Source organism: Triturus cristatus, chromosome 2_2 (genome assembly GCF_964204655.1).
Source record: "Triturus cristatus chromosome 2_2, aTriCri1.1, whole genome shotgun sequence".
Classification (NCBI taxonomy): Eukaryota; Metazoa; Chordata; class Amphibia; order Caudata; family Salamandridae; genus Triturus; species Triturus cristatus.
In genome coordinates this window covers 231,073,478-231,145,566 of record NC_140582.1, presented here as the reverse complement: position 1 = coordinate 231,145,566, position 72,089 = coordinate 231,073,478, and the positions used below count along the sequence as shown (strand labels likewise).

Sequence of the window (72,089 nt, the reverse complement as noted above, 5' to 3'; positions counted from 1 at the left end):
GAACATTCACACACATCAATGTCCAGGGGGCGTACACATCATTTGGACACTCTCACCACAGCTCCACTCAACTCACACACATCTGTGGGTACAGTCACCTGTCACACCGGGGGGACCACAGAATCACATCAGGACTATAGAACAAAAATGCACAAAAGGATTAGCCAGGCTGAATGTGCCATGCACCATGCAGTGATTGTCACAGTAAGCACAATGCAAGTGAGGAGTGCAGACATGAACTACATCATGCTCTGCATGGGAGACATAAGGCATTCCCCCCCTGGGACCCACTCTCAACGACATTGCATGTCTGTCACACCTGGACACAATGCCAGAAGTTACAGTCACAAAAAAGGGGCACTGTCAAAGCGAGTGGAGTCAGCACTCACCTGCTCCCCTGGTCTCCCATACAGGCTGGGGTACAATGGGAGGATGACGTCCAGCAACGCCTCATTCTCCTCCTGGGTGAATGGCTGGGCCCTCTCCACAGACCTGGACATGTTGACAGAGGAAGCAATGACAGCAGCAGTGGTCTCCAATGACGTGTTGTGCAGGCAAGTGCCCTCTCATGGGTTCTGGCTGACTTATATCTGCCTTGCTGGCCTATTTCATTTACAGGAGTACAGAGTGATTGGTCAGACTCATTTGCATCCTACGTTTCCTCCAATCCCTTTAAACATACACCAGTGACAGCATTAGCATCTTTCAAATTTGCAGCAGCATGTCAAGTCAACAACCACTTTGCAACAATGTATAATGTGGCCAACTGCTTTTTCCAGCCCACATGATGGAAAATGTTGATCTTGAAACTCGGTATCCATGACAACCAGCATGCATTGAGGCCCTAATACTTGTCCCTTATGTGTCCCCATTGTAATTTTAAAATCCCCACACAGGTACGGTACGTTTCACACGTACCCCTAGGGCACCACTACTATAGTGATACGGCCCGTACATGCGTGTGTACGGGTCGTATCCCTATAGTAGTGTTGGCGTAGGTGTACGTCATAGTGATACGGCCCGTACACGCGCGTGTACGGGTCATATCCCTATAGTAGTGTTGGCGTAGGTGTACGCCATAGTGATACGACCCGTACACGCACGTGTACGGATCGTATCCCTATAGTAGTGTTGGTGTAGGTGTACGCCATAGTGATACGGCCCGTACACGCGCGTGTACGGGTCGTATCACTATGGCGTACACCTACGGCAACACTACTATTGGGATAGGACCAGTGTGTACATGTACGTGTACGACCAGTGTGTACCTAGGTGAACACACTGGTCGTTCACGTACGTTTACTACCGTAGTACACGTACGTGTACACACTGGTCGTACACGTACGTGTGTACGGTCCATACACACACCGTACTCCTACCCAAACCCAATATAGTGATACGCCCTCGGAGCGTGTGTACGGTGCGTTTCACAGCTTACACTGGTGATAGGAGGAGCACACGAAAGGAATGGAGGTGTCAGACTCGCACAAGGCTGTACATCAAGTCATTGTCAGTGCAGTCCTTCATGTGCAGGGCCTAGGTGTGTCAGGCAGTGATGTGGCACATGTCTCCTCATGTTTTTGCACAATAGATGTGTGGTGACCTGTGTACACATGTCATGTGTGATGGGGCACTATGTTGCACACTTCCCCTTCACACTTTGCACATGTCTGCATGTAGTACAGACGTGTCAAGCACTGCATCACTGGTATGGCACAGTGCCCAACACCCGCAAATGTCCCCTGATGCCAGGTACACGGATAAATACACCTGACATCTAACTACCATCGTGCCACTATGTGACTATGTCATTGTGTGTCATGTGTTCCCATGAGCTTGCTGTTGGTGTTCCGTCAACTGCATCTGCTGTTGCTGTATCCAACATGTGTCTGTGTGTAGATGGGCATGGTACACAATTACGCACACCATGCCACATGTGGAATCCCACGTAACATGTGTCTGTATGCATCGAACATGGTATTTCGACCTGAGAACATATCTGCGTTGTCTCAATGTCTGTGTTATCAGTTTTGACATGTACCCCTTCATGGCAATGTGTGTGATCTGTACTTTTTTAATGACATGTGACCTGTGCGTCTAGCTTGCCGCAAGCTGTCTGAATGAGATAACATCCTTCTAATGCAGATATGTGGATGTATGTCACTCCTGTAATGTGTCCGGCTGTTCACTTGCACTGTGCCACAGCTAGCTTCTTGGCATGTCATGTCGACCTTGACAATCAACGTTTGTAGCTGGCTCTTAGTAGAAGTATCCCCTGGCTGGCATACGTGTCCTGGATGTATTGCACAGACCAGACTCTGTATTTAGCAGATGTGTATTAGCTGTTGAACATGTGCTCAGTTCATTGACATTGGTGTTGTAATGTACTCAATCTTCTTTATTCCTTCCAAATTTCTGCAGGGCACAGCCTCCCCCCCGACCAATGCCAGACTTGGGTGCCATGAGGGAACGTGACTGCATACGCCGTTACAGATTCACCAAACAGTTAATTGAGGACCTGACAAACAGGCTGGCACCACACCTCCAACCGCGACACAGTTATCCAACTGCGCTGACCCCAAGATGAAGGTGATGGCAGCCCTACATTTTTTTGCCACCGGTACGTTTCAATTCACCATAGCTGATGTGGGTGGCATGTCCCAGACCATGTTCAGCCCTGTCCTGCATGATGTTTTAGAAGCCATGTGGGAGCACCTGGATGAATTCATCCATTTTCCAACTCGTGAGCAGTTGACAGGTATCCAGGGTGAGTTCTATGCCCTGGGAGGGATGCCCCATGTAATTGGGTCCATTGATGGGACACATATGGCTTTGGTACCACCTCAGGCACAGGAGGAAGCCTATCAAAACCGAAAACATTATCACTCCATTAATGCCCTTGTGGCGTGTCTTGCTAACATGCTGATTTCCCATGTCTGTGCACGTTTTCCAGGGTCAGCACACGATGCCTACATCATGAGGCGTAGCAGGGTGCCAGAAATGATGCTGCGGCTGCACAACGAACGAGCATGTCTTGTTGGTGGGCATCTCCTGACCCACTTCTTTACATGATGTTTCCATGTAGGGGACTCTGGCTATCCCAACATGTCATGGTCGGTGACGCCTCTCCGCAACCCCAGAACAGCTGCAGATCACCGTTACAACAACGCCCATGGGCAGACCAGGCGAGTGATTGAGAGGATGTTTGGCCTCCTGAAGAGCCGATTCCGGTGCCTCCACAAGACAGGCGGGTCCCTCCCATATGCACCGGTGAAGGTCTGCAAAATCTTCCTTGTGTGCTGCATGCTGCACAACATGGCAGTGGAGAAAGCTGTGCCACTCGTCCTGGATCCCGATGAGCAGGAACATCCACCCGTGGAGGATGAAGGCCTTGGTCACAAGGCAAGTGAGGAGGAGGAGGAGGAGGAGGAGGAGGAGGAGGACATCCGGAGTCAGCTCATACGCAACTTCTTCTCATAATGGTGAGTCCCTGGGTCTGAGTGTGCACGCTTGGAGCCTTGTGTGGCATGTGTTGCAATGTGTGTGTCCAGCTGACTGTATGCTAAGTGACTTAGAGGTGTGTTCTGATGTGTCACTCGAGTGATGATGTCATTCTACACATTTTAGCTGACACACTCAATTTTCAACTAGCATGGTGTCAACCTTAGTCATGTAGAGTACATGACCATGCATGCGGATGACTATCTTTTTCCTGACTTCTTGTGTGTCTGTGTATTGCAACGTGTGCTGAGTCAGCGTTACATGCACGGACATGGTGAGATGTCTCCTTTGGGTAAGGATTGTAGCAAGGCATTTTGGGTGTGGTAGTTGTTCGGAATGTGTGGGCACTGCTCCTGTGCAGGTTTACTATGCATACATGCATACATGTCGACTTACCATGGGGCAGATGACATGTAGCATGACTCACATGAATTCATAGTCACACTTCGTGACAGTCATCTGTAATGGGATTGTGGAGTGTGATGAAGGCATCAATGTGTGTAAAACTTCCCTCTGAAACATACGGGATGCTACGGGTGGACATAGTGTGGGACATCCCCATAAGAGGCTCAATGGGGAATTGCAGCCTCTCCGTGTGCAGCAGGGGATGTTTGGCTCACCCCCTTCACTTGTGTGCCAGTCCAATGGATTTACAGCATCTGTGGTGCGAAGGGGGTGTCCAGTGTAGGTCCCACATGTTCATCCAAAAGACCTGTGAGTCTGTTCATATTGATGCATTTCCAGGTTTGAGCCTGAGTAATAAAGGTGTTCCTCACCCTCCAAGGTGCCTCATCTCTGTCAATGCAGGTCTCTTGCCACTGTGCATGCGGCATCTCTGGCATGGTTGTCAAAGATTGTGCATATGAGTCTATGTGTAGATGAGCAACCTGCATGCTGTTATTCATGTATTTGATTCTCTATTGTGCATGAAGTCCATGGCTGTGTATGTGTTTTGGCATGTTGGTCCCCACAACGGGCCGTCAACACCTGCTGAGGGTGTGTTTTCTGTGCGCAGCTCGGCCTTCAGTTTCATGATCCGGTGTCAGTCATCTTTGGTGATTGTGCATCCTTTGTCTCTGGGTGTGCCATGGAAAACCGGACACTCCTTCCTTTACATACACCTGTTGCAGTAGTCCTTTCTGACATCCTAGTCTTTGTGTGGAACTTGTGGCATAGTTTCCAGGACATGCCGCCTGCTGTTGCAGCCACTGCAGCAAGGGCACACGAAGTTTCCGGATTTGGCAACACACACACATCAAAGATGCTCCTCCCTTCCGCCCTCAACCCATTCATTTGGCTGTCATCAGCTTTTCTGTGCCACAGTTGCGGCCACGCGGTGGCAAAGGCTGGACCGTCTGCACATGCAACGTGCACATTGCACGACCCTCAGGTCCTTGCTTGACCCACATCACACTACAGTCTGATGTTGCAGACACCCTCCAAGCAATGTCCATCCACACATCTCCCGCCTGCTCTCAGGCATACACTAAGTGCACACACAACACCTTTGCATGATGAGTGTGCAACTCCGACTGCCTACACAGCGCTGCCACGCCTTCCAGGCCCTGTCACACCAACCAGGTCATGTCCCTCCTACTCCTCTGTACCCCAGCAAGGCCATGGGAGTGGGACTCAAGGCTTCTGCATGTAGTATGGTGTCGTCGTCAGGCACATGGCACAGGTATCATCTCTCAGCGTGTCAATCTACAATGTGTCCAGGACCCCCCTCTACACCATCACATGCGCACAGCACCTCATCATCAGCTCGTATGCCATTGACAGCCAGGTGCTCCTCACCCTCACCAAGGACGCAGACATTGCCAGTTCCAATATTAAAGATTGCATGACATCCATTGATGAATGGCTGAACATCAGCCACCTGAGGCTGGACTTGTACAGGACTGAGGTCAACATCTGAGGATTGTCCCCTTACAGCTGTGTCAACCGCTTGTGTCCCACCCGCAAGAGCCCTGCACAAGCACCCAGTGTCCACGCACACAAGATGGTGTGCATCATGGATTGCTTGCTTACATTTGCCATGGTAATCACCAGCATCTGTGCCTCAGACTGCAACACCCTCTGCATTATGCACATGATCCCCAGATAGATCCACTCCAAGGAAAGACGGACCAACCCCCAGGTCCATGACAACATCCGTGTCAAATACTGCCCTGCCCTCTACGGAGCAGCCACATCCAAACTCCCGGGAAACTTGTCCACATCCAGGGTGCATCTGCACACCTCAGCTTCAACATCCCGCGCACCAGCCACATCACCGTCCAGCAGAGATAGCTGCAATGGATCACTGTGTGCTGCAGGATGACCTTCAGACTCCCCACCCACACTTAGGAGGCAGGCCACAACCCCGACCCAAAACCAACCTTGTACCACTGTCATCCGAGACCCCGTAGTGTCATCTCCGAGCATCCAACCTTGACCTGGCCACCATTCTTCACATCCACCGTACTCCAGCATTCAGGATATAGTTCTCCCACCTGGGAACACATACCTGGGACTCACTCCCCGGGAACCTCCGAATGAGGCATGACCTCTACGCCTTAATGATACTCTTCTAAATAGGTCTGTCCGCACAGTATTGCAAGCCCCCCCTCAGCAGCTTGAGACAATCACAGGTGAGTATTGTGCTCCATGTGTGCATTAAATGATACATTGTGACCCATGTGTGTCCTGTACCAGACTCAGATCCCAGGGTATGGATGGGTGGAGTTAGTTCAACACTCAGGCATAGTTTGACATTTACACACACATATGTTGTGGACTAATGCAAAATGACAGCAACATCTCATGAAAAAATAAATGTTTTATTTACGGTGGGGTACGTGTTTTGGTAGAAAAACTAAGGTGCTCTACCGGGTGCATAGAATCCAAAGTTCACAGGGGGAGATGGTATCCTTTGCTTTGGAAGTCATCAGAGTCCAGACCACAGTGTAGGTCATCATTGGTCAGACTGTGACCAGCAAGTCCATGTGGCAGAGAATGTCATTGGATTAGGTGCTGCTGTTGCGCCAGAGGGCCAGGTGCCAGGCCAGGTGACCTGGGAGATGTGGATGGTCCACTGATTCTCACGGTCTTTTCCGTGGACGACCCACCTTCCTGGGGGGACCCTCAGATGCAGGCCTTGACGATGTCTGTGATGCTCCGTCGGACGAATCCTCCTCCTCCTCCTCCTCCTCCTCCCTCCCTGTGGGTTGCCCATGTTGTCGGCGATCCAACGAAGTGAATGGCTCATGTCCGTTTGCACCGCCAGGAGCTCAGCCAGTCTTGCCTCCATCCGTCCTTGGTGTTGTTGTTGACTGGCATGTTGCTCGGCCTGCAGGTTCTTCATCTTGTCGAGGGTCCCCTTCATCTCTGTGAGGCTCGCCACTACCTGGCTGATGCACCTGGTGTCACGCTGGTATGTGTCCAGGATGTGGCGTATGTGTGACATACCGGTTCCCTCAGCTGGCTGGTCAGGTTCGCGCCTCCACCTGCCTCCACTCCCAACACCCCTGCCCACACAAGCCTGGCCTGCCGTTATGGGCACATCGGGTCTACGGGACCCCTGAGGGATGGTATTTGCGGGGTTGTCTGCCTCCTCCTGGGTGCCCGGAGAACCTTGTCCCTCCTGGTCAGACTGGCTGTGTTGTTTAGTGCGAGCAGGGCTCCTGGGTGTCTCCTGGGATGTGGCAGGAATGGGGGTGGGGGTTGGCACAGATGTACCTGACGCAGGTGCTGCAGGGGCTTGGGCACCAGAGGGGCCAGGTTGGTCGGGGTCATCCACAGAGTGGTGAGAGTCATCGCTGCTGGTGGGATCATCTTCACGCTGAGCCTGGGACTGTAATTGTTCCCCCCATTGTTGGGGGGAGGTCCATGACGTTGCCCTGTGCGTGAGAGAGAGAGACAATGTTAATGCTGTTTCATGCCACATCCATGTTTCATACATATTCAAGTTGTCACAGTTCCTCCAGGTAGTTGGATGTGCCTAGCATTCCTCTCAATGTCCACTTGGGGATGGGTATGTTGCGGGGGACAGATTGATATGTTCTCCTGAGTGTTTGACCAGTTGAATTTTGGCTAGGATGCTTATTTGGCTATGGATTGGTCTTGTTGTGTCACATGTCCATTGTGAGTGTGGGTAAATCCGTTGCCTGCCCCGGAGGTGTGTGCTTGTGTAAGGGGGGGGGGTATGACCGGGCCTGCTGTTGGGTGTAGTCATTGGGTCTCCCAGGTGATGTGTCTGTTCCCTCATGGTGCATGCTGGCATGTCAGTGAGTGTGAGTTCCTGTGCTAGATATCTGAGCTTGTGGAGTTGGTGTTTGAGTGTACAGTGGTCACAGGAGGGCCTTGTGCTGCATAGAGCAGGGCCAAGTGTCAGCTACCTTGTCAGTACTTTGCCAGTCCCTGTGCATTGGGTATGGTGCATGGGTATGTACCTAGGCCATATGGGCTGAGGGCATTGGTGTCTGCTTCTGAGTTGCATAATGTGTTGTGTGAGCCCCACCCTCCCAGCATCCCGGACATCCAGTCTTGGGTTTGTGGTTGGTGTGGCCTGGGACATGGCATTGCCTTTATTTGTGAATGGGGCATGGAGACGTTAGTGGCATGAGCGTGGTTTTTGAGTGTGGTTGTGTGCGGTGAGGGCTTGGGGGAAGTTGCGTGCATTTGGTGTGTTTGTGGTGTGGATGCCATTACCCCCATGTTTCGTGAGTTGTTTGTCTACGCACCAGGCTCTGCGACTCCTTCGACTCCGTGTACGCCCACCGGCGGAAGCATGGCCATCACCTTCTCCTCCCAGGGATGGTAGTGTACGGGTCTGCGGGGCAGCCCACCTCCAGTGATGTTACTCTGGGCGTATTCCTCGTTCATTTACCTCTTGACTGCCCTGCGCAGATCGTACCACCTGGCTTGGCATTCATGCCTGGTCCTTCGGATGGGCGCAACAGCATTCACCTTATCAACGATCCTCTGCCACAGTCTGTCTGACCAATGTTCCAAACAGCTGTGGCTCGACTCTGATGACTTCGTTGACAAGGAGGTCCAGCTCCGCCCTTGTGAACTTTGGATTCTTGTCTGTGGGCATGGTGTGTGGTGTGGGTGTGGATGGTTGTGGGTGTGTGGGTGTGAATGTGACGGTGTGTGTGTGAATGTGAAGAGGGGGTGTTTGTGAAGGAGGTTGTGTGAAGGTGTGTAAGTTAAGGTGTAGTTAAGGTGTAAGTAAGGTGCAGTTGTTTGTCTGTGGGGTCTGTCAGCAGTGGGTCTGTTGCAAAGGCTCATGGGTTGTGTGTGTGGGCCCTTTTTATTGGTCCACTTGTGGGTGTGGCTGGGTTTGAAATTTTGGTGGGTGTGTTATAAGAGTTGGTTGTGAGTTTGGGCCTCTGTTTGGATGTCCCAGGTCAGTCATTGAGATGTATTTTGTCGTGTAGACGTGTTTTGTGGTGTTGTGCGAGTCGAATTGACCGTCCTTGTGCTTTTTTACAGTGTCCTGGTTCTGTATGAGTCTTTTTCGCGTAGGTGAGGTCCGTACATACGCGATGCTGGGTGAGGGTGCTGGGGTACGGTGTTGTGGTGCGGCGCGTATAGGTGCGGGGCTGTGGTACAGGCCTGGGGTGCGGTGCGTACAGGTACGGAGCTGGGGTACGGGCCTGGGGTACGGTGCGTACAGGTACGGGGCTTGGGTACGGCCAAGGGGTACGGTGCGTACAGGTACGGGGCTGGGGTATGGCCATGGGGTGCGGTGCGTACAGGTACAGGGCTGTGGTACGGGCCTGGGATACGGTGCGTACAGGTACGGGGCTGGGGTACGGGTCTGGGGTACGGTGCGTACAGGAATCGGGGCTGGGGTACGGGCATGGGGTACGGTGCGTACAGGTATGGGACTGGGGTACGGGCCTGGGGTGCGACACGTACAGGCACTACGGGCCTGGGGTACGGTGCGTACAGGTACGGGGATGGGGTATGGGCATGGGGTGCGGCGTGTACAGGCACTACGGGCCTGGGGTACGGTGCGTACAGGTACGGGGCTGGGGTACAGTGCGGACAGGGTGGGTACGGTGCTGACATACGGGGGTACGGTGCTGACATATGCGGGGGGAGGGGGGGCTGTACGACTCGTATCCGGCCACAAGTTTACCCGTGTACATGTGTGCTACTGCGTTCGCTCCGTACGGGGCCTTTTACATGCGGTTGTGTATTCGGACGGGCGGTACGGATCGTACTTGCGCGCTCGGACTTCTGTTTTACGTTTTGCACGTAAAAATGTCCGGCTCCCTATTGTACACTTTTCCCCGACGCTATTTGGGCGTAAAAATTTACGGCTCCCTCTCGTACCCTTTTCCCAACGCAATTCGTATGTATTTTTCACGTACGAATTGTGCTTCGCAGTTTGTACGGTACTTGTACGATTCGTACGTGAAAATATACGGATACGAGTCGTACGCAAATTTATTTTGCCGGATCGGAATCGGCACCTGAATAATTCATTGTTAATTAATTAATACCTAATTAACTGCCCACCCAATTCACCTACAAACCTAACAGACCGCAAATAATATACCAAAATTAAATCAGTATTACATAAATTGCATAATAAATATAAATCTTATAATGTAATAAAATGTATTAAATAAATCTTAGTTAACTATTACCTAATTTACTTCTCACCCTAACCCCCTACAAAACCAACAACCACATGACACTATAAATGACTATTAAAAATGATTTAAAAATTCTAAATCACTTAAAAATGCAAGCTATATTTTAAAAACAACAAATAACATTTCTATAAACAATAGCAACATATTAAATTAATATATTAACTAAAACACTTTAAAATAATGTAACAAATATGGTCCTGATTGCTAGTTTGGTAGTCCATAGGACCGCTGAACCTGTGGTGGTGGTCTGACCACCGCCACACCGTGGGACCGCCCGCAGTATTCCGGCTGCAGTGGTCGGACCACGAGGAGGCCACCAGCACCGCTGCGATCAAGGATTCCCACTGGGCTGGTGATCTTTCACTGGCTGTAATGTGCTAGTGGTACCACAGCCGGCATCACCAAGCATATTTCAAATTGCATTTTTGTGGCCCTTTTCATGGCAAAAGGCGGTGGAAAGGCATTAAGGGGGCGGATTTGGGCCAGTGGTGCATGCGGTGGGGCACATGTAGGGCCCCCTGCATTTGCACCCCCACTTCCTGCATTGTGTGGTATGTATGGCACACCGTATAGGAAGGTGCAGTCAGTGATGTGACTGCGGCGATCTATGAGCCTTGTAGACCACCTCAACACCACCCGCCAGACCTGGATTTAACTCCAGATCTGGCGGGCGGTGACACCACGGGTTTGGTGGTCCTACAGCGGACGGTGGAGGACCACCACTGCTGTAGGGCTGCCAAACTCGTAATCAGGCTCTTAATTTTTAGCCACTGTATTAGGGAGAACCATATTATAAACATCAATGTAATTTGCAACTATATTACTTACCTCAAAAACAATTTTCTTGTGAACAATATTTGTGTATTATGATATTAGTGTGTTACAATATTTAATTTCCAATACTTGTGTCTCCGAATAATTTTTAAATTGATATTTAGTCCAAACACCATAGCAGGGCACATGGGGTGCAACTGGAACATCTGCCCCATCGTCCCTCCCACTTTAGCGATGCCACTGAAACCTCAACCCCAAAATAAAACTCAAGTTGCTTGACAATTGTCTTGCCTGGCTGATTGCTTTGCACATTTTATATCCAGGACTCCGCAGGCCATTGAATTGTCAAAGGTGATACAGAATTAATAGTATGTGAAAGGGGTGAATAAAAACATTAGCTCTAGAGGTTTTGTACATATGTGTTGGTCATTTGTGTACCACAAACTTTCAGCCTAACTCTCTTGACAATGTGCCAGTCAGCAGTGGCATGGCCTGGGTGTCATAAGCTCTACAGCAAACAAGGAAAATGTGCCCCAGAGTTGGTATTAAAACATAGATGTAAATATAAATGAGGTATAGTGGGCCTAACACACCTCTGGATCCCGGTGTCACTGCATCTGCTGCACTAATGATAGCTGCATCCCCTCTTTATGGTTTTCTCAGTTCCTCATCGGTGGCCTAACGAAACTTGAGGGCCCCCCTGCAAAGTCCACGGAGAGGACCCCCCTCCCTGGCCCACCACCTTGCACCTTTGCTGAGGAGGCCCCTGGAGTTCAGGCCCCGCCCTCCGCACCACGGGGGCTTATGTTACGCCACTGGTCCTCATACTATCTATCTTTTGTTCTCTCCCCCTTATCTCCATCCCGTTCTCCTCTTATCGCCTCCCTCCATTTCACGCTCAATTTCCTATCCTCTTCCTCTGTCTTGCTCTTTCCCTCTTCTGGCTCTCACTCGTTCTTATCGCCTTCTCCTTGCTTTTCATAACACATAAATGATCACTATGTGGAGCAACTAAGTCAGTAAGACTGGACTAATATAACCATACTGACCAGATTGAGTAGTGCTCCTGCACATCATTTAGGTAAGAGTTTAGAAGACAACAGATAGCAACTAGATGTCGCCTTGAAAGCCAGAATATAACGTACACACCTGCATTACACTCATGTTACCCTACAGAGTTGGATACCGGTTGTATCACAAATCAAACTCCACCTTAGACTAATAAGGAGCTATTTGACCCGTAACGTACGACACTCAGAAAAAATGTCACCACATCTGCCTGTGACCTGCGAGCCATAGCCATGTATCCATAAGAGTGAGGACCTAAGAGTCCCATCTCCGAAAAATAAGGTGCCACATGGTAGATATCTCCTCTTTCTTTCACCTTTTCTTTTTTTTTCCTTTTCCAACTTTTCTTTCTATTTCCTCTAAAAAAAATCTTCTTTTTCTTCTTTTTTCCACACTTATTCCTCTCTGCCCACCTTAATTTTTCTTTTCTTTTCCACCTCTTTTCCACCTCTCATGCTGGTGGAATGGAATGGCATTCTTTCATGGTGAATACAGATATAAATTCACCCTCTGGACTATAGTCGAGAGCACACGCAAGGTTTTTGCACTAAAGGATGTAATCACATCTCTAAGTAATAACCTTTTTGAACTTAGTTTATCTCAGGCAGTTCCCATTATCTGTTTGTGAACAATCAAAATGTTCTCATTTATTCAGAGAGAACCCCCGTATACTCACCTGCAAGTTAACTATTAAGAGTGCTCCTGATGAAGGTGGTAGTAATGTACATCCACTGAAACGTACGTTGACCATATAGTGGAAACTTTTGAGATGGAGTCAGCCAACTGGATTACCATCAGTGTATGTCACACAAATGGACAGAAGGTTCCCCAGGATTGTTGTCTGAGTGTGAGTGTGTTGCCTGTGAGAGAGCGTTTTGGTTGGTGAGACTGATTGGTTGATGGTTTGTTTTGGGGTTACATGCATGAACCTATAAAATGATTTTCTATGTCTTTCCGTGTATGTTACCTGTAAATAATGTGTTTTGGTTATGTGAATCATGAAATGTTTTGAATATATTTCCACACATTGATACTTGAAAATAATTGTACATGTTTGCACTGATTGATATCTCCAACAGAAATTATAAAAATTGTACAAAAATATGAGAAAATGTTGAATATACACAAAATGAAAAAACATTTTAATAAAAATCAATTATTTTTTGATAACTTTGAATGGAAAGACTTATTGTTGTGGAACATCCCGTGTGTTGAACCCATTGCTGGCCACTAGCAAAAGGATATAGGTCTGACAAGAGTATCTGTAAGAGTATTACTGTTCTTTTCTCCCCCCTTACTCTTGGCCCTTGAAACACTTTTAGGGGGTACCTTTTTGATATTTATTTTCTCCTTGCTCTTCTGACATACGTATTTCTGGCCTCTTTCTCTTCCCCTGCCCCTTTTTATTATTATTTCATATATCTTCAGTCTTTATCTTCTTCTCCCGCTTGTCTCTTTTTCTTTCCTCTTCCTTATCTCAACTTCTCTCAAACGATTATCCCTTTTCACCTTCTTCTCCATTTCTCCATCATCATCTACTCCCTCCCTCTTTCCCCAAAACATAACAGAGAGTCAGGTCTCAGGCACGCTCTGCGCTTAAACATATCTGACCAGGAAGCATGTAAACAACTGCAGCAGGTGCAGGGCAGACTGAGCACTCTCCCGACTAAGGGCCCTAGTGCTTTTCACCAGCCACACTACTGCTAGCTACGCCCCCTCAACCCAAACTCCAGTGCATAAAGTCAAGCTTTCCTGGATTCGATCTGCGACAGGGCACCAAAAGGATAAGTAGAAAAAATGTTGATCTGAAAGTTTATGCATTAAATAAGAATTACTTTGCTGTCAATTTTTTTTAATAAAAATGCCCATGACCTTCTGTAATGTTGCGGATTTCCTGGGCAGCGCCTGTTCGTCTGGCCGTGTTTAGTGAAGGCAGTGCTTTATTTGCCCAAGCATCGTTGTTCTCCACGCGCAACAGAAATTGACTTTTGTTCTTTGATGGATGGGAGTGAAAGCATGGCGGTAGAGAAAGGACAGCTTAACTGCTGACCTTCAGGTCAAGAGGTCAGACAGGAGTCAAACCCTTAAATCCAAAGTCCGAAGCCAAACAAAAATGGGAGATAAAAGGAAGTTAAACCCTGCCATTCACAAATGACTGGCCTAAGCAGGTGCCACGGAACAAGCTCTGCCCCTTAGTTGCATTAAAAACTGTATTCACATTTAAAAAAACAGTATGTTAGAATGCTATGTATTATTTTATTACATAGGTATAAATGATCAAGATTCATAATATTGGTGACAGCTTCCATTATCAACTAGCAAAACATGCCCTTGTGTAAGTCCAGTTGACCAAATGCAAATGGCTTTTGCTGCATCCAGTTGCTTTTTGTGGGTGATCAGCTGTGAATAAACATCCAAATTGTTCTATTTACAACTTGAAACTGGTTATAACAGTCCAATGAATCTGGGAACTAATATACAAAGTGTAATTACGAATCCAAAGCCTTTGGCAGGCTTTACAATTGCAAAAACCTACTTTATAACGTACTAAAGTGGCATCAACAGTAAGCAATTACGTTTCCAACTTGTAATATCAATAGTTATATTCCTTTTGGATTACAAGGCAAAGTGGGTGATAAAGGGTAATCATCTTTTCTTTGCCACTTGCAGGATATGTCTCTATGGATTGCAACTACTCCTGCAGCCGTGAACCATTAAAAGGTTACTGATTCCTGAGCGCAGTTGAAAACCGTTTCACACACTGCTGCCTGTCCATGAGCTCAGTGTCAGGGACTGTTCGGGACTATGTCAGGAACACAGTCAGGGACTTGAGCAAGGACTGGGGACTGGGTAGAAAACGTACAGTGCATAGAAAGAGTAGTACAGCACTGCCCAGGATCACACAGGGAGTCAGAAGAGAAAAAGGGATCCAAAGGGGAAGCATGTACAGTGAACAAGATGACTAAGACTCAGAGAGGAAGGGCACTCACAAGGCAATTTAGCATTCAGACTACCTACACCCAGGACAGACGTGCAAGACATATATATAATAAAACATTAGCAATAAAGGGAATGTGGGGTAAAGCACTCAGAGACTCCACACGGTAAGATTGAAGCTCAGTAAGTGCCTCACTTACAATTGCTGTTACAGATACTGACTGAAAATAACCACATATATGATATGTATGCAAAGGCAGGGTCTGTGGAGCTTATACCTATGGTGAGGTTATAACTGTAACTCAAAGACAATACTCACAGTGAAGAAGAAACACCACCTAGGTAGTCAGCTGTGCCCACGGATCCTGGCGATCAAACAGGAACACGCAAGGCAATAACAGCAAAGGGGTAGAACTAAACACAAGCACAATAGGCAAGGAGCTAGCAAGGAGGAGTGCTTAACAGGAAAGGAAAGAAATCACAGGGCACACTTGGCAGATAGCAGGTAACAAACATATAAGGTAATAGAAGCAAGACAGCAGAATAGAAAGACAACAAACTAGAATTAGAATCAAGGAAATGAGAAGAAAGGCAGGGTCTGGAAAGGGATATACAGAAGGGGAGGCTACAAGGGTATATTAGAGTAGTGCAGGTTAAGGAATCAAGAAAACAAAGTAGCATAGAAGGCAGAGTTGGGGCAGGAACAAGAACTGAGCTAAGGTTCAGGAGTCAAGGTACCACTGCAGGCAGTGCTAGTTCAGGAACAAGGGAAACTGCTGCAAGTCAGGAACAAGGAAGGCTAAGGCTCAAGAGTCAGGGTAGCACTGCAGGCAGTGCTAATTCAGGAACAGGGAAATTACTATAGCTCAGGAGTCAAGGTAGCACTGCAGACAGTGCTAGTTTAAGGAAACAGGAAATAGCTACAGCTCAGGAAACAAGGACTCAAGAGAGCACTGCAAGCAGTGCAAATCAGGAACAAGAAATAGCTGAAGCTCAGGAACTAGAACAAATAATAACTATAGCTTAGGAACTCAGGAAACAAGGTAGCACTGCAGGCAGTGCTAATTCAGGCACAAGGAATAGCTATAGCTCACGAATCAAGGAACAAGGATTAACTATAGCTCAGGAATCCAGGAATATCGAAAGCTCAGGGAGCACTGGAAACAAGGATCCGTATCACCGGTACACAGCTACAATGACCAAACCTGGGCTGAAGGGAGCTGGGGGTTAAAAGTGCTCACAGTAGTGTCATGCAACACGTGTGAGCAGGCTAGCAGCAGCCAGCCGAAGGTGAGCTGAATTCCTCCACCCATCCTTGGCCTGAAGGGGTGGAGACAAAGCAGTGAGCAGGGGATTATAGGTAATTGAGTTTCCAGCATGAGCAGACTGGCGTCCACAAAGCCCGGCATGGATTGGGAATGGATGTCAATTCCTAAATGGTGCCCAAATGCCTGGAAGTCAGGATATGCATGCAGGGGAGTGTGTGGAAGCATATTAGAACACTGGAAATCCCCACAATTTGGCCCCCTGGTGGTAGGCACGGGAGCACAGGGAGTAAATTGTGACACTCAGCTTACAGTGTGAGCATTGCCTTTAGGTATCAGAGGGAGCAGACCACAGCACCATGGAGACATGCATGCTCCCCTCCCCATATCACTTTCTCATTGTGCCAAGTTTCTTTAGGAAACAGGGGTAACAGGATCAACATCACCAAATAAAATGATAGACAGAGTGTTGAAACTTTTCAAACATTCACCCCTAGTAACAGATCTGGGTTTAATCCATCGCTATTTTGCTCACCACATCACCCCAGTTTGGACCCAGCAATTTGCAAATCAGTCTTGACCCTGTGCCTCATGGGAACAGTCCAGCCCGAACTGCCAAGCCAGGGCCTCCCTGGACTGGAAACAAGCATCCTTGGGCCAGTTTTGGGGTATTACCCCTCATCAGCCAGGCTAGCTTGAATCCAGTGGCGCAGCGAGCAAGGGACTCACGTCCGGGCATAACCTTAGCCATTTAGGGTGCACATAGCAACATCACAAAATAAAATGATGGTTGGAGTGTTGAAACTTACATGATAGCCACTTTGAAGATGATATAGTAGAGATAGAGGTCGGCATTTCCGGGAAGGCCTCCATGTCTGCATTTGAAGTCATCTCTGCATCCACACTAGGGGTGGGCGGAATTTGCGAAATTCACTTTCGCAAATTATCGCGAAAATGTAAAAAATCTCCACAAACACGCGAAGATGTGGACGTTTTTACCCCACCCGTTCGCGGTATTTTCTGCGTGGTCACGGCTCGCCAACTTACCCATGCGGTTGCTCGCGGGCGCGGCCATCTTGTTTTCACTTGTCTCGCAGTGCATGATCGCGAGAAGAAAGACGTGATCGCGCGACGAATGACGTTACTGCGGGCGCGAACTGTCGCGAGACAGCGCAAATAGCTACCAACAATCCAACATCTCGTGGAGAACGCGACCGGATCGGGAAAAGTTGTCGGCGAACGCGGGGATTCAGGTAAGGCGATCGCGCGCACGCGAGAATGTATTATTTTACAGCGCGAGCAAGCAAAAAATTTCCATTAAAATGCAGATTGTGGAAATGTTGACATTTTCGCGCTCTCCACGGAACGCGAAAATGTCAAATTATCCCAATTTCCGCGAGCGGAACGGAATTTTAGCCCAGGCCTAATCCACACTGGCACAACACATGAATTCCCAGAGGAAATCCTTTCTCATGAATATTAATGAGGCAGGAATTCAGTAAATCTGGGAGAATGGACTCTTTGTTCTGTGCTAGAAATCATAGTGCCGCAATGTCGCCTAGCCAATCAATCAATCAATCAGTCAATTTGTAAAGCGCACTACATACCCGCAAGGGTTTCAAGGCGCTGAGGGGAGGGGACGAAGGGGGTGCTGTTGCTCCTGGTCGAACAGCCAGGTCTTGAGTTGTCTCCTGAAGGTTAGAAGGTCTTCGGTTTGTCGTAGGGGGAGGGGGAGGGTGTTCCAGGTCTTGGCGGCCCAGTGGGAGACGGATTTGTCTCCGGCTGTGGTTCTACGGATGCGTGGGACGGTGGCCAGGGAGAGGTCTGCGGAGCGGAGTTTACTGTTGGGTACGTAGAAGGAGAGTCGGCTGTTGAGATAGGCTGGGCCGGTTTTGTGGAGTGCTTTGTGTGCATGGATCAGGAGCTTGAAGAAGATTCTTTTGTCAACAGGGAGCCAGTGCAGGTTCCACAGGTGTGGGGTGACGTGGTCGCAGCGCGGGACTTCGAGGATCAGGCGTGCAGAGGTATTCTCGATTCTTTGCAGTCCGTTGATGAGCTTGGTTGGGGCTCCGGCATACAGGGTGTTTCCGTAGTTGAGTCTGCTGCTGACTAGGGCCTGGGTGACTGTTTTCCTTGTGTCTGTTGGGATCCATATGTACATCTTGCGGAGCATACGGAGGGTGTTGAAGCAGGTGGAGGAGACAGCGTTGACTTGTTTGGTCATGGTGAGTTTCGAGTTCGTACATCTGGTACAAACTGCCAATATCCAAAAAACCACATGCCGCATGACGATGCTCAAATAAATATTTGCAAGTGGTCAGCTGGAATTTCCACCAGATCACCCAGGAACCGTAGTTTTCACCAGGTAACTAGGTGATCAGAGGATTGTCCAAGACAGTAAAAGATCATGATTTCCTAAACATGTGCCTCTGTGTTCGGCAATAGCAAGGTGAGTCATAAAAGACAGGAGATATCTTGGGTGAACTCAATGCTGGCACTTTACAGAGATTTCAGAGACACAATTGTTTTGTAGAACTTTACGTTCTCATTCCAAGAACTGCAGTCATAAAAAAAGATGCATTTTAATGTCCAGCCTTCTGTCAAACAAAAAATACATTTAGGAGATACTAATCAAATAAGGCCTTAGTGAAGAGATGTCCCTCACTCTTAAAAAGATGCAAACTATTTAGAACATGGCCCTATTTGTAACAACTACATCCATATGCAGGCTATCCGAATACCCATATAGCCCGCGTATGCATGTAGGTGTTACTATGAGGGAGAACCTTTGACAAACCTTTGACAACAAGGCTTCCTCCTGTGAACTCATTCAGGGGGCCCTCTTCTAATTAGTTTAGAGACTACTAACAAAGCGCTGAAAAAAGAGAACATTTTCTAGCTGATATTCATAAGTGGGTCATATGAGTATGAGTGCTGGATGAATGTGTTTAGACATTAAGACAGGACAATAGGGTTTCTGGTCCTGAAAAAATACAGGGACCCCAGACAGGGGCCAATAAAGGGCTGAAACATGTTGATCAAGAGGATGCAGGGTTAATTAGCACCCCAAGCATCACATAAGATACCTTAACCATCCCTTCACCCTCCCAACAATAAAGAAAAGTAACCAGGAAGGTGAAAGAGATTTTATACCAATACATTGGATCCCACACTCCACAACCCCAATAATTACTCCTGAGTACTACAGGGAGCCTTCTCACCAGTAGTGTGTTCTCTCGCTGATATTGAAGAATGACATCCAGGGTGGTGTTTGAGGTTTAGCTATACATTTTTGTATGAATCCCTGGTTCTTACATATAGGTAAGCATAGAGGACTCGTAGGTTCCCCAAATAAGAAGGGCACAAAGTCCAGAGGGAAGAATCCGTGATTATCTTGACAGATAAATGTTGTCTGTTTTTTTTTTGGTAGTACAGACTATGTTTAGGGTGGATGCACAGGAGGCCAGCCCAGGTTTTCCTCTCATTTCTTTGAGCCCAAACAGTGGAGATCATATGGATTATGATGTATACACTTCTTTTGTTCCTCATCTTGGTAGATGCAGTGGTTTACACACACTAGTGAGGTAACAACTCTCAAATAACTCCATCTTGGGCAGTGGCAATTCAAACAAGAAGTTTTCATATTTATTTTATACGATGGACGACTAAACATTAAAACAACACCAAGCAGGTATTTACCTCTACCCGTTCGTGCTCGCAGCCAATCAGGATGGCAGAAACAGGTCCCTTCAATGTGGGGAATGTGTGAGGATTTATAATGGGTCAGAAGAGCATGCACTTATGGCTGTAATCAGCTCACGAAGTTCTGAGCCTGCCCTCAGATAAACATTGCCTCCTATTGGTAAACCAATGGCTTTGAGTGGGATGAAAAAACACGGGGGGGTCTCTCAATGGGGCATGGTCAATGTAATTAAGGGCGTGGCTTAAAAATGCGTAAGCTAAAAATCTGTGGGCCACTGGACTTGTATTTTGCTGTTTCTGTCATTGCATCCTGATATATGATACAACAAGTAACATCATACCTACAAGTCAGGAATATTGGCTTTGTCAATGGTTGTTAGTTGTAAAAGATAAAGAAGCAGCAACTATGGCTTGTATATAATATTGAAAAAGCTTCCACTTAAAGCCCCGGTGACACCACGACAATGTTGTTGCTCCTGAGGTGCAAAAAGAGAAGGGAAATTCAGAGAGAAAATTACTCTCTTTAAAGGATTTCCCTACCCCTACAACGCTCACGTGGCATTACTTCATGCCGTAACTTCTCCAGTAGTGAGAAGTGAGCAGTGTAAGCACGCGCACATGATATGCCTGCTGGCACTGCAGTCTGGTAAAAAATGGACCACCTGTGCCACAGCACAAAACAGAGCCCGATAGAGACTCGTTTCGAGGCCCCCTCTAAAACACTGTTGGTGCGCAGCACCGGTGAGACCAGGCCCACTTAAATCCCTGGGTAAACCTAGTGCATAGGTGGGCCGAGGGGCAGATACTGGGCTACTCTTATATGTCGGAGCCTGACTGTAGATGAAAAACAGCATGCCCATTCATGTCTCAAAACAGGAGACATGCAAGAGCCGAGAGCTTTGGATTAGCTGAAAATGATGGGCTTGATTACGAGTTAAGGTGCTTTTTTATAACAAATTATGAGTTTTGGGTGAATAACATGCAGATTTTGTTGTTTAATGACCCAAAATCTACATGGTAAGATAAATACCAAACTCATTTCCCCTGTTAAATTTCAGCAGGTTTGACCTACCAAAAGTTAACAAAGATTGAGGTATTTAAGGCATCCAATAATTATCGGATATGTTGAACACATCACAGATTTACACACAGGTTGGAATACGCTGAATACACTCTAACCAGTCGTAATCAGGCCCTATGTAAATGGACATCATAGCTTCCCTACAACACACATCAATCATTCTCTAGTAAGTGACTGGGGAGGGATGAGGGAGAGCGGACGATTATTCATATCCCTCTCGTCACTGCCATTAACCCCTTCCCCGCTCATGACGGAGCCGCTCCGTCATGAGCCACGGTTGCCGTGTGCTCATGACGGAACGGTTCCGTCATGTCACGGCCGTTGGCGGCCGCTCCGCCTACGCGGCGCTGTTTCCCCGCCTGTGCGGGGGGACAACGCAAATGGGCGGAGTCATGACGGAACCGTTCCGTCATGAGCACAGCTCAACCGTGGCTCATGACGGAGCGGCTCCGTCATGAGCACAGCGCCACCGCGCTGGTCCCCCGCACCCCCCAGCGCTGCGGCGGAATTCCCGCCGCAGCGAAAGGGTTAAACAGGTGTGCGGGGAGCGAACAGGGAAACTTCGCTCTATTACAGTGAATGTGCTGCCCTTAGGACAACCTGCAAACTTGCAGTGCATTTAAATGAATATGGAGTGGCTGCTTTAAACCTTTCACAGTGTAGGTGGCAACCCGTCTGAAGTTTGAAGAGGAATTTGAGATCCCATTGCATTCGAGTTCTGTGAGTGACCGCACCCACCTGCTGGGGAATGTCTGGGGGAGTCCACGTGACCCACTTTGGCGCAAGAGGAGGGCTGCCTTTCAGTGCACCTCCTAAGGGGTTGTTGCCTCTGTGTCTGATACTGTAATATGGCGCCCACAAAGTGCTAAAGTGATTTCCTTATTTGCAGGTGGCCACACTCCCATGAAAATTAACGAAAACCCTTTCATGATAGCGCTGGCACTACATGTGTACCAGAACAACCAATATTACAGAAGGGGACACACAAACGTCTGCGGCCCTTTCTTTATAATACGAAAGTGCCCTGAGAGAGCACAAAGCAGGCGCACACACCAGCTGCACCCCCAGGCATTTTCCGTAATACGCTGCCAGGTATATGCTGGTTAAGCAGTACAATCTGTACCTGCACGTGCAGCAGTCTGCATCCACTTGTTGGGCCCTGCAGACTTTTCTGTTGCATCCTTTTCAAAGTACCTAGCACAGGCTATCATTTATCATAATCTCCTGGTGCCTAGGGGAACAACCATAGCAATCCAACACCTTTCATCATGTATGCCAATGCAGCAGATGCAATGGGGAAACTAAGCACCTAAGCTAGCAAAGTAGTTCTGTTAGGTAATGGACCTGATTCCACCCTGGATGCAAGTACCTTGCACTCCCACCCTCTACCATGGGGCTAATGCATCCCTAAACTCTATCCCATTACAATTGCAAGATACTGGAAACCATACCTACAGGAACAAGATATGAGCAAGCATATTTCTAAGATGACTCTGTGGGTAAATGGATGATTTGCATATACCCACTGTAGAAATCTTGCAGATCTGCTCTGCAGTATGTAAATATCCAGTGGCAGCTCCTCCGCTAAGGCGGAGGACTGTTGCCCCACTGCGCAGAAAAGGAAAAATAAAATGACAATAAGGTATCGTTATTGTCATTTTATTTTTCCGATTGCATGAAGTGAGTGGCCTGTGTGCCGGGTGCTTCCTGCTGCATTGTTGTTAAAGCGGGTTGCTGCAGGGTCTCGGTTACGACCCTGATTCTGCATAATTTATATGGTGCACACAAGTGGAGAGTGTGCTGTGCGTGTGAGTGTGTGTGTGTGTGCGTGTGTGCGCGTGTGTGTATATGGAGAAGAAAGTCACACTGCATACCTGCCAATTTACAAAATAACTTCTCAGTGTGAGGAGGGGCGGGGCCCTGGAATGGGCGGGGCATGGTGCCAAGGGCTATCAAGAGTTTTCACACCTTTCAATGGACATCTGCTGCTTACAGCCTCTAAAAAACGAGCTGGACACCCACTGTTTACAGTGGCTTTCAGCTCGTTTTCCCTGCCACCGTGCGATTTCGGCTCCTCACTAGTGACCATGCGAGGGAAGCTGGAAACATGGGACACACGGTGGCACCATATAAGTTGCCAAGTATGACACTTCCTTGATCATAACAGCGCCATGGAATAATGTATGCGCATCAGCAATACTTCCAACATGCATATCGAAATTTTAAATGATTACTATGCTATGTCTTGATTATTGAGAGTATTATGGACCTCAGGCCCAACTTCTTTTTTTCCTGGTCCTTGAAGCTGTTTGCAGATCCTGTTTCATAAAGGCTCGGCATCAGCACTCTCCCAGGCATCAGCAGAAGAGTCACAGCACCCAGTAAATTGGGTCCATCATGTCCTGGTTTGGTAGTGAAAAGCAGGCGCTGATTGGATCCTGGGCCCTAGTGCCTTTGCACCTATACTAGTCCATCTGTGTCTGATGCCCTTAGATATGGCCGGCAACGAACGCTATGGGCTTCTCTGGCAGCCTGTCAGCATGCGTTTCTTCAAGGCCCCAGTGTTAACGTCGATGTGTTATGAGAAAGGGGTTTATCGCCAATGCATGGTTGGCATTTCTAGTGTGTTTGGATGAACTGATTGGGTAAGTCCATGTTATAGGGGTTGTAGACCTAACTCCTTCCATTTGTAAATGGCACTATGTATGGTGTAGGTCCTACACCATACACCGTAGGACATGTAAGATTGGAAAGTGAAAAGCTGGGATTTTATCTGTTTGACGACCATTACAAGCCACCTCAAATACCTGGGACCAGGTGGACAGGAAGAAAAATGTGCAGGGCATGCTGTTGTTTGCACATTGTGCTGGTGAGGTTTGTTGCAATGGTGATGTTTCTGCCCCTACCCACAAACGTATCCAGGCCCATCTGGGAAACACGTGGGAGAGTGCTGCATCAGCGGTTAGGTGATTGTGTGCATTTTTGATTAATGGTTCAGCTCTCGCTAATGTTAGGTCTCTAGACCCTGCTAGCTGAAGCATTAAGAGTCTTTGGGTCTGATTTATCAAGGTCTTGCATCGCCCTTGCTACACACAGGGGGATGCATGGGTGATGCAAAACCTAAGTGAGATTTGCATGGCCCTGCATGGCTTGATAAATCTGGAACAATCGCAAGGCAGCGTAAATGACTGCCTTGCGTTACTTTGCCCCAGGGAGGCGTTCCATGGGTGGAGCGTGGGTGTTCCCATGCATCTACCCATGGATTTTAGCACATTCCTAGATTCATCATTAGTTGCAGACCTGGGAATGCGTCAAAATGCTGTGCTTCCTCAGGTGAGGCGTAAAGAGGAGAAACATCTTTATTTCTCCTCGTTTTTTCCTCTTTCTATGTGTGCTATAGAGCACAACAATAATTCTGCTTACAACGGAGTCACCCTTGCAACATGACGAAAGGATTTCTGCTTTGGCAGCCAAAAGTGCACCAGCGCTAGGAAAGGACAGAAATGTATAAAGGTAAATACGGTGCATTTCTGCCCTTTCCCTTTCACACAGTGCTGCACGGTTGCTTGCTGCGTTGTGCTGCATTAAAGAATGATAAATCTGCCACTTCATTTGAGCAGATAGTCTAAGGCTTTTTGAGATGCATTGTAGTGTTTTGAGCTCACGTCACTGAGCCTAGGGTCCAGAACCCTGACCCAGGCACCGAATGCAGAGCAACTATTGTCACCTACACAATAACTGAATCCACGGCTTTCTTCCAATGCTCAATTGGTAAAAGAATGAGTTTTGGTGCCCAAAGCTCTGATCAGAAACCTGGGTGGTGCTAATAAATATCCATGCACCCAAAGCATAGTCTTTATTACACCCCCATATCTCATTTATCAACTATCAGGCACCCTGCCCTTTCATCTCCCTGAAGCAGGCTTGCTTTCTCCCTTTGTGATGATTTTTCCATTTTTCTCTTCCTCTTTCCTTTTACCTTGTGTGTTTTCTCCCTCTCTTGGGCATTGTCTGATGAGGAAAATAGGTGGTGGTCCCCAAAAATGAGTGCTACTGGGCCACACTGGCAGCCACTAAACTGGCAGCCACTAACTTTCTCCTGCCTTGATCACTGGCAATCGCGGCTTTCTCCTACCTTCGATGTCCCCCATCTTTCCTCTCTCTCTATATTTCAAAGTCCCACTTCCCATGAAGGCCTTGATCTGAGCTGCTTTAAAGAACAAGGGTACCCCTTATGCGAACCTGGGGTGATACAATGTGGAAGAGAACAATGGTTCGGGATGGCCTGAGAAGGTCCAGTGAAATGAAAAGCCCTTAGGAGGGCGAGATGATTTAGTATAGGTTCAAGGACTCATATTGGAGAGTGATACTTAATATAGAGAAACAAGGGACAGGAGAGGTCAATGTATGACACTTATTTATTGAACAAAGATTGAATTCAAGTGCTCACATATTTAGTGACAAGAAAGCGTGACATGCAGGTGAGGGTGGAGTCTTTAAAAGAGAACATCGCATTGGCAACAATAGAGAACCATTTTTTAAATAAGATTAGTACAAAATAGGTTCGAGTTGCATAGGGTCGACGGCGTTTCGAACTCAGTTATTTGAGTTCATCATCAGGACAAAATGTGAGCATATGAACTCTAAATGTGAAAAAAATACAGAAAAAATAAATAAATAAACAAGTACAAAACATAAATTAGTCCCTGAACTGTAACAAGCATCACAAGCAATTAATGAGCGGTACATGGTGTTCTCCAAAACGTGATGCAATTACATAAAGATAAAAAATCGGTAACCTGGCAGAGTCAGCAAAGTCATGGAACTGAGCAGTCTAGTGCCCTGAAGGAATGCGCAATTACAAGAATATGATGTTAGAGACTCGGAGCTCATAGTGACGAAGTAAATTATAGCGCTAGGGGCGGAGGTTGGGGCATCATTGCGCGCGCATGAAGTGGAACACTTACTGAGCATATGAGCGGTAGAGTGACGGGATAGTCGTCAGTAAAAACGTGTTCGTCGCGGTAGTGAACGTCTTGATTTGAATCAATAGCCTAAGAAAACGGAGTGATTATGGGATACAACTGGACAAAGCGCGTGGTGATTAAAGCAAGAATACCGCGTGGTGTTACGGTAGTGAAGACACTTACTGAAGTAATAAACTGGGTACGGACTTCTCAATAAATGGAAGCGCGGTGTCTGTGCCGAAATTTAATTCAAGCAGGTATCAGGAGGAAGTTGCCTGAGGAAAAAGGGGGGGGGGTGTTATTGTTAAAGGGACGTAGTACGGTGTGTGTACATGTAAATACGGGGCGGTGCCAGAATTAGAGCGAGGACACTTACTTAAGGTAGGAGTGTAATCATGCCTGCTCAGCGAGTTGAGGCGAGTTTTCGGTGCCGAGGAACTCAATCTGTAGAGGAGGATGCGGGAGGTTACCTTCAGGCGGATATCAAAGCCACGAGCAAGTGGAGGGAAGGGGATTTTGGTTTTAATAGTACTTACTTAATCCATGCGGCACTCGGTGCATTCAATGGGGGTCACGGGGAGTGGAGCGAATCCTGTGTGCGTGTAGTTACGCGCGGCGACTGGCCATGAAGTGGGAGGGGGAGGTATTTAAGGGGCAGGGTTGCCATTGGTTACTCGAGGCGTCTGCAGCTGCGCCGATCGCAAGGTGTGAAAGCCCAACAAGGGTAGTAGGCTCAGGAGGTGCCTGTATGCAATTAAAACCGCTAGCATGAATGGGACTGCTCGGGTTACTAGTTACTGTGATGGAGCATGATTCCATACCGTTGGGCACACAATGTTGAGAATTCTTAAGTCTGGGGTCAATACAAAAGGGCCAAAGGGGGTATTGGGCGGTGCAGTAACTAAATTGCAGCGTCAATATAGTAAAGGCAGCGTAGGTGTTCAAATACTTGCCCGCTTAGTATACATTCAATTATATACAAGTAGTACAATAAGAAACAGAAGGGTTGCTTTACATACAAGAGTACAGAATTGCATGTACGAGGTCTCAGGGTTGGCAAGAAGAGACTGGTGTTGCAAGAGTTAATGGCATATTTGAACACAGAAGGTGGTTACAGAATGGTTCTGTATTCGTCCAGAGTGTTAAGTCCTTGTTCAATGGAGCGGCATTTAAAAATCCATTTACATTCCATGCGGTTAAGGATTTGCTGTTGATTTCCTCCTCTGTGGTTGTGTTGTAGGCTGTCAATCACTTGCCATGTGAAATCAGATTCAGAGTGTCCTTTGGCCAGAAAATGTTCCACAAGAGGTGCCGTTTGTGTTTTGCAGCGGATCCTGCTCCTGTGTTGCGAGATCCTAGTCTTGATTTTCTGCGTGGTTTGCCCGATATAGAGTAGTTGGCAGGGACATTTTATACAGTAGATCACATTTTGTGAATTACAATTAGAGAAGAACTGTAAAGTGTGTTTGGTGCCATTATATTCAAAGGACTGGGTGTTACAGGTGGAATCACACGACAGACAGTTGTTACATTTATAGTGGCCTTGTAGAGGAGGGAGGCCAAGGAAAGAATGAAGAGTATTGTCCTTGTGCACTGGTTTCTGGGCTCTAACTAGGTGGTCCTTAATATTACGTCCTCTCTTGAAGGCAAAGAGTGGAGTGCCTGTATTGAGTTCCAATGGGCCTAGTACTGACCAGTGTTTCTTTATCATTTTGGTAAGTTTGTTGCTAACCGGGCAGAAGGTAGTGACGCATGTGATTTTGTTGAGGGATGCCTTCTCTTTGGGTTGCAGCAGGAATTCACGATGTGAGTACCATGCTCGTTTCATTGACCTCTTTACTAGACGTCTAGGGTAGCCCCGATTGGTGAGTTTTTTACATAGGATTTCAGCCTCTTGGAAGAAATCCTCTTTGAACCTGCAATTTCTGCGAATACGCAGGAATTGACCGTAGGGTAGGCCATCTCTCAGAGCCCTGGGATGACAGCTATCGTACTGTAAGAGGGTGTTACGCTCTGTAGGTTTTCTAAAGAGGGTAGTGTAGAGTTCACCCTCGGACGTTTTGACCGTGACGTCTAGGTAGTCAATTTTGTTTTTATTGAAATTGTAGGTAAATTTTAGGTCCGGCTGGGTGTTATTGAGCCATACACTGAATAGTTGGAGTTCAGTTTCAGTGCCAGACCAAATCATGAAGACGTCATCTATGTACCTTCGCCATACGCGAATTTTGTTAAAGAAGGGGTTGTTGTTGTTGAGGATGAACTTATTTTCAATGTCATCAACAAAGAGTATGGCAAAATTAGGAGCAAAAATGGCCCCCATTGAAGTGCCTTTACATTGCCTGTAATACTGGTCTTCAAACATAAAATAGTTTCTGGTGAGGGCTATTTCCAGGAGTGAGATGATGAATTCTGTTGGGACCCGATGAGGTGCTGGGCGTAGATTGAGATGTTTAGTGATAACTTCTATGCCTTTGTCTTGGGGAATGTTGGTGTATAGTGACTCGATGTCCAGAGTGACCAGGAGTTCAGTTTGGGGGTCAAAGGGCTGGGATTCAATTAGGTTGATAAAGTGAGTGGTGTCCTTAACGTAAGTGGCGGTGTCTTGTACCATATTCTTTATAAAGAAGTCAATGTAGCTCCCTAAAGGTTCTAGAATGGATCCGCAACCAGAAAGGATGGGTCTGCCTGGTGGAGTTTCCAGATTCTTATGGATCTTGGGAAGAGTATATAGGACAGGAGTCCTAGGGTTTTTATTATTTAGAAAGGAAAATTCGTGTTTGCTGATGTAGCCTTCTTCTAGAGCCGTTTTGGTAGCTGTGAGGATGAGGTCACTGATGTCTTGAAGAGGATTGCGCATAAGGCGTTCATAGTGTGACGTGTTCCTGAGTTGGCGTTGGATTTCATTGTCGTAGGCGGTTTTGTCCTGTAGGACGATACCGCCTCCCTTGTCACAGGGTTTTATCACCACGTCAACGAGGTTTTTTAGAGCGTTGAGACTATGTCTTTCTTCAAGGCTAACATTGAAGGGAGTGAACCTGTAGTTAGTTTTTATGTTGTTGAAGTCTTTAAGTACGAGATGTTCGAAGGTAATAACTTCCGGGGGCATCGAACCAGTGGGTGGATTGAATGTGGATTTGGGTCGCAATCCTGTGATATCATTTCTCGTGGTTGTCTCTTTATCTTGGAAAAATACATTAAGTCTTACTTTCCTAAAGAATTGAAGAATTTCGGTGTGGATGTCAAACCAGTTAGGTTTTTCCGTGATGACAAAGGAAAGTCCTCTACTAAGTAGGGCTATGTCAGTCGAGGCCAGCTGATGTTTGGAGAGGTTAAAGATAGGCATTTGGTCCATGTTAGATGAGAGAGGTGGGAGGGGGGAAGGTGTTAGTATTGGTAACCCCATTGGTAGAATTTCCTGCGTGTTTGTCGCTCCCCTGGGGGGAGGTTGTACCTGGGCCTCCCTCTGCCCCGACCTCTGCCTCTCGGTCTCTCCCCTGTGAATGTTTGGCCTCTCTCTAAAAAATTGGGATTGTATGTAGAGGAGCTAGTGCCTTCCCCGGGATCAGAGTTGTCGGATTCTAGAGAGGAGGTTGAGAACGTGACCGGCTGCCTGTTTCTGAATCTACCCCAAGTACCTGTTGGGTACCTCTGTTGATCTTGGTTGTTTTGAGTAAAGAAGTCTTCTCTGAGGTAAGGGTAGGTTTGTTCTTTGTTGTAGGTCCTTATGTCCTTTGTCACTTTAGTTGACTTTTTATGGTGTTCAAAGTTTTGAAAGTCAACAATGGTACGTTCTAGTTTCTCCAGGGCTGATTTGGCATCTGCTAGGCTGTCTAGTTCTAAGATTGCCTTTTCTAGTTCTCGGATTTCTAGTAGTTCTTTTCTACTGTGTTCTAATGCAGTGTCAATACCTAGCACCATCCAGTGGCGGGAACACGTAGTGCCAATGTGGGCGAAACCGTTCTTAAATTTTGGGTCTTGTAGGAAGATTGCAGGGATGTTGCGTACTTGCAAACCTACTGGAATGATGTCTGCCTTCAGATATTCCGTAAGCATACGGGCGTGTAGTTCAGTACGTATGTGTTTCTTTTTTAGTCTTTCTAGACTAATAAGTTTTTCACTTGCTACATTAGAGGGAGTGTTGTTGGCTGGTATCGGTGTATGGAAAAGTGAAGGACCATTAATCAATCTTGCTATATATTCCTCGGTATAGGTTGGGATAGTGGGTGTAGACATAGTCTGATAACGAGGTAGGGCTTCTGGCTGGCCTGTAAGTTAGGGTGATGTACATAGATCAAAGGAGGGAACAGAGTAATTTCTTTATAGTATAACTTAATATAACCACTAAAGAGTGGAACCCTTGCAGTGAAGCCACTGCACGTACGAGTGTTTTAAAGAACAAGGGTACCCCTTATGCGAACCTGGGGTGATACAATGTGGAAGAGAACAATGGTTCGGGATGGCCTGAGAAGGTCCAGTGAAATGAAAAGCCCTTAGGAGGGCGAGATGATTTAGTATAGGTTCAAGGACTCATATTGGAGAGTGATACTTAATATAGAGAAACAAGGGACAGGAGAGGTCAATGTATGACACTTATTTATTGAACAAAGATTGAATTCAAGTGCTCACATATTTAGTGACAAGAAAGCGTGACATGCAGGTGAGGGTGGAGTCTTTAAAAGAGAACATCGCATTGGCAACAATAGAGAACCATTTTTTAAATAAGATTAGTACAAAATAGGTTCGAGTTGCATAGGGTCGACGGCGTTTCGAACTCAGTTATTTGAGTTCATCATCAGGACAAAATGTGAGCATATGAACTCTAAATGTGAAAAAAATACAGAAAAAATAAATAAATAAACAAGTACAAAACATAAATTAGTCCCTGAACTGTAACAAGCATCACAAGCAATTAATGAGCGGTACATGGTGTTCTCCAAAACGTGATGCAATTACATAAAGATAAAAAATCGGTAACCTGGCAGAGTCAGCAAAGTCATGGAACTGAGCAGTCTAGTGCCCTGAAGGAATGCGCAATTACAAGAATATGATGTTAGAGACTCGGAGCTCATAGTGACGAAGTAAATTATAGCGCTAGGGGCGGAGGTTGGGGCATCATTGCGCGCGCATGAAGTGGAACACTTACTGAGCATATGAGCGGTAGAGTGACGGGATAGTCGTCAGTAAAAACGTGTTCGTCGCGGTAGTGAACGTCTTGATTTGAATCAATAGCCTAAGAAAACGGAGTGATTATGGGATACAACTGGACAAAGCGCGTGGTGATTAAAGCAAGAATACCGCGTGGTGTTACGGTAGTGAAGACACTTACTGAAGTAATAAACTGGGTACGGACTTCTCAATAAATGGAAGCGCGGTGTCTGTGCCGAAATTTAATTCAAGCAGGTATCAGGAGGAAGTTGCCTGAGGAAAAAGGGGGGGGGGTGTTATTGTTAAAGGGACGTAGTACGGTGTGTGTACATGTAAATACGGGGCGGTGCCAGAATTAGAGCGAGGACACTTACTTAAGGTAGGAGTGTAATCATGCCTGCTCAGCGAGTTGAGGCGAGTTTTCGGTGCCGAGGAACTCAATCTGTAGAGGAGGATGCGGGAGGTTACCTTCAGGCGGATATCAAAGCCACGAGCAAGTGGAGGGAAGGGGATTTTGGTTTTAATAGTACTTGCCGCATGGATTAAGTAAGTACTATTAAAACCAAAATCCCCTTCCCTCCACTTGCTCGTGGCTTTGATATCCGCCTGAAGGTAACCTCCCGCATCCTCCTCTACAGATTGAGTTCCTCGGCACCGAAAACTCGCCTCAACTCGCTGAGCAGGCATGATTACACTCCTACCTTAAGTAAGTGTCCTCGCTCTAATTCTGGCACCGCCCCGTATTTACATGTACACACACCGTACTACGTCCCTTTAACAATAACACCCCCCCCCCTTTTTCCTCAGGCAACTTCCTCCTGATACCTGCTTGAATTAAATTTCGGCACAGACACCGCGCTTCCATTTATTGAGAAGTCCGTACCCAGTTTATTACTTCAGTAAGTGTCTTCACTACCGTAACACCACGCGGTATTCTTGCTTTAATCACCACGCGCTTTGTCCAGTTGTATCCCATAATCACTCCGTTTTCTTAGGCTATTGATTCAAATCAAGACGTTCACTACCGCGACGAACACGTTTTTACTGACGACTATCCCGTCACTCTACCGCTCATATGCTCAGTAAGTGTTCCACTTCATGCGCGCGCAATGATGCCCCAACCTCCGCCCCTAGCGCTATAATTTACTTCGTCACTATGAGCTCCGAGTCTCTAACATCATATTCTTGTAATTGCGCATTCCTTCAGGGCACTAGACTGCTCAGTTCCATGACTTTGCTGACTCTGCCAGGTTACCGATTTTTTATCTTTATGTAATTGCATCACGTTTTGGAGAACACCATGTACCGCTCATTAATTGCTTGTGATGCTTGTTACAGTTCAGGGACTAATTTATGTTTTGTACTTGTTTATTTATTTATTTTTTCTGTATTTTTTTCACATTTAGAGTTCATATGCTCACATTTTGTCCTGATGATGAACTCAAATAACTGAGTTCGAAACGCCGTCGACCCTATGCAACTCGAACCTATTTTGTACTAATCTTATTTAAAAAATGGTTCTCTATTGTTGCCAATGCGATGTTCTCTTTTAAAGACTCCACCCTCACCTGCATGTCACGCTTTCTTGTCACTAAATATGTGAGCACTTGAATTCAATCTTTGTTCAATAAATAAGTGTCATACATTGACCTCTCCTGTCCCTTGTTTCTCTATATTAAGTATCACTCTCCAATATGAGTCCTTGAACCTATACTAAATCATCTCGCCCTCCTAAGGGCTTTTCATTTCACTGGACCTTCTCAGGCCATCCCGAACCATTGTTCTCTTCCACATTGTATCACCCCAGGTTCGCATAAGGGGTACCCTTGTTCTTTAAAACACTCGTACGTGCAGTGGCTTCACTGCAAGGGTTCCACTCTTTAGTGGTTATATTAAGTTATACTATAAAGAAATTACTCTGTTCCCTCCTTTGATCTATGTACATCACCCTAACTTACAGGCCAGCCAGAAGCCCTACCTCGTTATCAGACTATGTCTACACCCACTATCCCAACCTATACCGAGGAATATATAGCAAGATTGATTAATGGTCCTTCACTTTTCCATACACCGATACCAGCCAACAACACTCCCTCTAATGTAGCAAGTGAAAAACTTATTAGTCTAGAAAGACTAAAAAAGAAACACATACGTACTGAACTACACGCCCGTATGCTTACGGAATATCTGAAGGCAGACATCATTCCAGTAGGTTTGCAAGTACGCAACATCCCTGCAATCTTCCTACAAGACCCAAAATTTAAGAACGGTTTCGCCCACATTGGCACTACGTGTTCCCGCCACTGGATGGTGCTAGGTATTGACACTGCATTAGAACACAGTAGAAAAGAACTACTAGAAATCCGAGAACTAGAAAAGGCAATCTTAGAACTAGACAGCCTAGCAGATGCCAAATCAGCCCTGGAGAAACTAGAACGTACCATTGTTGACTTTCAAAACTTTGAACACCATAAAAAGTCAACTAAAGTGACAAAGGACATAAGGACCTACAACAAAGAACAAACCTACCCTTACCTCAGAGAAGACTTCTTTACTCAAAACAACCAAGATCAACAGAGGTACCCAACAGGTACTTGGGGTAGATTCAGAAACAGGCAGCCGGTCACGTTCTCAACCTCCTCTCTAGAATCCGACAACTCTGATCCCGGGGAAGGCACTAGCTCCTCTACATACAATCCCAATTTTTTAGAGAGAGGCCAAACATTCACAGGGGAGAGACCGAGAGGCAGAGGTCGGGGCAGAGGGAGGCCCAGGTACAACCTCCCCCCAGGGGAGCGACAAACACGCAGGAAATTCTACCAATGGGGTTACCAATACTAACACCTTCCCCCCTCCCACCTCTCTCATCTAACATGGACCAAATGCCTATCTTTAACCTCTCCAAACATCAGCTGGCCTCGACTGACATAGCCCTACTTAGTAGAGGACTTTCCTTTGTCATCACGGAAAAACCTAACTGGTTTGACATCCACACCGAAATTCTTCAATTCTTTAGGAAAGTAAGACTTAATGTATTTTTCCAAGATAAAGAGACAACCACGAGAAATGATATCACAGGATTGCGACCCAAATCCACATTCAATCCACCCACTGGTTCGATGCCCCCGGAAGTTATTACCTTCGAACATCTCGTACTTAAAGACTTCAACAACATAAAAACTAACTACAGGTTCACTCCCTTCAATGTTAGCCTTGAAGAAAGACATAGTCTCAACGCTCTAAAAAACCTCGTTGACGTGGTGATAAAACCCTGTGACAAGGGAGGCGGTATCGTCCTACAGGACAAAACCGCCTACGACAATGAAATCCAACGCCAACTCAGGAACACGTCACACTATGAACGCCTTATGCGCAATCCTCTTCAAGACATCAGTGACCTCATCCTCACAGCTACCAAAACGGCTCTAGAAGAAGGCTACATCAGCAAACACGAATTTTCCTTTCTAAATAATAAAAACCCTAGGACTCCTGTCCTATATACTCTTCCCAAGATCCATAAGAATCTGGAAACTCCACCAGGCAGACCCATCCTTTCTGGTTGCGGATCCATTCTAGAACCTTTAGGGAGCTACATTGACTTCTTTATAAAGAATATGGTACAAGACACCGCCACTTACGTTAAGGACACCACTCACTTTATCAACCTAATTGAATCCCAGCCCTTTGACCCCCAAACTGAACTCCTGGTCACTCTGGACATCGAGTCACTATACACCAACATTCCCCAAGACAAAGGCATAGAAGTTATCACTAAACATCTCAATCTACGCCCAGCACCTCATCGGGTCCCAACAGAATTCATCATCTCACTCCTGGAAATAGCCCTCACCAGAAACTATTTTATGTTTGAAGACCAGTATTACAGGCAATGTAAAGGCACTTCAATGGGGGCCATTTTTGCTCCTAATTTTGCCATACTCTTTGTTGATGACATTGAAAATAAGTTCATCCTCAACAACAACAACCCCTTCTTTAACAAAATTCGCGTATGGCGAAGGTACATAGATGACGTCTTCATGATTTGGTCTGGCACTGAAACTGAACTCCAACTATTCAGTGTATGGCTCAATAACACCCAGCCGGACCTAAAATTTACCTACAATTTCAATAAAAACAAAATTGACTACCTAGACGTCACGGTCAAAACGTCCGAGGGTGAACTCTACACTACCCTCTTTAGAAAACCTACAGAGCGTAACACCCTCTTACAGTACGATAGCTGTCATCCCAGGGCTCTGAGAGATGGCCTACCCTACGGTCAATTCCTGCGTATTCGCAGAAATTGCAGGTTCAAAGAGGATTTCTTCCAAGAGGCTGAAATCCTATGTAAAAAACTCACCAATCGGGGCTACCCTAGACGTCTAGTAAAGAGGTCAATGAAACGAGCATGGTACTCACATCGTGAATTCCTGCTGCAACCCAAAGAGAAGGCATCCCTCAACAAAATCACATGCGTCACTACCTTCTGCCCGGTTAGCAACAAACTTACCAAAATGATAAAGAAACACTGGTCAGTACTAGGCCCATTGGAACTCAATACAGGCACTCCACTCTTTGCCTTCAAGAGAGGACGTAATATTAAGGACCACCTAGTTAGAGCCCAGAAACCAGTGCACAAGGACAATACTCTTCATTCTTTCCTTGGCCTCCCTCCTCTACAAGGCCACTATAAATGTAACAACTGTCTGTCGTGTGATTCCACCTGTAACACCCAGTCCTTTGAATATAATGGCACCAAACACACTTTACAGTTCTTCTCTAATTGTAATTCACAAAATGTGATCTACTGTATAAAATGTCCCTGCCAACTACTCTATATCGGGCAAACCACGCAGAAAATCAAGACTAGGATCTCGCAACACAGGAGCAGGATCCGCTGCAAAACACAAACGGCACCTCTTGTGGAACATTTTCTGGCCAAAGGACACTCTGAATCTGATTTCACATGGCAAGTGATTGACAGCCTACAACACAACCACAGAGGAGGAAATCAACAGCAAATCCTTAACCGCATGGAATGTAAATGGATTTTTAAATGCCGCTCCATTGAACAAGGACTTAACACTCTGGACGAATACAGAACCATTCTGTAACCACCTTCTGTGTTCAAATATGCCATTAACTCTTGCAACACCAGTCTCTTCTTGCCAACCCTGAGACCTCGTACATGCAATTCTGTACTCTTGTATGTAAAGCAACCCTTCTGTTTCTTATTGTACTACTTGTATATAATTGAATGTATACTAAGCGGGCAAGTATTTGAACACCTACGCTGCCTTTACTATATTGACGCTGCAATTTAGTTACTGCACCGCCCAATACCCCCTTTGGCCCTTTTGTATTGACCCCAGACTTAAGAATTCTCAACATTGTGTGCCCAACGGTATGGAATCATGCTCCATCACAGTAACTAGTAACCCGAGCAGTCCCATTCATGCTAGCGGTTTTAATTGCATACAGGCACCTCCTGAGCCTACTACCCTTGTTGGGCTTTCACACCTTGCGATCGGCGCAGCTGCAGACGCCTCGAGTAACCAATGGCAACCCTGCCCCTTAAATACCTCCCCCTCCCACTTCATGGCCAGTCGCCGCGCGTAACTACACGCACACAGGATTCGCTCCACTCCCCGTGACCCCCATTGAATGCACCGAGTGCCGCATGGATTAAGTAAGTACTATTAAAACCAAAATCCCCTTCCCTCCACTTGCTCGTGGCTTTGATATCCGCCTGAAGGTAACCTCCCGCATCCTCCTCTACAGATTGAGTTCCTCGGCACCGAAAACTCGCCTCAACTCGCTGAGCAGGCATGATTACACTCCTACCTTAAGTAAGTGTCCTCGCTCTAATTCTGGCACCGCCCCGTATTTACATGTACACACACCGTACTACGTCCCTTTAACAATAACACCCCCCCCCCCTTTTTCCTCAGGCAACTTCCTCCTGATACCTGCTTGAATTAAATTTCGGCACAGACACCGCGCTTCCATTTATTGAGAAGTCCGTACCCAGTTTATTACTTCAGTAAGTGTCTTCACTACCGTAACACCACGCGGTATTCTTGCTTTAATCACCACGCGCTTTGTCCAGTTGTATCCCATAATCACTCCGTTTTCTTAGGCTATTGATTCAAATCAAGACGTTCACTACCGCGACGAACACGTTTTTACTGACGACTATCCCGTCACTCTACCGCTCATATGCTCAGTAAGTGTTCCACTTCATGCGCGCGCAATGATGCCCCAACCTCCGCCCCTAGCGCTATAATTTACTTCGTCACTATGAGCTCCGAGTCTCTAACATCATATTCTTGTAATTGCGCATTCCTTCAGGGCACTAGACTGCTCAGTTCCATGACTTTGCTGACTCTGCCAGGTTACCGATTTTTTATCTTTATGTAATTGCATCACGTTTTGGAGAACACCATGTACCGCTCATTAATTGCTTGTGATGCTTGTTACAGTTCAGGGACTAATTTATGTTTTGTACTTGTTTATTTATTTATTTTTTCTGTATTTTTTTCACATTTAGAGTTCATATGCTCACATTTTGTCCTGATGATGAACTCAAATAACTGAGTTCGAAACGCCGTCGACCCTATGCAACTCGAACCTATTTTGTACTAATCTTATTTAAAAAATGGTTCTCTATTGTTGCCAATGCGATGTTCTCTTTTAAAGACTCCACCCTCACCTGCATGTCACGCTTTCTTGTCACTAAATATGTGAGCACTTGAATTCAATCTTTGTTCAATAAATAAGTGTCATACATTGACCTCTCCTGTCCCTTGTTTCTCTATATTAAGTATCACTCTCCAATATGAGTCCTTGAACCTATACTAAATCATCTCGCCCTCCTAAGGGCTTTTCATTTCACTGGACCTTCTCAGGCCATCCCGAACCATTGTTCTCTTCCACATTGATCTGAGCTGCGGCTCTTGCTATATACTTGTTTTCTGCATGAAGGAGGCTTTCATTTTTGCTACCTATGGAATATATGGGGGTAGAGGTTTGTATGTATGTGTGTCAAGTTTTATGAGCCTGAATACTATGACAACCAAATCACAAACAGTATAAAATGTAATATCCATAGGCATGACAGTGTTTCTAATAGTATGTGAAGCAGTCCATCAGCTTGAGTGCATGAACTTTTTTCAGCCACCTATGGAAACCTAGACAAACCTCCACAAGTTCCATCAAAAAAATACTTAAAGCTGCATGAAAATCAATGGGAACATCATGGCTACCTGTAAACGCTTACACTTGACTGAACTCTTACACTAGACTAAGCCCACAAAGCAAGCTAGCAGCTCGTCAGGGCTAATAAATGGCATATAAATTCAAATACAATATATTTCAATCTGCAAACGGGCCTTGCACATCATCTGGCTAGGGAGCTCGGTAGCAATGCTTTCCCAATTGCTTTTCTGAGGAATGATAGGCCTATTGATTGGATTGTACTTGACAAGGTTGTCAAAATCCTGATCCAGCTTGTGTGCAGTCTAGAGGGCATCTGGGACCATACCATGATGAAGGAATGCATGGATGATCTTCAGTTTAAGTTTGAGTGCTGCTCCTGTTATTTTCTTCATAGTTGATGACAGTGTGATAGGATGTGTGGCTGTGCTACGATTGTCAGGCCTTTTGTGGCAAGGGCAATGAATAATGTTCATTTGGGCAGGATGGGCAGGATTAATATAGGGATGTCAGTGGTTGTGTGCAGTTGAAGTGGTGTTGGAGCTTGCCAATCTTGTTCATTTTAGTGTTTGCATTTGTGGGGCTTGCTGAAGGGTTTAGACAGTGCTTGATAGCATTTAAGAGCATCATTTTATTTGGTTTTTGAGAGGCCCTGTGATTGTTTTTTGTTTAGTGCACAATATTAGCTTTTGTGGTGAGCTGCCTCCAGATGGTGCAGTTATCATAGGGTGGTGAATTTGTCTGGTTGGTGTCTGCATTTCCATCTCTTCAAAGTCTGGTGCTGCATTTGCTGGCAATCATTTCTGGCTATATCACCGGATGAGTGGTTTGATGTTTGATAGAGCAGGAAAATGTAGCTTCAATACCTAATAACAGAGCTGATAATTTGCCTTATGCTTAAACAGGAACAAATTACTTTTACAATGACTCAGAAAAATTGTGCAAAACGCACAATTCATTCATTTTCAATGCCAGGCCTTCGCTGGACATTTTCATTCACGAATAATGTTCTTTAGGAAATGCTAAACCATCCACAAATGACTGACTTGGATTTTCTCTTGACTGTAGAATGTGCTTTTATCAAACTTACAATATTTTAACGGATGCAGAAATAATGTACAGTTTGAATTAAAATAAAACGTAGACATACTTGTTAAATGTAAATCTTGAACATGCTTTAGACAGCTTGCTAAAATGATGGTTTGAATAAAAATGCAAGGGCGTGCATGCTTGAGGAGCTGACCTCAGTTTAACTTTGTGATTGCTTGAAGCTCTAAACTTTTTCATTTAACATAGAAAGGAATGTTATCTTTCGCTTCACATAAATTATAGCATGTAACACTGAACTTTCTCACTGATATCGTATAATTTGTTGCTGGTAAATGTTATCGTTCACACAGAATACCATTCATAATTGAGTAGAGCTTTATTTTACTTGCTGAGGGAAGAAGAAAATACATGTATTAACAAAAATGCATTGCTCATGGTTTGACCTTCTCTTATGACAGTTTCAATAGATTTTCTGCTTAATAAAATCTTTTCATGCAGCTAATGTAATGCTTCACACGGATTATTGTATTAGTTAAAATACATTTTATCTTATTAGAAGATTAGGAAATGTTGTGAAGTCATGGAAAACAAACAAAGACTCGAGCTAAGGAAGACTCGAGCCATGTGGAGATAGTTTTTTGTTGTATTGTAGAAAATAGGCTGCTACAGCCTGCTCGGATGATGGAAGATCTGTGAGAACGGAAGAGAGAATGCCCTTTGGAGGCTGCTGAATTCGTATTCGCTAATAAAAAGAGAACAAGGCAATATGTATTGCAACATTATTATGCTGTCCTTTTAAAATGTCTGTTCCTAGTACAGGACAGCAGTTTTAGCAGAGCAGGGGAACGGAGAGCAAAGCAGAGAAGGGAGAAGACGGAGCTGGAGAGAGGAGAGGAGACTGAGCCCTTTTGGCATTCTATTCCCACCAAAGCTTTATACTTCACCTCTTATTGATTGTTTTTTGCCAAGACCTATTTGCACCATGCTTTATTTCCCTTTATAGGAAGTTCTGCAATTATTGATTATTGAGTTTGAGCTTCATGCTTTATTCTCATTCTTGCCTTTCACTTTTGAACTCCTCATGGGTTCTGACTGACACCATTTTACGCCTCCATCTTGGAATAGGGATTCTTTCCTTTTTGGCATGCTGAATGCATTGTTTTTATATGGTCTGTTTTACTCATATTTTTTATTATCCTTCTGTAACCTGATTGATATTTGACTACTGAATATAGAATCAGAATTCACTAAAACTTTAAATAGAAAATAAAACCCTTTAAAACTACTTACAACAACTCTCATTATTGACTATTATTTGGAATTGCATTTGAGATTTGTTTGTGACAGATGAAATAGCTCTTTTGATCAAAATACAGTGGAAAAGACCCATCACCTGAGAGTGAAATTGGCATGGAAACGGGTCCTGATCCACTGAGTGATGGTAATTTAAAGGTTGCACCTTAGTTATTTAAATTTGACACAAAACCACACTCACACATTCAAGGACTGAATTGTCAATGTAGCTGTTATTGTTTTGAACATGGTGTTGAGAACCTATAGTGCGGGGGGCTTGACCACCCTTTAAGAACTAAAAAGTCCTTGGGGAGTCAACATGAAGGAAATTTTTGAAGAATCTGTGCATGGGTTTTGTTGGCCTTGGTGGTACTAAGCGAAACACTGGAGGTTAAGATTCAAACTACCGTGGTGAGTGGCATATGGCACGGGTCATCAATGTATATCTGTGATGCAGGATATTGCTATCGCTATGGGCTGGATGTGTGATGTGTGGTGTAATGTAGGCAGAAGATTGAGGGTGGTCTCCTCAATGGTCTTTTGGATAGAAGTCTCTTGGTTGGTGAAAGCTGCCAAGGAATAAATTGGTGTGGGTGGTGAAGGCAACTCTGATGCGGTTGAATATACCTTAATGAATACTTAAGGCCCGATTACGATGGTGGTCGGAGTGCAACTGACGGCTCATCGGTTGCGGTCCGACCGCCATCTGTGCTGCGAGGCGACCGACGCATTACAATGCGTGTGGTCCAAGGCAGCAGGTGGAGGGACTGTCCAAAGCTTTACGACGGGATAGCGTCGGAATGACTGCATAATCCCCTAATGACAGCAGCTCCGCCATCGGTATTATGATGTTGGTTTCCAACAGCCATTCCATAGCGACCTTTCTGACATGGAAAGGCTGTCTTAAAACGATATTGGGGGCCCACTCTTCACAATGTGGCCTGGGGGGCACCTATGGTGCCCCACCAAACATCCCTGCACCATGTTGCAAACACCGCATGGTGCCTGCCTCAGGGTGCAGGGATTGTTTTAAAGTGTACATTTTCTATTGCGGCTTGTGCTCCAGCCCACAGCCCTAGCCACAATGGAAAATATACACTTTGCGACCACCGCGAAGGCGGTTGCATTGTAATAAGGGCAGCGGGGCCATCGACTCCTTGTTGACTGGCATCGTAATGATGCCCTTGGTTGGGGGATTGGTTTTCAATAGGCAAGGTGTGGTGAGGTGGTCTGTTTAGCGGTCAGGCGAAAGTGCTAAGTGATAAGTTAAAAGGCTTGGAAAGTCAGGGAGTACTGCACGATGCAAGGTTAAGATGGGTAGATGACTGCGAAATTCACAACTGGGTGGTTCGGCCAGTTGACTTATTCTTTGCTGTAGTCTTTGAAGGCTACAGCAAATATGTAGGAGTTAGTTCAGCTGAACCAGGTTTCTGTAACGATAATAGTGTCCAGGGGTTTAGTTGTCATTTTTTCAGCTATCTCTACCACATGAGCAATGGCTAAGTACGAGCTAATAGGGATTAGGCAGCTGAATCCTGGTGCACCTGTGAGAGGGTTATGGTTTGTGTATATATGAGAAAGGTGTTCTGGACCTTCTATGCCCAAAATAACAACCCAAACTTTCCTTGTCTGTCCCTAGCCTGGAATGCTTGGGTGAGTATACCATGGAATGCCAGTGGATGTTTATGCAGGGAGTTGGGAATAAATATGAAGATCTTTGAATGGTTGTGACCAGCTCTTCTGCAGATGTGTGGCCACCTGACCGTCTTTGCTTGCTGGGCCACTGCATCTGTTAATCGTAGTCTATGTTCCCTTTAGAGCGTGGGGGTGATGGGAAAAAGTAAGCATGCCTTTGATTACCTTTGATTGGGTATGGACTTTTCTTTTCAAACAGGCCTGGTCATGTGACCAGACCTTCTCTGCTTGTTAGGAAAATATGCCTGCAGGGGGTGTCATATGTTGGGCTTCAGAGTGCAGGGACGGTGGTAAAAACTAGGAAGCCTATAACTGGTTGTGGTCAGTATTCCATATTGACACCCCCGCCTCTACTTGCTGCGCACTTATCTGTTAAGTTAGTGCTTCATAATTTGAAACCTTGATAATTATGTTAGAGGGGTAAAATGCCTTTGGGACTGTATTGCATGGTATATTTTTGGCTCATGGTTGACATTAAACCTTTTATAAAACGTCATCTATTATAATCCGAGCCACTCAAAATTTTGGTTTAAGAAGAATGGTTTTCTGTGGCCAGGGATCACTCAGAATGTGTGTGGGGAGGGTTGGTTAGTAGAGGGCAGGTGCACCATGGCCATGGGGCTAAAAGGGCTTCAGCCCCCCGCCATCGTGTTCCATAGCCCAGGCTAAAGCTGGGTGGGTGTTTGTCCCCGGCAAAGCCTCGGCGAAGTACGGCTGGAGAAGTGTGTGTCGGAATATACATTTTCTTTTCTCTGACAGACAACTTATCTTCTATCTTATAGTTTCCTCAAAGGAGGCGATGGGGGGATTACAGGTGATTCACAACATCCAGGACAAAAATCCACAGTGGGGGTTCTAATTGTGCAAGTCTGCTTTACTGATCACCCATTGTTTTAAAGGGTGACAATGGTTGCCCAATGCTGATGTGTGAGACTGCATCTGCACATTAAAGGCAATCTCTGACATCTTCCTCTTCTTCCAAGCAAAGATACAGAAATCTCAAATTGTATTAATTTGTAATTGCATTTATATAGTGCATACTACTCCTTTGAGTGGTAATATGTGCTAAATAAATGCAAAAAAGTGAAGAAAGAGTTTTTTAGTTTTTTAAATGCAATGACCATCCATCAGTCCAGACTTTTCTGTCAATAGCAAGGGGGGGATGCGGGAAATTTGTTGTTTTGGTTCTAAAAGTACCAAGTGCTGAATATAACATATGAACATGCAAAATTATGCTGGCAAAATAGGGGTGGGGTGGATGGACAGCACCAAGAGCCTGCAGCAGTCCCAATCCTCTGGGTAAAATGTTCCTGGCTACCTGTTATTTTTTATTTGTGCAGTTCTTTATAGAGCAAACCCAGACCAAATGCATCAGGGTGCCTTACATGAGCACTAGATTACATTACCTAAAATCAGATTTGTTTTTTTAGGCACAGGGAGAATAAGGGCCTTATTACGACTGAGTCGGTCCATAGGATCGCTGTAGTCACGGTGGCGGTACAATGACCGCCACACTGCAGGACCGTGTGCAATATTACAACTGCGGCGGTCGGACTGTCACTGAACCGCTGCAACCGCCAGGGATCCATGATCCCGCAGCGGTGTCGCAGCAGTCTGAGGTAGCAATAAGCTGGCGCTATGGCACTACCAAGCATATTAGAAGTTGCCTCACCACCCTTCTGTTCATGGTGGTGAGCCATAAAAAGGATGGCAGTGAGGAAATTAAGGGGCCCCTGCAGGAACCCCTGTTGCCTGTGGGCCATGGGGTACATGCAGGGGGATACAAGGTGTGCCACCTGGTCTATATGCACCCACTGTTCCTGCACGGCATGGACTGCACTGTCCATGGTGAGCAGGAACGCAATGTGGTGCTCCCATTGCAGTGCCTGGCGGGTGGTGTGTGGGCAACTTTGGCGGTCTCGCAGCAGGGCATTGGTGTCGTGGCCCGCTTTGGCGGTCTCACAGTACAGCATTGGTGTGGTGGCTTGCTGTGAGACTGCCAAAGTCATAATCAGGCTGTAAGCGATTTGTCCAGGATCACAGGATGTTGAGCTGACATTGGGTTTCAAACCTTGTTCCCCAGTTCCAAAGTTGGCAGCTCAGGTCACTCGGCTAATCTCGTCAGTTAGAATTGGCATCAGTGGCCGCTGGTGATCTTTGAAATTTATGGGGCATATTCACGCCCAGGAGTTTACCCCATATTTGTTTTTCAAAATTTGCGCCACTCATATTCATTCCTGCTCACATTTAGACCCACACTAACACCCATTTTGCACTGAGTTTGCATCAAACAAGTGACGCAAACCTGGAGAGATGGCAACGGAGAACCACACCTTCGAGTAGCCACAGGTGACCACTGCCACGCCCACAGCAATGGTGGTTCGTTTCTGGCGTCCTGCAGGCTGGCGTTCTCAGTAAACTCTGCCGAGTGATTGTGGTTTTCCTTATCGACATTTTATAGCAGTTCTGGGATGGCTACGGAGCGTTCTCTACCCGGGCTTTTAATCCTGCTTGATGCCTCGGCGCTCGTGACGGCAAGGCTCCCCAGGCGGCTGCTGTGGATTACCAGCTACGGGTTTACACGGCGTCCGTGCAGGTGAGGAGAAGGAGGTTAGCCTGAGCAGCGGCCGCCGCTTTTGATCCACAAGTGCTGAGTGCCGGGTACAAGTAGCAAGTAGCAAGCTGTGAGTCTCCTGTTGGTTCCCGTATCTCCCCTATGGCTGTGAAGGGATCAGGGGAGGGAAAATAAAATCGATCTCTACAGCCCGCTGCTATTGGAGAGCAGGATAGACTTCTACTTCTTTTTCCCCTCCTCTACAAGGAGTCTCCTTGGTGCATGTTAGACCGAATGGACGCTTCACCGGTGGTTTCCCTTTGTTAAGGGAGCTTTGGAGGTTAGGGCGTGCAGAGACTGGTCTCGGGGAGAGAGCACACTTACAAAAGAAGCATACAATTACAAGTGTCTCCAAAATATAGTGGGAGAGCTGTAAGTAACTGAAGCGGCCAAAATGGGAAAACTGGTTAACGCAGCCCGCCTCAAAGTTAAAACTCACCGAGCCCAGGCCAAGGAAGCAAAAGAGGCAGCCCATCTGGCTTGTAAAGAGAATGCTCCTAATCTGTTTGGACTTGACGCCACTTTTGAGAGCTCAGAAGAGGAGGATCTACCCTCTGGTGCATCTTCGGAACGGGTGGATATGGCAAATAAGAATGCAACCACAGCTATGCCAGCAACATCTCTACAGGATAACTCGGTGACAGAGGGTCCTAAAAAGGCAAAAGAGACAAAACAATTTGCATTATTCTTGAAAAAAGCTACGTTGAAATCTCCCTCTCCAGGCTCCAGCCCAGCCCCGAATCTTGCTAAGGAATCCTCAGGAGATGTACTACCACCAGTACCAGTAATAGATTTGGCCCCTAATAGTCAGGAAAAATCGCAATGTAACCCGAATGCTGATCTTCTTACAATCAGGGAGACTTCTTTGGGACAAGATCTAAGCTAGGATGTGATGACCTCCTTAATTACGCCAACCTCTCAAAATGGGAGACAACTGGCGCAACCAAAAACATCAGACATAATTGATCAGGCCGCCTCCGCCTCTAGTGTCCCCGGAACTTCGATGATTCCCCAAGTTAAGACACCGATACAACCTCGGGTGTTTCTGCAGGATCTGGTACCTCCAGCTGGCATGATGTCTTCTGAAGGAATAAAAGTAGGAAACACTTTTTCCACTGCTGACTCTCTTCATAATATCTCCAGTTCAGATACGGAGTTAGCCGGCGAATTTCAGATGAGTGTCAAAGACATGTTGAATTTAATTCTGGAGGAAGTCCGTGAGCTGAAGAGAACTCAGAAAATCGAACTAGCCTTTCTTCATCAACGATTAGGTAATATTGAAGAGACAATGTCAAGCTTTCCAATCAAACTCCAGGAGGCAGAAGCCAGGATCTCAGTTTTAGAGGACCAGATGACTATAGTATTGGGGGAAGCTAAAGTGGCGGCCAAAAGAAAGAACCTCCTGGAAAATAAACTTCAGGAGCTGGGAAACCACTCCCGGAGGTCTAATCTCCGGTTAGTTGGAATTCCGGAAGGCATCGAAGGCTCCCAAACCTTTTAGTGGGTTAACACGTTCATTAAACAAAGGGTTCTTCCTGAGTTCGAAGGAGATATCACCATCACCAGGGCTCATCGTGTTCCTGCCCGTCATTTCCCAATTCTACGATGCCACGGACAATATTGCTAAACTTCGCAGATTATCGTGTAAAAGATAGAATACTGATAAAAGCAATCCAACCGAGACAGTTTTCAGTGAATGAAACTGTAAAATATCGTATTTTTTCCGATATGACTGCTGCGGTGGCACGTAGGAGAAAGGAATTTATGAAGATTTTCCACTTGTTCAAAGCTAACGGGGCTCAAGCATCTATCGCCGAACAGTCTAAGTTGAGAGTCTTAGTTAAGGGCACATTTTTTATGTTTTCTGACCTTGATGAAGCCCAGGAATTATTAAAAGAGATCTCGTAGGGCTCCCGGGCTTAGAAGGAATAGTTTGATTTAAGATAATTTTATTGTCATAAATTGGGGGGTTAGATGGGCAAGGCTTCTCTTCTCTCTTTCATTGGAAGGCCAGGTTGGTTGCCGAGCTGTTATATGATCACAATAGGGGGTCCCACTTTTATAGTGTGCGCTTGCCTGCATGTTTAATTAATAACTGACAATATCAAGGATTGCTGGGGGGGCAGGGGTAGGGTCACGTGGGGGTAATTACATGACACCCAGGTCAGATGGGGGGTGAAATGTGGTTAGCGTGGTTGGTGGGGGTTTTCCACATTTGGGGGGAAGGGGTCTTGAGGTGGGATGGGAGCATAAGGGGAAAAAATAAAGTCCTTTTTCTCAAATTCGTACAGGTTTTATACATCCATTCATTAGTTTGACTCTGGGTCAGATAGTGTGTGGGAGGCTGTTGAGGTGGTTTAAGTTTTGGTTTGCTCTTTATTATGGCCAGTAAGGAATTGTTGAAAGTGGTCTCTTTTAACTTTAATGGTCTTAATAATAAAAAGAAAATGCGGGCAATTGAATTGTGGATTAAAACAGAAAATCCGGCAGTGCTCCTATTACAAGAGACCCATATACTGGCTGCAAAGCTGTCAGACTTTTCCATGTTCAGGTCTTGGGCAGCTTATAGGGGATTTTCTTCGTCCTCAGCTTCCCATAGAGGGACAGCAATATTTTTAAGTAAAAGATTCCAGGTGGAGGTTGTCAATTTTGATAAAGATCAGTGTGGTCGTTGGTGCTGGGAGACCTTTTGGCAAAACCTCTGACACAGATACGTCACCAGCATCCAGCGATTAGGAACAGACCGAAACCCAGTACTCAAACGGATAAGTCTTCGACAGGATCGCCATCAGTATCTGAAGTACCATCGACGTCCACTTCAACCTCTTCAACTGCGGTTCCTTTTTTAGGGACAGGTCAGTCGGACAACGCAGACCCAGGAGGGGCAAAAAACGGCAGACCAATGGCACCATCTTTGGACAAGAGAGTCACAAGAAGTCACCGATAACTGACCAGGACAACTTAGTCATCAACATTTCTTCTGTGCCTCTTGACTAGTCACAGGTTAAACTGCTTCAAAAAGGTTCCTCTTTCGTCCCTACCTACTCCTCCAACCAATTGGAGACTGAAGTTAGTTTTCATCGCTCTATGCGCTCATTGAGACTCAGACATTTTTTTGATAATGTCCTTACTGACCCTCAACCACAACCTGATAATACCTTGGGTGGTTTGAAAAGCAAAAGCACCTACATGGCACCTGTTAGCCACAAAGTGCTTGATACATTTGAAACCCTTGTTAAACGTGATTTATTGAGGATCTTTAAACCACACAAAACGACTCATCGGAATCCGACAGTTAAAGACAGAGCTCTTCTTCAGAACTTGGCTGACAATCCAAATCTTACATTTCTCAACGCCGACAAAGGGGGTACATTAGTCATAATGGACTCTTATCATTACAGACTCAAACTGGAAGAACATGTGCAAGACCTCACAACATATTCTGAACTTGACACAGATCCGACCATTGAAATACAATTGACTTTACAAGACATCGTGGACAAAGCAATCCGTTGTGGTACCATTGGAGAGAAAGAACAACAATTCTTCACCCAAAACTTTCTGACACGTCCCTCTTTAAGAATGCTGCCAAAAATTCACAAAAGTCTCACCGATCCACCCATGAGACCGATCGTCTCTACCCGAGGTTCCTTACACGAGCCCGTAGGCAAGTATCTCGACAGACACCATCAACCTTTGGTACAGAAAATGTCAACCTATGTAAGGGACATTAAATGGGACATCAACACTCTCTTCTGTACCATCGACGTAACGTCATTATATACTTCCATCCCGCATGACCTTGGCATGGAAGCCATTGAATTTTTTCTGTTACAATCATCCATTTCTGAAGATCACAAAGTATTTTTACTTGAGTTACTTCACTTCACACTTTACCACAGCTATTTTGTTCATAACAACAGGTATTACCTACAATTGAACGGCACATCTATGGGCAATTGCGCAGCTCCCAGCTACGCACAATTGTTCATGCACAAATTTGAGCTCGACCATATTCTCAATAACACACAATGGAAATCACACATGTCATTATTTTTACGTTACATTGATGACATTTTTTTAATTTGGAAAGGTTCTGAACTACTGCTAATGGAAGCGATCGATGTTCTCAATGGGATTAATGACCGCTTGAAGTTTACTTACAACATCCACAAAGATACCATCAACTATTTGGATGTACTTTTGTACATCAAGGCTGACCGGATTGAAACCACTTTATATAGGAAGAATACAGACAGGAACAACCTGCTACATTTCTCTAGCTTCCATCAGCCTTCTCTGAAGCAACACCTACCTTATTCTCAATTTCTAAGAGTTAAAAGAACCATCTCTGAACCTTCTCAATTGGCACAAGAAAACTTGGTCATGGAAAAACGTTTCTTTGATCGAGGTTATCCCAAAGAAACCTTGCTCACCTCTTTGGAAAGGGTCCAATCTAAATCCAGATCACAATTACTAAAGACCAGCGACAGCAAGAAGCCGACATCAAGATCAGTTATGGTTACTAAATTTTCCACTGAGAGTTTTAATATCAAGAAAACGATTTTGAGACACTGGCCATTGCTACAGATTGAACCTGACTTTAAAGATATATTTGTGGAAAGTTCCCTTTTCGCATATGAAAGAAGCAAGAATTTGATGGAACTCTTGTGTTTTTACCCACCTCACGATTCAGCTTTACCCCACAAAGGCACAATACCCTGCCACAATTGTGCACATTGCAACAGCATCATTAAGGGAAATTTGACTCAACATCCTACACAAGGTTTTAACATCAAGCTACATGTTACGGCGACATGTGATTCTAAGAACCTAATATACATGCTCAAATGCCCTTGTGGCCTTGTTTACATAGGTAAAACTGAGAGAAAAATCAAAGTTCGCCTGACCGAACATAAAAGTACTATCCGCAACAAGAATACCAAATCGACGGTAGAAATGCATTTTCTTGCCAAGAGTCACAACATCAGTCAATTGAGATTTTTGGTATGCGAAATTGTACCTATCAAAGAAGGAAGAGACAACCGAAAATACCTTCTCCAAAGAGAAACTGCATGGATTTATAAAATGAATGCTTTGGCACCACACGGACTCAATGACCGCGTTGAACTTAGTTGCTTTCTGTAACCATTGCTCTGAGTATCCTGTCCCCTTGAATTTTTACCTTCAGTTTAATCTGACTTTATTTTTATTTTTATTATTTTTTCACACGACTGAGCTTATTGTTTGCTTCCCTACCTAAGCATTAATATACATATGTCTGTCACATTTTATCTCTACTTATTATTTTTTAAGTCTAGCTTTTTATCTTTGACTATCTGTTCTTTCCACTTCTTGCCCTTTCATTCCTTTTTAATGTCGTTCAACTCCATTTTACTTTATTCAGCCTCAGTTCACTGATTTTTACCTTCCCAATATGGCTGCCACGTCATATTCTTTCCGATCAGCCTTTTCGGTTCATTTATTTTCAGTCTTATTCGTTTTTCTTATTTCTGACATTGCATACTTTTCTTCAACTTTTATTTATGACTGTCCATTATTTTAACATTATTATGTTCGTATTCCGAGTTAAATCATTACAACATGGCTGCCATACTGACTTCCGATATCAGCAGGCTCCTCTTTACTTTCTACTAATCTTGAGTTCCGATATCAGTAGGCTCCTCTTCACTTTTTACTAACCATCACACTCGTCGAAGTTTTGCTGTTTGAACGCACGCTAGCTGCCTGTGCACGCGGGGAAACTTTGATTACCTAGATCACAGAAAACATACAGGTATGTTTAGTCCATGTTATTAAGTTTCATTACAATGCACTGAGGTGCAGCACGTTTTCTGTTTAGCGGTACAATGAGTTAGTTTTAACTCTATTCACGCACCAGTGATTCTGTTCGTTTATTCACCTTACTTTCTCGGAGCACCGTTGGTCACAATCAGGTTACACTTCATTTCCGGCATCTTTATACTTTGGCACACCTTCGTTCACTTCACAATTCCGTTCTTCACATCAGCTATTTTATACTTGCCACCGGCATTCTCATTTTCGTTCTCATCGGGTTATGGTTTTAACTCACGAGTTTTTATTATTTACATTTTTCGTACTTGACAAAACAGGTCGACACATCTCTCCTTTTGTATCTTCATAGGACTTCTCCTGATGAAGGGTAGACTAATACCCGAAATGCATTGAGAATATTCACAAGTCCTTGGTTTATCTACTTCGGCAAATCATATATCTCGTGAATACAACGAGGAATGAAATAATTTTCTCTCAATAAACTTTTGAGTTGGAACATTTTTGAAATCTTGTGGAGAACTTAGTTTATCCTTTGCAACTTCATTGCCACTCGGCTGTGCTAAGGGGGACACTATTCGATCTGATTAGTGCATTATTCATTACCTGCACTTCTAGACAGAGACAGAGACCGATAACCTTCGTCAGTATATATGCCCCAGTAGAGGACAATCCAAAAGTGTATGAGGATCGCTTTCAGTCCCTAATTCAAGCTCCAGGCGAGTTGATTCCGGGGGGAGATTTTAATGTTGCAATGAATCCTAAAATTGACTCCTCAATGCCGGCTAAAAAACAATTAAAACCCAAAACTTTAAGAATCATGCAACATTATGGAGCAACCTTGGACCTACAGGATCCATGGCGTGTGGCCTTTCCAACTAAAATAGCGTATACTTGTTGGTCGGGTAGATTTCATACCTCTTCAGGCATTGACTTATTTTTGGTCTCTCGGAAATTGTGCTTTAACCAGCAGAGATTCCTATATAACTGATTCTCAGACCATGCTATGTTGGTGCTTGAACTACAATTAGGAGATTGCGCTAGAACCCCTAAAAGATGGACGCTGAATAGACAATATTTTAATGAAGAGGATTGGGTGGGTTTTATCGGGACGGAGATTAAGGAATTCCTATCATGAAACTATGGGTCTGCACCATTAAATGTGGTTTGGGACACACTCAAGGCCTTCATCCGGGGGTTAATTATTGGAAAAGATGCTGAAAATATAAAAAAAGTTAGGGAATATAAGAGAATCTTGGAGCAGAAGGTTCAAAGGTCTTACTCTGTATTTCTGAACAACCCTTCTGTGTTTAACCAACGCCAGCTGGATCAAGCTAAACGTGAACTCAGTGTAAATTATTACACTCAAAGTGAATCCTCTTTTCAACAATATCGTCAAAAAACATATGAGGAAAGTAATTTTACGGGTAGGTTTTTGGCCTGGCAGGCTAGGGAGCAGGCTGCTTCTAATCAGATTAATGCCTTAAAATGCCCCTTAACCGCCTTTTGCACAGATGACCCAGTCAAAATCGGTGATGTAATGCTACGGCATTATGGGTCTATATATGGTCAACAACAGACTGTAGATATTGCTTCTCTAACAGGATTTCTGCAGAATAACGGATTACCGACACTTTCGGATATAGAAAAAACATTTATGGCAAGCCCCTTCACAATGGAAGAGTTGGTCGTGGTTATTAAGAATTTGCCAAATGGTAAGGCCTGTGGCCCGGATGGGTTTCCACCTGAGTTTTTTAAAGTTTTTGGTAGTTCAGTTGCGGATTTTTTTCTTTGTTTAGCAAATTCTATGTTGGAGGGGGGGGGGGGGGGGGCGATTCCTGAGTCCTTTAGACAAGGTAACATAGTTAGTTTCCTGAAAAAAGGCAAGAAGAGTGAGGACCCAAACTCTTACCGCCGATTACGTTATTAAACTCCGATTATAAAATTGTCACTAAACTGTTATCTATTCGATTTAATCAATATGCCGCGCATTTGATCCATCCGGATCAGAATGGTTTTATCGCTGGTAGGCAGCTTGCCACCAATACACATTATTTTGGCGTTGGATTATTTTGACACTCAGAGGATACCCGCATTAGTCCTTCTTTTAGATGCCGAGAAGGCTTTTGACCTTGTTGTTTGGGAGAACTTGTTTATGATTTTACTCCACTTTGGTATTTCCTCAAAGATCACGGCCCTGATCCATAATTTATATCTTAATGGTGAAGCCAATGTAATTATTAATACTGCGGTGCCCGGGCAGGTTAAAGTAAAACGAGGCACAAGGCAAGGGTGCCCTTTATCGCCGGTTCTATTAGCTTTTTTTATTGAACCATTGGCGATAGCAATAAGACACTGCGCTGATATTCATCCACCAATTCCATCAATGGCAAAATTGAAATTATACGCTGACGATATTATGCTTATTATTAAACCAGAGATAGAGGTTCAGGCTAAAGTTTTTCAGGTTTTCGAGGATTTTGAGGTTTTAGGTGGGTATCGAATTAATAAAAAGAAAACTGAAATTTTACAATGTGGTGGAGCAGGCGTGGATCTGCACCCCGATATTCTTTCTTGTGTTAACATCAAACCTAAGAGATATCTAGCGGTTTATTTTTCTGAAAGTATCGGTGACCTGGATTTTGCACCGCGTCTACGAAAAATTCAGGCCTTGTTTCTACGCTGGAACTCTCTTCCACTATCTATTTTGGGCCGGGTGGCCCTGATTAAGGTGTCGGTCCTTCCTCTGTTTAACTTTCTGTTTTCGACTATCCCCTACATTTTATCAGGCTCCTTTATTTACCCAAGTAGAGTCTATGTTTACAGACTTCCTTTGGGCAAAAAAATCACCACAAATTGCACTTAGCACTTTATATGAAGAGTCGGAACAGGAAGGCTTAGCTCTTCCGAATCTCAGGGACTATTACTATGCTTATTTTGCACAATATTTATCTAGATTCCAGTCTCAACAACAATCAAACATTTTTATCAATAGTTTTATGAATCTAATGTTTAAGGAAAGTCAGATCCACTCCCCTTTGTCAATCATCAAGTCCCCTAAACTGGTTTGTTAGAAGTGTCTTCAATGGTTCTTTAAAAAACGTCAGGCTCTCTATAAAAGATATTCCATCCCTGTAATTAATTCAGCCACTTCACTATCTGGCCTCTTGCCATTAGCAGGGATTAAACAATCCTCAGATCTCACATTAAAGTGGGCCTCGGCTGGATTTCGTAAAGTCTCAGATTTCCCGAGAAATGGAAGATGGTTGACTATGACTGAAATGTCGCTATTGATTTGTAATGATTTTATTCTTTTGGGGTCATATAACATCTTCCTTAAATTCCTTACTGAATTAGATGAATCCCAAATTGGCAAACAACATCAGCTAGTTCTTGAACTTTTATAGGATACGCCTGGCAAAAAACCTGGGGTATGGAAAAAGCGTTTAGCCTTAGTTAGGGGCCTGGGTCTTGGACAGAAGGCAATTAAAAAATGGATGAATCATGAACAATTAGAAATTTCCGTTAGTATGTGGTCGGCTATTAATAAACTTAATTTCAGTACATTAAGAGGTGCGAATTGGCGAAGGATGTTGTTGTTTAGTAAATGGCAACTCCACCGAACCCCTCTCTCTCTCTCTAAAATGTATACCAATCAATCGGCGCACTGTTTTCGCTGTATCAATCATCCTACAGCTAACTGGTCACATATTATGTTGCAATGTCCTAGGATTCAGAGGCTCTAGGAGGATATCTTTTGTCACTTGGAAACTGAATGTAGTATTCAATTAGAAGTGAATGGTTTGTTAATAATTATAGGTTTTGACCCAGATCTTCTCCTTCCTGATAAATGTGTTAAATTGTTATACATTGCAATGGCAGTAGCCAGATCACTCTTGCTCCAAAGGAGGCGTACTGATTTGATTCCCTCTGTCCATGAGTGGGACCATAAGATGAAAATGGTAAAAAAAAGTGAACGCCCTTATGCGTTATGTGTGGGGGGTCTCCGGAAGTTGGAAACAATTTGGGCCACATACTTCGATTAAGATTGGAATGGTCATTGTTTTAGCTATGTTGTAAAACGCTTGAAGTATTTTTGTCTGTCTGTTTTTTGCATCTGTTCTTGACTTCTCAGTGCTTTTTGTGCTATTTATTAATTCCTGTAAATTTAATATTATGCCTAAAGGTAAATTCTTTTTATGGATGTATGGGTTTTAATGTATTGTAATTTTGGACTTCAATAAAAAAAAATATAAAACAAAAAACAAAACAAGTGACGCAAACCTGAGCAAAATGTTTTTTTATATTTACTTTCCAGTGAAAACCCTGTTATGCACTGGAATGTTGCCTGAAAGTAACGCAACTGCTTTGTGTTACTCTGCATCAAGGAGGCATTCCATGGGCCATACACTGGTGTTCCAATGGTTTTTTATGTAAAACCTTTTCTACTAACAATCAAAACAATCAAAAAATAAATGTCACTTGAAAGCAGGCATTATAAAGAACAAATCCTTTTATTTCTCCTAACTTTTCCTACTTTACTTGTGTCCTGAACTGTACAGCACAAATTCGAAGTAGAAATGTTTTAAAGTTACTCAAAGAATAGTATTTTGTACTGGCAGGGCACCCCTCCAGAAGAAAGCCTATGCTAGACTCACACAGACACCTTTGCATTATGGAACAAAGGTGTGTGTGTGCGTATATGGCGCTTGGCAGCCTAATTGTTTGCCAGCATGAGAAAGAGAGTAGGATTTTGCCATATCTTTTAGATATTATGCTTGCCTGCTCTTTCCCTCTCATGCAACGCAGCAACTTTGGATGCTGTGCTGTGTTGTGTAAAGGTGTTGATGACCTGTGCCTTAGTCTCTCTTGGCTCACTCACTCTAACTTACATCCTCTCACTTGTTAATTCTCACTCATACTCACTCACTGTTACTCACACAAAATGTATTCATACTCACTGGTTCTCATTCTGGCCTATTAATATAATCAAACACACCAACACTGGGCCTGGTGCAGCTGCACCGTCTGCACCATTGAAAGCGACACCCACAGTTCAATTCCACTCCCTCTCACAACCTCCAATCAATAACACGTTGTAACAACTCATACTCCTTCCCTCACTCCCTCGTACTCAATTTCACTTATTCATGCATACTCCCAAACTCTGATTCTCACTTTCACTCTCATTGACCCTCTTAAACACACACACTTTCACTTAATCCCATTGTAGGAAAGTAGGATCTGCTCCAATGGCTACCACTCCTTTTTGATTGATGTAATGCTGTTTATGACAAGTCTCACTGGGATTCTGCTAATCAGGACCCCAGTCTCTCTGCTTTCTCCCCTAAATTGTTAGGGTAAGTTCTTAGGTACATCCCAGATTGGATACTGGGGTACCCTTATCAGTCCCTTGTATATAGTACTAAGGTACCCAGGGCATAGGTACACCAGAGGTCCCCCGTAGGGTGAAGCATTTATTATGCCACCTATTGGAGACCATTCAAACTATCTCTACAGGCCTGCCATTGCAGCCTGTGTAAGCTGGTGCTAGCACCACTTACAAAAGATATAGGTTTTCCTATATCTAAGGTCACTGCACCTAAAACCTATAATTCGCCCCTACAGTAGGCCTTTTCAATCCTGCAGGCAGGGTGCTTGGTTCTAAGTGTGAGGGTGCCCCTGCATGACCAGGACACCCCAACAGCTTTCAGAGTCCATTCTCCTCGGTTGTAATTGAGACAGCCTTATCACATATATCCTCTCGGGGGAGGATGTAGCTTTACGGCTAGAGCGGTCAACCTCGAAGCTGGGGAACAGAGTTCGAGTCTCGGCATTGACGCTCACCATCCTGTGATTCTGGGCAAATCACTTAATCTCCCCATGCCTAAATGTGTCCATCTGTAAAGAAACTAGTGCTCATGTAAAGTGCTCTGATACCTGATATCTTTGGGTCTAGTTCGTGCTTTATAAAACTAAACAAAAAAAAACGTATAGAGGGACACCGCGTCATTATGCGATGACCATCTCGAAACTAACTGTAGCTAACCCTGTCGTGTTTGGTATCAAACATTTGGGAATCATAACCGTAATTGGTGAAGGAAGTATGATTTCAAGCACTGTAAAGGCCCTGTGTTAGGCCCTCAGTGCTCCCGGTACCAGTCTTCTTGACCCAGACAGCACAACATGGCTGCTGCAGGCCAGAGACACGATTCTGCCCTCCTGCTGCTGAGCCAAGCTCGAGCAGGGGAAGGCAGAATAATAGGCATTCTGTCACAGGGAGTGTGACCACCTCCCAGACAGGGTTTAGTGTATTAGGGCAGGGTGGGAGTGCTTGCCAGCACCACATAGTCTGCGTGAAGGGCACATTTGGTGCCGTGCGTACATAGTCCAGCTCAAACCAGTTCAGGGAGCAGTTGGCTCCCGCTCAGGCGCAAAACTGGACAAAGGACAGGAGAGTATCCTCCCCCTTGTCCAGCCCCTCCTTAGTCAGGGACCCCTGTATCGTCCCAACCCTTTCCTTAGGGTATTTAAGGGCTTACCTGAGGGTGGGTCCCCAGATTCGTCATGGGACACGATACAATTCAGACACCACTTCAACTTCGACAGTCTGGGCACTTTGGACTTTGCTGGACTTCACTTTGGGCATCAAGGCTGAGACCTGAAGATACTGTACGGCAACAGGAGGCTGGCTGCTGCAGTCCTGAGGCTCGTTGAGGGGCGTTGTAGCATAGTCGTCCGGCTGGTGCTCCCCTCCGGCCGTGCGGTGAGTGTTGGCATTTGCCACCTGCTTGCGGAGCTGCTGGACCGCTGTGAGCCTGTTCTGGCTCCAATCCTGCGCCCTGCCGGACCTGTTGGCAGGAGACACTTGCTGGGCAGGGGCTGCCTTCCCTACTGCTGCTGTTTGGCCTGGTGTGTCTTGAGGCTTCTGCCCCCAGCGGTAGGCTTCTGGGCGGCTGCGACTGGGCCGATTTGAGTTTGATGCCCCGCTGTGTTTGCGGCGAGGTCTGGGGGCGGACGCCACGCTCCTGCATGCCAGAGGGACTTGGCCCAGCTTTGGCCGCCTCTCCATGGATCCTTTCATTTCTTTGTTGCCCTGGGCCCCCACTGGGCCTACTATCGATGCTGTGGCTGCTCCTGTGGGGCGGAGGACCACCGCTGCGTGGTGCGATAACAAGGCCCATTCAGCTCATTAATGGTCAACTCGTTGCACTGGGGCAGTGTGATGGCCCTATTGCTCCTGGACTCTTCTCCTTGGTGGGCCTTGCATTTGCATGGGAAGATTGCCGCTTTCAAATGCTGCGGGCACACGTTCCATAGTAGTCGGGCCTGAGTGATATCAACTTGGGGAAGCCTGAAAAATCCCAAACCAAACTGCCATTTGAGCCACGTAATTCAAGCAGGCAATTGGACCAAGATAGAAATGCCTCTGAAGCAGGTTCTGAGGTGGGTGATCCACCCTCTGACTCTGACTTCAAGTAAATCTTGGCTACTATGCAGAGTATTTGAAAAAAATAGACGGGAAAATTGATTCCCTTTCCTTCCGCATGGATAGGATGAACGAGCGCCTAGACAAGCACACTGAGCGCCTCGATATGGTCAAAAGGAGTGTTTCTGATGCCGAAGACACCTTGAACTCTGCATCACTCTCCCACACTGTATTAGATAAGCAACTTAAGAGCCTGCAGGCTACAGCTGAGGACTTGAAAGACCGCTCACGGTGGAACAATGTACGCATCGTTGGAATCGCAGAGTCCACCAATAGCCCTAATATGGAGCTCTTTGTGGAACAATTGTTAACATCACTGCCGGGTAGTGACTGTCTTTCCAATATATTTGTTTTAGATAGAGTGCACCGCTCTCTGGCTCCCCGACCAGTGCCAGGAGCACCACCATGCTCTATTATAGCGAGGCTACTGACTTATAGGGATCAGGCCCGGTAACTGCAGGAACTTTGCTGCGAAGGTATGGTTCTCTCCCTATTCCCTGATTTTACCCAGCAAGTGCAGGACGCCCGGTGGCTCTTTGCACCAGTCAAGAGAAAGCTCAGTTAGAGTACAATGTGATGTATCCTGACAAGTTGAGAGTACACCCGGATGGAAAGACCCATGTATTCACAGATCCGGCACAAGTTCTACAGTTCCTTAAGCACAGGGATGGAGCATAATCAAAGAATAGTCCTTCAGGCCCATATGTGGGAGAGAGGGGAGACACCGCAACACAGGAGGATTGAGATCCCCTTGACATAAACCTGGGGGGGCTCCGTTCAAGTCTTGCTGAGTGGTTTCGGCTGATCTGGTCTCAAATCACTCTTGCACTGTTTGGGCTCCCAGAACTGGTTGTGGTTTGTAAGTTCTCATACAGCATTCCTCTGTATGGACTTTTGATTATGATTAGATAACCTACGTTGATGCTCATTATACAGTTAATTAATCATGCCGAACCCAACATTGTCCTGAGATTACAATATGCAGGTCCGGTTGTGAGTGGCGGGCCGGGAGGGGAGTGTGGAGACTCATTACGCATGTATCTGTATTTATCATGACAGAAATGTGGTTGTTAACTTTGTCCATAATGCCAGGAGTGGGTGCACTTTTAGTCAGGTGACATCTGTCCCGTAGTGTGTTCCACAAGGGTTGTCCCTAGAAATTCTGTTGTTGTTATGTTAGGAGATCACTGTCTCTTATTCTTGGCCAGAGTGTGTTATACAGGGGGGTGGAGGTTTATTTTGCCTATGCACAGTTGGGGAGGGCATAGCATGGGAGGGGGGTGGGGTTATTTGTACGCAGGATGGGCATATACATTGGCAGGGATCCAGTGCTGGTGGCTAGATTATTTTAATATACATGTACATCTTCTTAGTTATGGTTCAGAAACAATATGGCATACCTGGCGACGGACTCTAGAGGGGACAAGAAGGTCTGATTTGTAACATGGAACATCAGGGGGCTAAATCACCATAGAAAGATTTGAAAAGTTGTAGCGTACCTGAAGAGGCACTGTGTTGATGTTGCTATGCTTCAGGAGACGCACCTGCCGCTTGGCAGCAGTATGCTTGCACATAAACACTTTCAAGGCACGACTTGCGCAGCATGGTTCACTACTCACGCCAGATGGGTTTTAATATGGGTTAACCAGAAATCAGGGATCGCACTAATTGAGACTGATGCAGATCCTAATGGGAGATACATTATAGCGAAATGCCATAAGGAGGGTCTAACCTTAAAACTCATCAATGTGTACGGCCCTAATTATGATGACCCACAGTTTTACAGATTGTTGGGCTCACGGCTTATGCAGGATGCGAGTGCATTTCTACTATTGGGAGGTGATTTCAATTGTATTTTACATCTCAACAAAGACCACTCTGGGGGCCATCCCCAGCGCCCCCCAGCAGCAGCCAGTGCTATTATTGACTTGATGGAAGACTTAAGCCTGTTAGACGTATGGAGGCAGCGCTCGCTGGACACAGGGAGATTCACCCACTACTCTGCCCCTTATGATACACATACCCGCATTGATTATTGGCTGATCGCCAGGAGCTTGCTATCTTTATGTTACGGGTTGTACCCCACTTGCACGCACGTATTTAGATAATTCACCAGTGCAATTAGATATCACCCTACCCACTCACCTGGAGTTTCCCCCCTTTTTCACTGTTGGATCCGGGGTTCGCTACCGAAATGGCAACATCAATAGATGTGTTTTTTTTAAAGAATATTGAGTCTGTGGATAGTTTCACCACAATCTAGGAGGCTTTTAAAGTCTATATCAAAGGCATTGTTATCTCCAAGCATGCGGGTGTTGCCCGTGCCCTGAGGGACAGGTTAACAAAGGTGGGATGAGAAATTTCAACCCTGGAGCACACTTTCCAAGAAATGGGAGATAAAAAGTTACTAAGTAGCATAAAGGCTGCCCTGGAGGAATTTCAGGAGGCCGCTGATGTGAAACACCATGGCAAATACGCCACGGCCAGAGTTTACGGTGAGAGGGAACAAAATAGGGCCTGCCTGGTGGCGCTGCTGTGACCTAAGAGAGACGCCCATATGATAATCGAGATTCAGGATGAACAGGGGCTCTCCATACATGAGTGCGCAGAAATTGCAGACAGGTTCAGTAGATACTATACCGAATTATACACAATGCAGGAACCCCTGATGATGATGCGATACAAAATTACCTCAAGCATATTCAAATAACATGGCTCAGAGATGCTCATAGTGAGCACCTCATGGCCCCTCTCACCCCGGGCGAAGTCAAGACAGCACCTAAATCTATGTCGGCGAGCGGTGCCCCGGGCATAGACGGGCTCATAGTCAATTTTTATAAAGCTTTCCAGGAACAAGTAGTTCCTCATTTGATATCCCTATATGAAGAAATAGCCAAATCTGAGGTCATTCCCCCTTCCATGTGGGAGGCCTGGATTGTAATTAGGGGTGGGCGGAATTTACGAAATCACTCTACGCAAAGCTCCACGAAATGGTAAAAAATCCCCTTGAACACGCAGAGTTCCGAGAACGCACGGAATTGCTTGCTCCGCCCGTTCGCGATGCTTTTTTGCTGTTCGGGAACGCTGTTTGCGTGCTCAGGAGGAAATATCTCAAGAACACGCATTTTGAAAGCGCGAACAAGCAAAAAATTCCGTGAAGCCGCGGATCGCGGAATGTTTGGCAATTCCCCGTTCTCCACGGAATACAAAATTCCGCAATCCTTTGCATTCAAACCACCCTTCACCCACCAGGTATGCAAGGGAAATTTAATTATATACGCAAGGTCAACAATACCAAACAATGTTTTTCAATATATCTCTTATTTATTAAACAAATCTCCGAATACATATATAATTTTTTAAATACAAAATCATGGGAAGCTGTACTTTCTACATTACAGAATCAAGTTCCAGGTCAATTACTGTGTCATCACGGATGTGTATGCTTTTTATGATAAATTGTACCGTATTTAATTTGTACTCTCTGTTTAATGTTAGTGCCTTTATTTTTATGTATGATACATCATATTGTCATTAACTTTTTAATATCTGTGGAAACTACAGCTTCCCGTAATTTTAAAAATGATATATGTATTCGGATATTTTTTTAAAAAATAAGAGCTATATTGAAAAACATTGTTTAGTGTTGTTGACCTTGCGTATATAATTACATTTCCCTTGTATGCCTGGTGGGTGAACGGTGGTTTGAATGCATAGGATTGAAGTGCATAGTCAAACACAGGTATAGAGATTTAATATAGGCTGTTCAGATTGGTACAAAGGAATTCTTTTTTGTGACAGAATTGTATTTAACCCTATTCCTTTGGTGTAAAAGAGTTCCTCTCATTTTTCTTACCCATAAGATATCTCACAATCCACCTCGCAGAAGGTCCTTGGGTGACTCTTGCCCTTTTTTGTTGGTAAACAGCCATACAATAGACTGAAGAAGTGGATCAGAATGATACTGTGGCTAGCCAGCACCTGGCACTTCTACCGCCAAAGCTGCATGGTTTTCCCTAGATTGCTCTTGCGCTTGTGTGTTCTACCTCTTGATCATCCTCACTGTCTCTGTAAGTGGCAGTTGGTGATTGGAAAATCTTATGCCAAAGGGAGAACAGTGCCTGCTCCAAAACCATGACACATTCACATCTCAAATTATCCAATCGCTAAGTGCAGTCCTGTAGGTTAACATACCTACTTAGAGACCTAGTCCATCTGACTCCCCGCTTTTCAGAGTCCACCTGTTTTAAAGCTCAAATTTGGTGCCCAGAGACAAGATTTCAAATGTTATGTTTTTTATTTAACTTTGCTTTTCTGCTCAGATCCACTCTTTCCTTTCCATGCTGTATAGTGGAGTTTAATGTCTGTTGCCTTGCCCATAGGTAGTGACCTGGAACTCAGCACTGTTCATCCTGCCCTAGGTCTCTCTTGTCCCTCTGTCCACATGTCACTGCCTTCTTTCATGTTCCCTGTCATCCACCCAATTCATTTTTCTCAACCTGCCCCTTTCCACCGCGGACATTTTACCTTTGTCTTGTTTCATGGTTAACATTGTCTCCTTGTCTCAGCCTTATTTTCCTGGCTCTTTCTAAATTTGCTCACTACAAATGTAGAGCAAAAGACATACCAAAATGACATAAAAGCAATGAACATCAAGAAGATGTTCACAACAAATTGCTCTGTCGGAAGGAAGGGGGTGTGACAGTGAGAGGTGATAAGAAGACAGGGTAAGTAGACAACAGCACCATTTGCCCAAACGCTTGCAGCGCGTAGTCAATTAAAAAATCACCAATCAAAAGGGTGAAGTCTACTCAGTATCAAGAATCGCATTACAGTGTCTATTTATTTAAGGAGAGGAAGCTGGTTGTTTTTCCGGAGATATTCTGAACACTTAGAAGACATAAATTACACAGAGAAAAGTAGGTTCTTGTGCATACAGAGATAGTGGCGCTCTGCCACAAACATACCTTATCATGTTGTAGAGCTGAACTCACTCCTCTACAGATAGAGCTGAACTCTAGCACAGATGCAGCCAAGTACCTGCATACATAGTGCTGAACTCATGAACAGATAGAGCAGAGACCGTATGTCCACGGGTAGTTTCTTTTATTCAGCTGTAGCAGAGTTCCTGCATACATAGCACTCCGAAGCTGTGCAGGCAGAGCTGAACTCTTCCAAGTATGTAGTTGAGCTCCATTGCAGACAGTGATGAGCCCCTGTGCAGACATGAATCAAGGTGAGCCAGTTCACAGCCAGAGTTGAACTCTTTCAGAATTCATTCCTATAATGTAAAACCTGAGGTTCTGCTGGAACTATAAACCAAGAGCAGCTAATATTATGTGAGAGCATCACAGATCTCTCACCCAGGTTAAAAGAGAAGGTGGGAAGGAGAATGACTGGGAGAGAAGAAATTGAGAGAAGCAACTGAAGAGAGAGAGAGAGAGAGAGATAGTAATGAAAGAGAATGAAGCATGTGTACGAATATGGACAGACTAGTGTGAAAGAAATGAGGAGAGTGTGACTGAGAACGGAAAAGAACAGAGACAGAGTGTGAAATAGGAGACACCAGAGTAAGGAATGTATGAACACGTATGAAAACCACAACAATAATATTAAGGCAAACTTTCTGTTATTTCATGCTAAGGGTATTTGTGATGTTCATAGCTCACCCTGGAAAGTATCCTGGTACTGAGAAAGCAGGAGTTATGTAGGCTATGACTGGGGCTTGTCCAGGTGAGGGGCCATGTTTTCAGTTTCTTGCGTCGCTCAAGTAATGAGGAAGAAGATCAAATGTGTAAGGGTAGGTCATTCCAGGCTTTGGGCATGAGGTGGGGAATAGCAGATCAGCCAACCCTGGTTCTTTGTATGCTGGGGATCTGTGTGAGCAGGATTATGGCTGAGCAGAAGTCTCTGATACATGTGTGTTAGTGTATGAGGGGACAGTGGAGAGCTTTGTTGGGTGGGGTGATGTGAATACGGCGGAAAGCCTAAGTGTGAGTCTAGCCTCTCGATTTTGTATGGTCCGAATTCTTCTAGCAGTTAGACAGTTATTTCCGACACAGTGCATTGCCGTAGTCGAGCTTGCTGGTGAAGAGGGCATGGGTGACCACTCTGGATGTGCTGATTACGAGCCATTTAAAGATTACATTGAGCTTTTTGAGGGTGTGGAAGCAGGAGGCAGTGATTATATTGAACATAGCAAACTTTACAATATATTTCAACTATTGCTTTTCTCCCTACATAAGAAGTCTGCCTTTCACTGTGGCACTGGTCAGTGATGTTTGTAGATGGTGCCGATACCAATCTCCAAAGAAACATGCTGGTCACCAGCACACATTGTTTAAGGTTCAGATTTCACTCATACAAAATCAGTGAAATTCAGCAGTAATAGTTATCTGAGCTAACTATAACTTACGCCCCCTCAATGCCCTGCTTATGACCCCACATATTACATCACTCATGACATGGTCAGTGACATCACTGATGACATCCCAAATAAAATTACTAATAACATCACTGATGACATCATCAACAGAACTGCTCACACACCCACTTATAACTTCTCATACGTCTACCTACACAAACACTCACATACCCATTCACAAACCCATTCAATGACTCACACACACCTACTCACACACTCAGTCATACAGCCATTAACACAACCAAATCACCTGTCCATACATCCACATACACACCCACTCACTCGCTCATACAGCCACTTACATACCCACTCACTCACCGATACAGCCACTCACACTAGCATTCACTCACCTATAGAACTACTCACAGAGCCACTCACTCCCCAATACAGCCACTCAGACAACCACTCACTCGCTCGCTCGCTCACACAGCCATTCATACTAGCACTCACTCATCCATACAGCTACTCAGACAGCCACACACTTACCCATACAGCTGCTCACACATCCATTCACTAATACAGTTAACCACTTGCATGCCCATTCACATATCTATTCAAGCAGTCATACACCCACTCACCCACCTATACAGCCAGTCACACAGACGCTTAGGGGTCCATTAGGATGTAGGGCGGATCGCCACTCCCCGCATGGCAGAGGCGATCTGCCCTACATCCTTCCCCACCGGCCACCCATTTCCCCCTGTCATATTAGTATGGCGGGGGGACCCCGGTGGACGGAAAGACCGTCCGCCAGTTTTCCGCCGGTCGACCAGTCGACCGGGCGGAAAAGGTGCTCAATATGGTGGCGGTGTCTGCATGACACTGCCTTCCATATTAGGATGCAGGCGGAGACGTGCCTTTCCATGGCGGCAATGCCACTATGGAAAGGCATGCAGAGTTTTCTGTCGGGGGCCCGTTGCAGGCCCCCATGGTAGGGGGTGCACATGGGGGTACCATACATTGTCATGGACATGGTGGCAGGCACCTCGCGGTGCCTGTCACCTTGTGCATGACAATGCACACAGTGCATTCCCAGCATTGTGGCGGGCGGTGCTGTGAGCACCGCCCACCACAATGCTGGGAATAGAGGATGCCACTGCCACGGTGACGGTGGCATCCTAATTGCGGGTGCGGGACCGCCGCACCACTGGCGGCTGGTCCCAGCACCGCTAGAGTGGCGGGCAGACTAAAGTCCGCCCCCCCATCCTAATGGGCCCCTTACCGTGCAAAACAGCCACTCATACACACTTACCCATACATCTATTCAAACAGCCACTAACCTATCATACAGCCACTAACACGTCCACTCACCCACCCATTGAGCCACTCAAGCAGCCACTCAGTCACCAAACAGCCACTCACACACTCCCCCACCCATATAGCAACTAAGGCAGCCTCTCACTCACCCATACAGCCAATCACACTCGGTCAACAATACAACCACTCACACAGGCAATCTCACACCCATACAGCTTCTCATACACAGCCATATTCACCTATACATCCACTCACACATACAGCACTCAGACACCCACTCCCACACTGATACAGTCACACACTTGCTCAGATGACATATGTTAGAAACAGCATAATCATTACTAGTTTAGAGAAAATATTAGTTTATCTTATGCAGTAGCTTACTATTTATTTTTAAGTCTTAGAAACATTTATGAAACACTTTCACTCATTGGATTATGTTATCAGTGAAGTTATGAGTGATGTCACTTGAGATGTCATCAGTGATGCCACTGGCCATGTCATGAGTGATGTAATATTTGAGGTCATAAGCAGTGCATTGCAGGGGTGTACGTTATAGTTAGCTTGGGTAACTACAACTGCTGATCTTCACTGGGTTTGTACGAGGAAATCTTAGCCTAACTATAACGTCCCTGTAACCTTTGGTTTTTCAGTGAAGCCAAGTCACCAGTAGGTAGTTGTAGTTAGTTTGAAGAATCTTTGAAACATTTTCAAAACTTATTTGCCACTCAGTCCAGCTGTTGTGTTGGAAATTTCAGTGTGATCCATCAATCAGGGGCCGAGAAAAAGGGGGTCCCAAAATGCGTTTCTCCATGTTAATTTCAATAGCAAACTTTAGACACGGCTACAGCCGAACTGCTGAAGCGAATTACACCATATTTGGCAGAAAGGTAGCTGTTGGTCCAGAAGGCACCCTTTTTGTTAAATGGTGTAAATCTGTTCAGTAGTTTAGGAGATAGTTAAAGAAATTTCCAGTTGTATATCTGAGGATGCGGAGGATCTGTAATCCCTCCCGATCCCGTGCTGAGATCTGATTGGCTGCCAAAACTTCAAACATGGAAGCGTTGGCAGCTATCTTATTTTTATTTAATTTTTTTCTAGTCCTCACATAACATCAATAGGCATATCTAGGCTTGGTTAGGCAGATCAAATGGACAACTCCAAGGATATTTCTCCTAAGAAGAGGAGCATCCACTTTGCACACCAAACCAGCACCACGTCCATCTAGCTGAGACTTTTTCAGAGTGCATTTCTCACTCCTGAGAATCAACTATTCATATTTTAATCATAGGACTAATTTCTCATTCAGCTTATTTACTCTCCATTCATGATGCTATTGCTGCTCCCACTTCTCCCATATCTCCCAAAAGTTAGATTTTTTCCCTAACGAGCTTTTACGATCTAAGGAGTTTATTCTCCGAATTGAAGACACCCACAGCAATTTAGTTGGGGGAATTGGTAGTGCCTATTTTATACAGATCTCCCTCCTTGCCAGCAATATTCATATAAACAGTAAGGATTTCTTTTTTCTTAGATAATTTAACCCCACCCTCATCTAACCCAAATATTACCATTGGCAGGCTTACCTCAATATCTTGACTTATAAGCTCTTTGACCATCTTACCCACTTCCAACCAGAACAACTCTTGCAGAGGGCACTGCCAAAATATGTGGACATCGTCAGATCTTTCCTCATCACACTCCCAGATATTTCGTCGGCCTTTACAGTAGCCCAAAAAGTAGTTATTGATACTTGCCATAAGGTATCCAACTGCAGGCTGGGCAGGTCCCTCTTCCAGATCGCTCCCAGCATGGAATAAGGTTCTTCACCAGCCTTGGTTAACACCCAATACCATTTAACTACCATCTTCTTCTGAGGGGATCTTAGCTGGTGCTCTCTTTCAAAATCCTTACTACTTTCACCTTCTTTCTTCAACGCGTTCACCCAGGTCAAAAGTTGGTTGTACTTAAATTTAGAAAGCCTTCTCCCTATTGCTCTTTCCAATGTTTCCCAAGCGACTAATCTATTGTCTTGCAATAACTGTCCCAAATTTCTTTATCCCTGCTCCCCCTAATGGAGCTGCTAATTTATCTAAAAGACACAGAGGCATCCCGCGGGGAGTCACAGATTGGAGCGGAGTCACAGTATTACGGTATTTCAAGGATCCGTCTTATCTGATCTCATAGGCAACATGCGTTTTTCAAGACTTTTAACCTAACTTTTTTGTAGTATTTTTGGTGGCCAAATGTATATAGAAAAAAGTCTGACATTGCCTTTTCCTCTGTTGTTAAGGCCTTAAAGAGAGAAGTATAAGATACATTCTCTATGAGCAAAGATCTAAAGGTCTTAAATTGAAAAGCCCGACAATACATTAACAGGTCAGGACTTGCGATTCCGGCATTAATCTTTCTCCGGCGTAACTTTTTCCACGCAATCCTCACCTCTTTGTCTGCCCAGATAAAACTGCACATTATCCCTTGAAATTTTTTAACATCCTACACACTAAATTCTAAGGGGATTGTATCAATAATAAATGTGAATTTGGGTACAATGGCTATTTTCAGTAAGTTCGATCTGTCTAGGGAGGATAATAGTAAACTGTTCCAAGCCCTCAATAGATTAATTGTTTCTTTTTTTGCCTTTGCAAGGTTATTCAGAGCCAGGGCACTAAGATTGTGTACCACCTGAATTCCCAAGTTTCTTACCTCTTGTTTGACCAGTGGACTGGAACAATTATGGTTCCACTCCATTATTTCAGTTTTTTGCTGGTTTACAAGGTATCCTGACACTTTACCAAATTCTTCCAACGTTTTAAAAATCTCTGGGTAGGATGTTTCCATCTCACTAGTAAAGATCATCAGATCATCTGCGTAAAGGCCCACCTTCTTTTCCCAGCTGCTATATTCAAAAGGGATCACTGACAAAATATCGACCGACAGAATATCGAGTTACCTAAATATCGACGCCAAATTATCGAAGTCTAGAATATCGACATCCTATCTACATCATGGTAAGTACAAAAACATTGATGTCAAAAATATATTTGTAAAAAATATCGTTTTTTTTAAATGTTATAAAAATAATATAAAATAAAGTAAATAATACATATAATTGAAAGAAACATAGTTAAAATATTAAAACATGTTTAAAAACTAATAACTGATACACATAGGTGCCGATTCCAATCCTGTAAAACCCGGGTACGATTCGTCGTACGGAGCGTATTCTCCATACGACTCGTACCCGGGAAATCCATCGTACAATCCAGCAAGTACGATTCGTACAGAAATACCATTTGCGTACGATTCGTACAAAACACCGTACGGCTAAAAAATACCTACGAGTCTGATCCTGGACAGCGCGTACGCGACGTCCGTACGGAGTCAGGCAGCGTTTTAAGGACCAGCAAGTACGATTCGTCCCTACGTCACTCCACACAGCAATTTTTTTACGGCAGCCGGAAAAAGCCGGAAAACTGAGTCCGACGCGAAAACGGAGCCCCGGTTCGCGATGGACAGCCATGGACCCCATCCTACGTGTCATCCCGGCCCTCTTAGCCTATGACCTGGTGCACCAAACCCGATGCACACGCCGCAGAAGGTGGGAACAACACCCAGGGGCCAAGGGGGGGTGAGGGCCAAGAAACATACCCCCTACCCAAATTAAAACCTACAATATTGAGGACATACATTACCTCAAGTGTCTGGTCACTCCGGGGGGTGTGTCCACCAATCCCTGCGTCATGCAACAACGGAAGTGGACGTGTACGTGTACCCCTACGGCAACAAAACAATACTGATACGCACCGTACTCACACATCCATAGTGTGGGCATGGTCCGTAGCACTATATTAGTGGTGCCGTGGGGGTACGCGTGGTACGGACCGTACACACGCCCTCAGAGCGTGTGTACGGTCCGTATCACCATTGTAGTGGTGCCTTAGGGGTACGCGTGGTACGGACCGTACACACGCCCTCAAAGCGTGTGTACGGTCTGTATCACCATTGTAGTGGTTCCGTAGGGGTACGCATGGTACGGACCGTACACACGCCCTCAGAGCGTGTGTACTGTCCGTAACACCATTGTAGGGGAGCCGTAGGGGTATGTGTGGGACGGACCGTACACACTCCCTCAGACCGTGTGTACGGTCCGTATCACCATTGTAGTGGTGCCATAGGGGTACGCGTGATACGGACCGTACACACGCCCTCAGAGCGTGTGTACGGTCCGTATCAACATTGTAGTGGTGCCGTAGGGGTACGCGTGGGACAGACCGTACACACGCCCTCAGACCGTGTGTACGGTCCGTATCACCATTGTAGTGGTGCCGTAGGGGTACGCGTGGTACGGACCGTACACACACCCTCAGAGCATGTGTATGGTCCGTATCACCATTGTAGTGGTGCCGTAGGGGTACGCGTGGAACGGACCGTACACACCCCATGAATGCGGGGGTACGGTCCGTATCACACGTACCCCTACGGCACCAGTACATTTGGGATACAAGGCGTACACACGCCACGAATGTTGGCCTACGGCCTGGTGCAGCATATTCCCTTTATATTGGTGTGTGTGTGTAGGCCCAGGACAGCAGTGTTCTGCACCAAGGGGGTGGGTGGGTGGCTGCATAGGATTCCCAGCAGTGGACAGACATGTGAGGGGTGGCTGCAGAGGACTCCCAGCAGTGGACAGAGACATGGGGGTGGGTGCAGAGGACTCCCAGCAGTGGACAGATACATGGGGGTGGGTGCAAAAGACTCACATCAGTGGACAGAGACATGGGGGTGGGTGCATATCACTCCCAGCAGTGGACAGAGACAAGGGGGTGGGTGCAGAGGACTCCCAGCAGTGGACAGAGACATGGGGGTGGGTGCAGAGGACTCCAAGCAGTGGACATATATGGGTGGGTGCAGAGGACTCCCAGCAGTGGACAGAGACATGGGGGTGGGTGCAGAGGACTCCCAGCAGTGGACAGAGACATGGGGGTGGGTACATATCACTCCCAGCAGTGGACAGACATGTGAGGGGTGGGTGCAGAGGACTCCCAGCAGTGGACAGACATATATGGGTGGGTGCAGAGGACTCCCAGCAGTGGACAGACATATATGGATGGGTGCAGAGGACTCCCAGCAGTGGACAGAGACATGGGGGTGGGTGCAGAGGACTCCCAGCAGTGGACAGAGACATGGGGGTGGGTGCATATCACTCCCAGCAGTAGACAGACATATGAGGGGTGGGTGCAGAGGACTCCCAGCAGTGGACAGAGACATGGGGGTGGGTGCATATCACTCCCAGCAGTGGACAGAGACATGGGGGTGGGTGCATATCACTCCCAGCAGTGGACAGACATGTGAGGGGTGGGTGCAGAGGACTCCCAGAAGTGGACAGAGACATAGGGGTGGGTGCAGAGGACTCTCGGCAGTGGACAGAGACATGGGGGTGGGTGCAGAGGACTCCCAGCAGTGGACAGAGACAAGGGGGTGGGTGCATATCACTCCCAGCAGTGGACAGACATGTGAGGGGTGGGTGCAGAGGACTCCCAGCAGTGGACAGAGACATGGGTGTGGGTGCAGAGGACTCTCAGCAGTGGACAGAGACATGGGGGTGGGTGCAGAGGACTCCCAACAGTGAACAGAGACATGGGGGTCGGTGCATATCACTCCCAGCAGTGGACAGACGTGTGAGGGGCGGGTGCAGAGGACTCCCAGCAGTGGACAGACATATATGGGTGGGTGCAGAGGACTCCCAGCAGTGGACAGAGACATGAGGGTGGGTGCATATCACTCCCAGCAGTGGACAGACATGTGAGGGGTGGGTGCAGAGGACTCCCAGCAGTGGACAGAGACATGGGGGTGGGTGCAGAGGACTCCAAGCAGTGGACAGAGACATGGGGGTGGGTGCAGAGGACTCCCAGCAGTGGACAGAGACATGGGGGTGGGTGCAGATCACTCCCAGCAGTGGACAGACATGTGAGGGGTGGGTGCAGAGGACTCCCAGCAGTAGACAGACATATATGGGTGGGTGCAGAGGACTCCCAGCAGTGGACAGAGACATGGGGGTGGGTGCATATCACTCCCAGCAGTGGACAGACATGTGAGGGGTGGGTGCAGAGGACTCCCAGCAGTGGACAGAGACATGGGGGTG

At 45.7% G+C, this 72,089-nt stretch overlaps 4 long non-coding RNA genes across 4 annotated transcripts; 2 read left to right on the top strand and 2 right to left on the bottom strand.

The window, feature by feature from the left end:
- Positions 1–25,556: 25,556 nt before the first annotated feature.
- LOC146862087 (uncharacterized) lies at positions 25,557–26,392 on the bottom strand. The gene is made up of 4 exons (XR_014978371.1): positions 26,325–26,392; positions 26,132–26,223; positions 25,949–26,035; positions 25,557–25,624 (listed from the first exon to the last, which is right to left on the bottom strand). It is a non-coding gene; the product is annotated as an uncharacterized LOC146862087 (long non-coding RNA).
- A 4,307-nt stretch (positions 26,393–30,699) lies between these two features.
- On the bottom strand, positions 30,700–31,535 carry LOC146862086 (uncharacterized). The gene is made up of 4 exons (XR_014978370.1): positions 31,468–31,535; positions 31,275–31,366; positions 31,092–31,178; positions 30,700–30,767 (listed from the first exon to the last, which is right to left on the bottom strand). It is a non-coding gene; the product is annotated as an uncharacterized LOC146862086 (long non-coding RNA).
- Positions 31,536–31,731: 196 nt separating this feature from the next.
- Positions 31,732–32,567, top strand: LOC146862085 (uncharacterized). Its single transcript, XR_014978369.1, has 4 exons — positions 31,732–31,799; positions 31,901–31,992; positions 32,089–32,175; positions 32,500–32,567. It is a non-coding gene; the product is annotated as an uncharacterized LOC146862085 (long non-coding RNA).
- Positions 32,568–36,874: 4,307 nt separating this feature from the next.
- On the top strand, positions 36,875–37,711 carry LOC146862084 (uncharacterized). Its single transcript, XR_014978368.1, has 4 exons — positions 36,875–36,942; positions 37,045–37,136; positions 37,233–37,319; positions 37,644–37,711. It is a non-coding gene; the product is annotated as an uncharacterized LOC146862084 (long non-coding RNA).
- Positions 37,712–72,089: the final 34,378 nt, after the last annotated feature.